At 38.3% G+C, this 68,136-nt stretch overlaps 2 protein-coding genes across 4 annotated transcripts; both read right to left on the bottom strand.

Annotated features, from left to right (window-relative positions):
• Positions 1–8,297: 8,297 nt before the first annotated feature.
• On the bottom strand, positions 8,298–19,060 carry LOC109693550 (interferon-inducible GTPase 1-like). The gene is made up of 2 exons (XM_074076631.1): positions 18,957–19,060; positions 8,298–9,938 (listed from the first exon to the last, which is right to left on the bottom strand). The coding sequence occupies exon 2, from the start codon at positions 9,915–9,917 to the stop codon at positions 8,658–8,660; it is 1,260 nt and encodes a 419-aa protein (XP_073932732.1). The 5' UTR covers positions 9,918–9,938; positions 18,957–19,060; the 3' UTR covers positions 8,298–8,657.
• A 9,956-nt stretch (positions 19,061–29,016) lies between these two features.
• LOC109693549 (interferon-inducible GTPase 1-like) lies at positions 29,017–64,255 on the bottom strand. Of its 3 annotated transcripts, XM_020174903.2 has the most exons (3): positions 63,971–64,247; positions 40,955–41,163; positions 29,017–33,779 (listed from the first exon to the last, which is right to left on the bottom strand). In XM_020174903.2, the coding sequence occupies exon 3, from the start codon at positions 33,756–33,758 to the stop codon at positions 32,505–32,507; it is 1,254 nt and encodes a 417-aa protein (XP_020030492.1). In that variant the 5' UTR covers positions 33,759–33,779; positions 40,955–41,163; positions 63,971–64,247; the 3' UTR covers positions 29,017–32,504. The 3 variants fall into 3 exon arrangements, with proteins under 3 accessions (XP_020030492.1, XP_073932733.1, XP_020030494.1); XM_074076632.1 differs by lacking the exon at positions 40,955–41,163; XM_020174905.2 differs by lacking the exons at positions 29,017–33,779; positions 40,955–41,163 and adding an exon at positions 46,164–54,436 and having other exon boundaries at positions 63,971–64,255.
• Positions 64,256–68,136: the final 3,881 nt, after the last annotated feature.

Below are 68,136 nucleotides of genomic sequence, written 5' to 3'. Positions count from 1 at the left end.
GGTAAAAGGAGCTGTACCCCCAATTTAGATAGAAGGTCTCACTCTAGCAGAGGAGTAGGGGTTTCTGGGACAATTAAAAAGGAGTGACAGAAATGGAACTCTCCCCAGGAGCAGGCTAAAAGCTGAGTGAAATAACGCTCTAGAGGCTGGCCTGATATGCCTCAAAGAGTAATTTTCTTGGAGGATCTGGGTGTGGGAGAGAAAGGAATAGCTGAGATGTTGGCTCCAGTATTGATAAGGAGGCTGACCTTGTGCTTAACCTGGGGCTCCTCTGCTTTTACGATGGTTACAGAGCCTGGATGGGAGGCCTAGGGATCCATCAGTGGGTGGGAGGTTTTGGCCTTGGTTCCCCTGGGAACCAGGGACAGTGTGCCTTCCAATGTTTCCTCCAGCAAATGGGGCAGTGTCCCAGGGGTAGCTTTCTCCAGGGGCACTCCCTCCTCCTAAAATGGCCTGCCTGACCACATTGAAAGCATGTCCTCGGGTTTGGACTTTGCCCTAGTGAAGCCTCTCTGAGTGCTGCAATCAAAGCCTCCTGCCACTTATCCCTTCTCTTTTCCTTTTACAGGTCCTTCTTTTCTTTTTCTAAGTCCCTATTATAGTATACAGATGTGGCTACCCTGACTGTAAAGAAATATAGGCCCCAAAAATGACCATGTGGAGAGGAGTGATCTGGCCAAGAGATTCTTTATTGCCAGGTGGGAGAGGGAGAGAGACAAGAGAGCCAAGAGAGAGAAGCAGGAGGGGCAAGGGCTTAAATACCCCTCAGTGAGACTCAGCATGATCTGATTGGTTAGGATCTTATGGTTCATGCTGATTGGAGGTTGGGGCAGAAAGAGGATTCAAGCTAGACTTGAGGCAGGACTGTGACCCTGGGAAATGGAAGCTTAAGGGTGCAGTAAGAACCAAAACCTATTGGCACCATTATTGCCAACACTGACCAATTGTTCTAGGTCTCTGCTGCCTTCAGCCATCAGTTTTTGAAGATTTTTATGCATATCTGGTGCTGACTGTGTTAACAATTTATGTTTTAGGATGGTTTCCTTTTACTATGACTCTGGTACAATGTTGGTATGCTTTTGTAAAGCATCCTTAAGTCTCTATGGGAAAGCTACTGGGGTTTCTAAGGGTCCTTGCTGTACAGCCTTGACTTGGGAATAATTAAGAGGTTTTACCTTGGCTCTCCTTAGCCCCTCAAGAGTGCAGTGGATGAAATGGTTATGACTCCATTCATCCTTGTCATTTTCAGGGTCCCACTTAGGGTCATACCTAGCTACTGCCTGATCTGTTGGAATTGGGAATCGAGGTTCCCTTTTAGGTATCCAGTGTCTTTTGTCTTTCTTCACTCTCCCCCTCCTCCTCCTCCTGTGAGGGTCCAGTCTGAGAGAGGCCTGTAGAGCCACTTTTATCTAAGTGATAATTGTCTGCAGCTGTGACTGCCTGATCTAGTACCCGCTGTTTCTCCAGAGAAGTAAGGGTCTGAGAGAGCAATAGCATTACATCTTTCCAGCTCAGTTTAAAGTTTTGGCTGACTTCTCTAAATGTTTGGATGTACTGATCTGGGTTTTCTGTGTAATTTTCTAAATACTTTTTTATTTCTTTAAGTTCACTCACTCTAAAAGGAATGTAAGCCTCATCCCCTCCGGGAGTTAACTGTAGGGGATAGAGTCCTGTGGGACAATGTCTGGTGTGTGAGATAGCTGGGTTAGGGGAAGAGGGGGAGCTGATGGAGGATCAGATGGGTTTTTTGGTTCAAGAGAGTTTGGGGGCTTTTTGCAAAGGGTTACCATGGTCTGGGTATCTAGCCTGCATTTGTTCAGCCATTCTGGGTGGTCCCATAGGAAAAAGAACAGTTAAACATATGGAACTTTGGTCCACTTTCCCTCCTTTTTAAAGAACATATCTAATTGAAGAATGCTATTATAATTAATGCTTCCTTCTTCTGGCCATCTTTCCTCATCTCCCAGAGGATACTGTGGCCAAGCCTGGGTACAGTAAAACTTGAGTTGCTTTTGCTGAAAACTTTCTGGATCAAGATCTTTCCAATATTTTAATAAGCAGGCAAGGGGGGATCCTTCCTGGATCCTTGAGGCTTGATTTCCCATCTAAAAAGGGAAACAAAGGAAAATTAGTCACCTTAACAGAGGTTTCTCCTTTTATCTAGGCATCCCCAGATGAGGAGAAATTCTAGTTTCCCTCTCTCCCTTTTTCCTGTCACTGCCACTGTGGATAAAGTCGTGGAGGATTTACAGGTGCATCTCAGGTGCAGCCACCCCCCCCCCCAAATGACCTTTGACCAATCTCTTATCTGTTTTGACTTGCCTGTTTCCCCTGTGATCCAGTACCTGGCTCTCTTCTACCAGCTGAAGGCTTGTAATAACTCTATCAAAGTAACCAAGAGAGCTTGCATGGCCAGAGGGAGGACTCCTGCAGAGGCATGGATGGGGACTCCTGATGAAGTACACTTTTGTCCCCCTATATATCCTATCCTATGAGGCATATATGCTTTTTTTATGGAAAGAGAGAGAGAGTGTCTGAAGGCTTTTGCCTCAGGAGAAGACCTGAGGTTTTTGCCTTTTAACTGTTTTTTTTTTTCCTTTCCCTGAAGGCAGGCTGCAGAACCTGTTTAACCAGTTAACCTGATGTTTGATAAAGACAGTTAAGTCTAAATTAGAGAATAGCACTTTCTGGTGCCTGCAAGGATTTCCCTCAAACTCCCTGAAGAAAGAAGTTCACTGCTGTTTAGAGCAAAGTGGGGAGGGGGACACTCACCCTGAACTACTTGGGAAAGGGCAAGGAGAGGCTGAGGATTGGGGGAGAAGAGAATTTCCAGGCTCAATGCATGAGGGATTATTGATTACCACTGCTGTCCAGGTTGATCCTGCCCATGGGCAGTACTGGAGCATTGGAAGCAAGGGGTGACCTCCACTCTCAGGCCATGGAAACCATGAAGAAACTATAAGAAATCTGATTGTTTGTTTGCTGAAGACATGGCTGGAGGAGTCCAAGACTTAGCTGCTTTTGGAGCCTCAGGGTGGATCAGGAAGTTGCATCTCCAGCCTTTGGGAGTGCCCTGGCCAGAACACCTTTTATGGCTTGAAGAGAAACTTTCCTTTCCACTGGCTATTTTCAGACCTCCTCTTATGTGGGTCAGATCTTGAAAGAGAGAGAGAGTTAGAGTTTAAGGAAAAAAGCCTTGGTTCACTGAAGTCTGACTCTGCCCATGTAGCATTGGCAGTCCGGTATAAACCCCTAGCTGGCATCTGAGTTCTCTCAGATTGCCTGCCTTACAGCTGTAATGGTCTTGGAGCTTTTCCTCAGTTTCCCAAGGCAGAAACCCTCCTTAACAAGACAGAGAGAGAGAGAGAGATAGAGAGAGAGAGTGACGGAGAGAGAAGGTTGGCCTGAGAGTTCCACTGTAGCTAGGCCGTGGTGATGAAGTGCTGGACACTCACAGTCACATTCCTAGGCAGCCTTTCCCAGTTTGGCACAACCTATACCAACCTCAGGTGATGGCTGATCCTTTTGTGGTTGCCAAATGTGATGCACGGATGACATGTGCAGGAATTTCAGGTGCTCAGGGTTCTTGAGCCCACTCTGAGAATGAAAGCACAGGCAGACTCCAGCAGCAAAGGTTGGAAAGATTTTATTTGTAAAGAAGAGAAGGGAAAGACTGCATAGTGAAGAATGCAGGGGGACCCAGAAACTGGTGGTCCCCTGGGTCTGGTTGGGGATTGGGTTTTATAGCCTTTTTGCATTGCCTGAGGGCAGAGATGTCTCTCAGGTACAGACAGATTTCCTGGGAAGGAGAGGTGTCTCCTTGACCACTTATCACCTTTTGGGACCTCTTGCAGTCCATCCTTCAGTACCTTAAATTTTGACCTCAGAAAACTCTCTAGGCGAACTTTAAACTGTAGCCAACCCAAGCACACATATATCAATTTATAAGTTTTAAGACCTTAATTTGTATCTTGAAACAACCTTTGTAAAAACCCAAATTTAGAAAACACTGTTTTAAATGAAGCTCTTAGCAACATTATACCTTAAATGATTTAGGAATAAGATTAAATTAAACTACCTTTTTAATAATAGTAATCTACAAAAACGCATGGGTCAATTAACCTAATTATAAAAGAGTTAAATGTAAATTGCACTCATAACAGAATGAAACAGATTGAGATTATTGTCCATAAATTTTCTTTTGTCTTAAGGCAGAGGATAGTTAGGACTGGTTGGGATTAAAGCTTTAGAATACCTTTGAGACAGTTGTGCACATTAACTTTATAAAAGTAGTTTAGGAACCATCCTAAAGATATCTGCACACACACGCAAATAGACGTTTTGACCTAGGCATGCAAAAATGTCAGTTTTGGCCTGCTTGTTTGAAGTCAAAAAAGTAAAAATTAAGTGGCTACAGCTGGTAGGAGACAGACTGAGACATACACAGAAAACACAAGGACACAAAGCAATCACATTAGAGTGTACTCTTAGACACATCATTTCTTGCTATTATTTTTAGTAAGTTGATCAGCTAGGTTCCTAAGTAGTTTACAACAGAGGTTTACCACTAATACCCTATTCTAGTCCAATCCTTAACAGATTAATGCAGTAAAAACAACATGTATAAAAACTATATTAATTAAGAGAATTTTAACCACAAGTTAGTTATAATTTTCTTAGAGCATGACAAGATGGCATAGCCCATGAGTTTCCTGATCTTAGGGAGTGGCAAGATGGTGCTGGACACGTGATGGCTTCATCAAGATGGCAGCATTTCCTGTGACCACATGGTTTCTCCAAAGGGTCTCTCAAAGGGAAAACAAAGACATGTTGTATGTAACATACAGGCTCAAAATAACAATCTATTATAGGAATAAAAAGATCTAATCTCTGAGAGACATATTACTGTCCACATGACCTCCTAATGAAGAGACCAATAATCAAAGCAAACTAAGGTGGGATTTGAACTCACAACCTCACATTTGTTAGGCAGACAAGTCCTTGTTAGCTTCCCTAAAGAAAGGATATTTAGAAACTATCTTTATAATCTGGCAAATAATTCCATTAATACCATCAGTGAAGGGCTCCAGTCACTTGCTGGCAGGCCTGGGGCGTGTGTGTCTGGGACAGGGGAACATAACCTCAGGGTGAGCACTTCTGCAAACCCTGCAGGCCGTGGGGACAAGGACAGCATGAGTGATAATAGAGATGGGGTGCCCAGGGCAAACAGAGACATGCAGGTAGGCAGGCAAGGGAGCAGAAGAGAGGGGGGAAGAGGAAGAAGGCTATGGATGCACAGCAGCTGCAGGAAAGAGAGGTCTGGCTTGAGGCCAGGGTGGCATCCACCAGAGCTGGCACCTTTAGCAGTGGAGGCAGCCTGGTGGCCATGGACCCCAGGCCATGCGGGTCATGGATCTTGGTGCATACCCAGTGTCAGTGCCGCTTCCTCCTTCCTGCTAGGCCACACAGCTCTGGACAGCAGTGTTGGCTCCTGGTGGGGGGCACTGTTGCTGCTATTGGCCACAAGCTTCCCATCCTCTGAGCTGAGGCTCCCAGTCTGGCCAGATACTCAGAGCACAAGCGGGTCCCTGTTCCTCTGATAGGTAGCAGATAGGCATAAGTGGTAGCCACAGGAAGAAATCATTTTAGTTTAACTTTTTAACAACACTAATCTCTATTTAAGATCAGGTAGCCAGAACCCAGAAGCTATCGCAGGAAGCTCCAAAGTAAGCTACTACTCAAAAGCTTAATTCACTCTCTACCCAACAATAATCTGCCTTCTAAACATCAACTATGCCTGGAGCAGGGAGGTTTTCGCAAGTGAATTTAACAAAACAAGGACCGAATCCATGGAGCTAGACAGAGCAAAGATTAGGAATTTCAAACACAAATTATCAATTAGATCAGGAATTAGTAGATTACTCAATGTCTCTTTTAACAAGACAATGACCCAAACTCAGAAAATCACCCCAGGGGTCAAAAGACCCAAAGCAAAGAGTTCCTTAATGAATGTTTCAACCTTAAATCCTGATCCCATTGTTCTCACACTAAAGACAACCCACTTTCTTGTTGAAAGGTAATCTTCCAACAAACTCCGCTGTTACTTTCACTGACTCTTCTGGGCAAGAACCCAGGCATATCTCCAAGGTTATTTTTCCAGTAGTGCCTCTGAAGGCAGCTTAAGGCCTGGGGCACCGTAGCCCAGGACAGGAGAGAGGTATGGCTGGGGGCTGGAGATAAATCCAGCCCATGTGCCTGGGGAGACAGCTGCCAGAGCTGGCTCCTGCCATGGCTAGCATGCCTTCTGGGCCACATGGCTGCCTTGGCCTGGGGTCAAAAAGAGAGAGAGAAGGAAGCGAGTGGGGTGCTGTGGTTTTAAAGCAGCCTGCCCCAGAGGGAAAATGTAGGATGTGGGAACCTCTGTGTGAGTGTTCTCCATGAACCCCAAGCTGTGGGGGGATTCTGTGTTGGGTGGACAGACATCACTGTATCCTGCAGGCCACCTGCCTCCACAATGTGACCAGCAGGTAGGCCTGCATGTTGGGCGGACACCATTAGGCCCTAGAGACCCCATGTCTCCCAGCTGTGTTTCCTAAGGGCAGAGCTCAGCCCACTCCTTTGACTATGGTTTCGGAGAAATAGAAGAAAGAGAAAAAAAAGAGTGTAGAAATAGAGTCTGGGGGCTCATCATTTCTCCTAGCTGGCTTAGCCACAAATGTTGATGGTGTCACTGCAATCTATGATCAAAAAACTTCCAAATTCTTTGTCCCACTTAGAAGAATCCATGACAGAATACACTTGTGTAAAGGAAGTTTATTAAAAGGGAAGGGAAATACAAAAGGGAGCATTGTGGGACCCAGGTAGAATCTAGAGGTCGAGAGAATGTGTCTTTCCTCCAGGTGCTTTTAAAATTTATGCTAATCTATGGGAAGGGCAGAACTAGGTGACTCTTGTTGGAATTAAAGATCTTTCAGTGCTGAAAACAGACACATGAGAGAGAAAATCTTGATAAGGTAATTTCTCTTGATCAAAATGATACAAGCATGTACTCACTCCAGCTGAGCAGATATGTGAGCACAAAATGGCCAACAGTGGCTTCTCCTTACATCCCTGACTCAGTTGTACCTGCCCCTCACCTGGGATTTGTCCAGGTCAAAGGTTTACAATCTTTCTCGATTGGCTAAAAGGCTTAGGGGATGGGTTAAAGCACATAATTTTCATGGGGAATGGGGCTGTACAAGAATCCGGAAAAAGAAACAGGAACTCTTTAAACAATGCAAGTCATCTAAGATAGAAACCTGGGGAATTTTAAGTAATCTAAGAGGGTGACAAATACTTTGATAGAAAAGATCATTTTTCTTACACTCTCATCCCATAATCAATGAGTGGGGAGGGATGTGAGAATTTCGTGGTCGGGTGAGGGCAGTCTCTGAGCCAAAGCATGGTTAATCTGAGATGTAATATGTTTTTAAGTCCCAAACTTTCCCTAATTTTAGCTTGCCGCAAAGTCATCATTGGTGTATTGAGAATGCCAAATAACAACAGGAAATGACTTTTTCATCAAGAATTTATTAAGCACCTATTGGTGTCAGATATGGATTAAAGCAATTCTTCACCATTATATAATCAAAGGACTAGTTGCTCATAAAGCAGAGAAATACAGGGTTTTTTACTTCTCCCAGCACAGAATAATAGATTTTCTTTAGTTATTTTCTCAAGAAGAACACTGACTAAATAGGATTCTTTGAAACTGGTTAGTCCTTACCAAAGCATTTGCAATTCCTATGGGTTTGGATTCTTTCTACTTTGGTTTTCAGGTCTCTGTAGTGAAAGAGTTCACAAAGCAGTATAGCCATTCCAAAGGCAGAGTTGATGGGGAGGGAGGAAGTAAAGTGTAGGGATGTGTGTGTGTGTGTGTGTGTGTGTGTGTGTGTGTGTTGAGACACAATGAGGAACTGAACTCAAAATGCATGAAGCAGAAGATTCTGATGACACACGTTCCAGAGAGGTTAGATGTGCAGACAGGACATTGACGAAGTATAGAAGTGTCAGGCATCTCAACTAGTAGGTGAAGAGCAACAGAAAGAGAAAGGATCTGTGAGACTACATCTTTATTAAGGTTCATAGGCCTTATCCTCTAGGCTTTCCAATGAGAGATTTGAATTGATTGGTTTAAATAACACACATGAGAAAGGAGGAATTTATCTACAAGACTCTGGTGATGACTATTCATTTTGTCATTGTCAGTAGGTGCAGGTTGAGGTATGTTTGGATCAATGAGATGATAAAAAAGCAGGTTACATCAACAACAACTATTTAATATTTGAAAGTTATAACTTACCCAAGCATGTTGGGTTGAACTAGGTTGCAAAAAACTACGTCATATGTGAGAAAAGGATGATGATCTACAAGCATACAATGTATAAGAATCTATAAGCATGTTAATATCAAGAAAATTAAGATTAAAGTAAAATGGTATTTAGCTTTTTCCTTATTCAAACATATTTCATCTTCTTCATGCAGCTAACAGGGATATGCAATCACTAAGTGTGAGTTTAAGTCTGGATAATCTCAATGAACTCAGTATATTGTTTAGAGACATTACTGTGCTAATTATATTTTATGAATTTGGATTTCAACATCCACGGAATTTTAGTCTAATCAGAACACAACCTGTTTCTATAATATATCTCTTTGAGGAGAATTTTGGCATCAGCAGTTACTATGTCAAGGAAATATAGCTGTAAGTAAAAGACTTTCTTTGCATAAAGACTTTTGTTAAGAGGACTACCTTTAGCTAGACAGAGCATATTCCAACATTCCAAAATCTTTTCCTGTATTGTTTCTTCATTCGTAGTTTTCAACAAATTTGGAGATTTAATGATTTCCTTGAGTTGTTCCACAGGAACTTGCCAGTCCTTAGCTAGACTCTGCAAGGATGCATCATCCACTCCAAAGTGGACTTGATATTGGTATAAGCTTGCTTTCAGCAACTTCACATCATTATCGATGATGTCATTCACTATAGGAAAGTAAGTCGATATTCCAACCATCAAGGTTTCTAGCCAGATAAACTGCTTCAGAAATTCTCGCTTCCTCTCAATGGCTGCCTCTGTAATATTAGGCAAGGAAAGCAGGAAACTGTGGCGCTTTTGAGCAGGGAGACATTTTATTAGGGTGTCCATCAGGACTGGGAAATCATACTCAGATAAATCCCTGCTAGAGATCAAGAAAATCTGTGGTTCGTCAATATTATTCTTCTTAAAAGTATCCACACAGTAGTTTCGGATCAGCTGCAGGACCTTTTCTCTATCATAGGTAGATGGTTTGCAGTGCTTTTCATTCCATAAATCAAAGTCCACCTTGCTTCTCACAAAGTAGAAATTCTTCTTCATATATCTGACTGCTTTGGCAAGGTCTACATCATTTTTTGTGAAGCGTGTAGAAGAAATAATAATGAAGAAGTCATACTCACTGAACTTTACTTTCTCCAGATAATCTTTTGGCTGGAAATTCGTGGTTCCAATGCCAGGCAGGTCCCATATGATCACATTGGGAATGTTTCGGTGTTTGTATGGCATTCTGTGCATAGTTGTTTCCACTGCCCCAGTGGGAGCCGCATCTTTCTCTTCATGACCAACCCCTCTCAGGGCATTGATGAAACTGGACTTCCCTGTGCCAGACTCCCCTGTCACAGCAACATTGACTGGGGTGTTATCAATTTCTTTTAATGCATCACTGATTGCAGAGTTTGCCCCCTGGATGTTTCCTCTCATCAGATGTGACTCAATTGAATGGATGGTTTCTTGAGAGATGATTTGGTTTTCCACTTTCACGTTCTTAAAATATGCAGTAAAGCTGGAGGCCAAATCTTTCTGTTGTTCATCATTAGATGTACCAGAGAACAGCTGACCCATGACTGTGAGCAAATAAAGGAACTGAAAGAAAGAAGGGAAAGTTGAAAGAGATTGCTGTGCCAGAAGATCTTTGTGTTTTGCTCTACCTAATAGTCTTGCTGCCTCAGTTCTGTTTCCCTCAGTTATGTTCTGATACATTGTTTCTAATGTCATCTTTATTATGGAAAATTTAAAACTTAAAGGGAAAATAATAAAAATCTGCATGTGTTCTTTAGCCAACCTTAACTGCTATAACAACATCACCAATCTAATTTCATCTAATTCCACTGTAGTATTCTAAAGCAAATACGAGACACTTTCATTCCATGCATAAATACTTTAGTATTTTTCTTTAAATTATAAGGAATTAAATTAATACAAATGTCATGACATTATTGCACTGGAAAATAAGTAATGATTCACATCATCAATATCTAATCTGTGTCAAAATTCCTCCACAGTCATACAGGTTTTTGTTTTTGTTTGTATTTTGTTTTTATACCATTGTCTACAATCAAGATATCAAAAAAGGTCTGTACTGCATTTTATTGATATAATTCCTAAGTTGCATTAATTTGATTTTCATGAGTTTTTTTCATTACTGTAGAACTCATGTACATGAGTCATTTTCCATGAGGATTAAACTTGCAATTATATAACATGAGGCTTCTCCATTTTTCAAGTCCAAGTTTAAAGCCATTTCCTCAATGTAGTATTTCAGCATGTTCAAGCCTTTATTTATCTCTCCTGTTTTCTTTTATAGCTATTATGTAATGAAAATAATCTGGGATGGGAGCATGGCTCAAGTGGTAAATTTCCTGCCTTGTAAGCTCAAGGCCCAGAGTTCAAAACTACATAAAGCAAAAAACAAACAACAAAAACAAAAAGGAAAAAAAATTAATCATATAGAATCTTCTTTGAAAAACAGCATTTGTAAGGGATGCACTTCAGAAAAGCTTATGCCAGAAATTACTATTCTTACTTTGCCATCTGAAAGTCACTTCTTTTAGTAGCTTTATAGAGATATCATTAGCATATGAAAACTATATCTTAATGTGTTCAACTTGATTGTTTGATACAAGACCATCTTGTGAAATGATAATCACAGTCCAGCTAATAAAGGTATCAGCTCTACACTGTTACCATTTGTATATGTTTGTGGTGAGATTTATAATGTACAGTGTTAGCAATTTCAGGTGCACAATAATTATCATAACTATGTTGTACATTAGAGCTTTGGAATTTGTACAGCTTTCATAACAGAAACTTTTTGTTCTTTGATCAACATTACCTCACTTCCCCCATCCTAGCCCTGGTAACCAACATCTTAGTCTCTTTTTCTGAGTTTGACTATTCTACATTTCAAATATAAGTGAGATCATGAAGATCACTTTTCAACTGGGCAGCAGAACAGGATGCGAGCACCATGGATGATGTTAGTTGCTTACTTTCCATTGTCTCTTCCCAGATCCATCTTGACATTCTTAGTCTGAGGAAAACTGGAAGTAGAAAAAAATGCCATGGAACTCCTCAGACCCTATGTAACTTATTCTTGGCACATTTCATGCTAAACTCTTCATCTCAGTCTAATGCTATCTTCTGGTGTTGTAAATTGTAAGATGAAAAGCCTTGGGGTGATCCTGCTCTCCATTATCACTCAGATAAAAGCATGGATGTTGATCACATCCCATGCATATGATTAGAGTCCCTAGGAGCTGGCTTGGGTACATGTGCAGAGTAACTGTCAATCACCCTAACTGGATTCTCCAAAACCTCCCAAACCCTTCCCCCACTCACAGGCCATAGGCAATTGGGAACAGTCCAAGTTTTCCCCACCCCCAAATTAAGGATGGTATAAAAAATGCCTTAAAACAAAAATCTGCTTATTTCCTGCTCCTGGTTTCCCCCCACCTGGCCAGATGGGGCATCTATTGTTTTTGTGATGCCTTCCCTTTACCTTTAATAAACTTTTATTATCACCCTCACTATGTATACATATCCTACCTGTATGTATCTACTTAAGATATAGGGAATCTGGAACTTTCTGTTTACAAGCAACTACAAGAAGTCTGCTTTGTGACCCAGGTGGACAGCCTTGTAGATTACATCAGCAGAGAGCCCTCACCTTCCAGTTTCCAAAATAACTTAGCCAGCTAGAGGCACCAAAAAGTGTATGGGCATCGTTGAGAGTTAGGCGAGGTTATGTCTCCCTGCTTGTGCTACATTTACTACCGTAACTGCTCCCGTCACTGATTTCAATCCATGCTCTATACAGGCCTCTGACTACTGTTCCAGTTCTTACATGAATTTTAAGAAAAATATTTTCTTTCCTTCTCTCTTTTTTCTACATTAGGGTTAATAAAATCTTCTCATACCTCTTAGCTCCTTGGTGCCTCACCATCCCTTATTTATTGGCCTTATTCTGGCCCAACTTTCTGGAATTGCTCTTGCATTGCAGTCTCTTCATTTGAGCACTTACTGATGAATCCTGCCTAAACTGTAAGACGTGACTTATTTTCTTGCGGCAGGTGCTGCAAAGATATGTGTATCCTTTCCTTTCCAAAGAATGTTTTATATATCTGAAATAAGGGATGAAATATGTAATACCTTCAATTCTGTATAAATGTTCTGCAACCTAGGTCCACTTTTGATTATGTCATGCAACATTAAATGGAACTTTTCCCATTGTTTGTGAACTGGGTACATTATAAAAGAGAGCTGCTAGGTTCATCAACATAAAAATTGAGAGGGTCTGGTGAACTTGCCCTTGAGAACAAGTCTTGTTAGCCATCTCTAGTGTCTAGCTATGAGAGGTAACTAATGATTAATTGTGGAGATAGATTATGAGTGCTTCAAGATGGTATGAAGTTTAACAGAGAATTCTAAGTGTTTTCTCACTTGTATCCATGTAGGAAAGTGGTTGGAACTGGAGATCATTAGGTTGAACAATATAAGTCAAGCTCAAAAAGACAAATACCACATTTTTGCTCATATGTGGAATCTAGAGTTAAAAATAATAATTTTAATATAATAGTAAGACATGATTGTAAAAGGGTGACTGAGGAACAAATGGGGGTAAATGGGAAATGAGAGGGTGCTGGGTGATGAATATGATCAAAATATAGTATATATATGCATAAAAATAACAAAATGAACCTCACTAATGATAAAAAAGTAGGGGCGGGGGGCAGGGTGGTTATAAAAGTGTAGTAGAAGGCATGAATTTGATCAAAGTATATTATTAATGTTTGGAACTTTCACAATTAAACCTTTTGATACAATTAATTTATGTTAGTAATTTTTAAAAGAGCAAAGAAATCAACCAGGAAAAATGATAAGGTTAAAAGAAAAACTTTATATTACATTATATAAGGAAATATTAAAAAAAACCTAAGTTTCAAAGAACATTTGTTCATTTTTATAAAACTGACCATATATTCTACGGATATTCTCACCCATGATATAGTAACATTAACCACTGCATTACTTATATTATTGGAAGACATTGTCAATTTTTTTAAAACCAATTTTCATCACCAGAGGAAATAAATGAAGCAGACTGTCTCTAGGGGTCTAATCTACAAATAGGAAGGAAGAGAGAGAGAGAGAGACAGAGAGAGAGAGAGAGAGAGAGAGAGAGAGAGAGAGAAAGAGAGAAATACAAATAGGTCATTGTGTAAGGCAGCATTCTAAGATAATTTCCAACAATTAATGATTTCTGTATTCACTTGCTTTTGTAATTCTCTTCCTTCCAGCTTTGGTAGACCTGAATCTTGCTTCACATAAGGAGAATATACCACCACAGACTGGATGTCCCTCCTCAATCCTGTTAAAAGACATTGAGGTTTCATTTTCTGGAAGAGTCTCATGTTATCTTTGGAGAAGTAAACTGGCATTTGGCAGATAACCAGGTGGTAGGATTGAGGGAAGCCTCTATTCAACAATTAGCAACGAGCTGAAGTTCTTATTCCTATAGTTCTTGAGTACCTAAAGTGTGCCACCACCATGTAAACAAGCTTAGAATAAGACGCTTCCCTGTGAGCCCTCAGAAGAGATCCCAGCCCTCGTCCACAACACCATTACTGCAGTCCTGTGAGAAAGGCTGAAGATGAGTATCCAGGGAGACAATGTCTATATTCATGGCCCTCAGAAAGTCTGAGATAATAAATGTGTATTATTTTAAGATGATAAATTAAGAGTAATTTTTTGAACAGAAATAAATAATTAATGTCCAATGGATATTTGCTCAAAATATAAGAGAAAAAGATGGATGAGAATGAGATATATGAAACAATACCATTCACTCAATTAAAATCACAGATACACCACCCCCTCTATTTCTCTCTGTTATGAAGGGGATTCTTAAAATGATGTGAATAATCAGCAAACTTAGACACTTAAAGAAATATTAATAAAATATAAAAATACTCTAATAAGAATAATAAATAGGCAAGAAATATATTAGACTTTGAATGGGAAACCATGGCAAAATTTAGGCTCAGTAGAAATTTCAAGAACCTTGGTAAATTTACTTTAATAAATATGTGTCACATTTCTATAAAACATGAAATGTTGAAATTAGTGAGAGATCAAATACAAAATGCCAGAAAGCTAGTAGCTGCTAAAAATTGAAAAAAAAATTAAACTTCCCTAATTGCAAAATAGTAAGTTGGATTCAAATGGTTCAAAAGATCTATAAAGTATCAAAGATCATAGTGTATGTGTCATATAATGTAGATTTAAAAGAGAAGGAAAACCTATTCCACATGCTTAATTCGTTTTAGATGTAAAATAACACTGATGGCAAAACTGAATAATGAAAATAAGAGAAAATGATAGATCAACATTTTCCAGATGGAAAAACATTCTAATAATAATATTAGCTACCTGAAAGTGTCATATATACATGCATGTATGCTGAGAATATATGTCTGTATTCATAAATACATATATTAAATCAACTAGAGATATATAAGTAGTCTACTAATATGAGTGTGACAGTTTGGAAGCAGGAAAAAACAAGATGAATGTTGAAGAGCAGTTTTAACTAGCTCAGATTTGGTGGCTCTTCCTTCCTATCTCCTTAAATCTATCTCCTCCAATACTATGTGAGCACATTGAACCCACTAGAAAACCTTGCAGTTATCCTTGATTCTTCTTTTTTTTTAATATCTAATTCTGTATCACATTTTGGTTGTTTCTCTAAACTTATTCATATTTGGTCACTTGTCACCAACCTACCTTCTTCAAGATGCCATCATTTCCAGATTAGATTATGACAATTCATCCTTAACTCTTTTTTTTGCTCTTGTTTTTCTCAACAACATAGATATTTCAAACATAAGAAGATTTATCTATTTAATGCATAAATTAGATCATGTCACCTTTGTCCATAAAGCCCTCATAGGGATTCTTGTTTCACTTGTAGTGAAAGTCCTTCATATACACAAAGCACTGCCATGTACAACACACCTTTGAGCTCATTTACTACTTCTGGGCTCTGTGGCCTCTGCATCCAATCCACCCTGCTATTCCCTGAGCCACACTCCTATCTCAGGACTTTCCACTTAGTTATTGTTCCCATTTATTTTATTGCTCTTTCCCTTATGGCCACATGGTTCATTATTCATTCATTATTAAGATGTTTTTAAAATATGTCAGGCTTTCTCTAAATTTTATATTCTTGCTGAGATACAAGATTCACCTATCCCAATCACTCACTCTACTTTTTTTCTGTTTCCTTTTCATACCAATTATAGCCAAAAGGACTGTCATTTCAACTCAGGGCCTATACTTTGAGCCACTCAAAGTTGTTATAGTTTTTTTTGAGATAGAGTCTTGCAAACCATTTTCCCAGGCTGGATTTGAACTGTGGTCCTCCTGATCTATGCCTCCTGAGTAGCTAGGATTATAGGCTTGACCGACTGCTACCTGGCAGAAATGATATTTTTAGGTATGTGTTTGCTATCAGTTTTCCACAATGTATTTGAGCCTCAATGAGGAGGACGTGTTTTTGTTTTGTTTGCTGATCCATCACTAATACTTACAGAAACGTGATCACTTACTATATGACGAATGAGTGAAGTAAATGGGGAAACCACTTCAATGCTCCTGAGAATACTTGTGGCTATTCAGTGGTTCTAACTGATCTATGGGCCAATGAAGTCCTACTCCCTTTAGAGAGAGTGAGTGTCAGTATTCTAATGAGGATCAAACAAAATCCTAGTACAATATCCTAATACAGTTTGAGTGTATTATTCACACTTTTTGTCACTGAATAATACCTAAGATAAAGTTTAAAGGAGGAAAGACTTTTTTTAGTTCCTGGTTTCAGTCCCTTGTCCCTGTCACTTTTAACCTGGTTGAGGTTGAATATCATGGTGGAAGGGTGTGGTAGAACAAAGTTGCTCACTCATGGTGGTCAGGAACCAGGGATGAGGAAGAGGGATGGATGGGGTGTACATATCACCTTCAAAGACGTGCTTTCAGTGACCCACTCCCTCCAACTAGATGCCCCTTACACAGTTCTATCACCTCCTGATATCTAAATAGATTTGAAATCTATCAATGGATTAATCCAATGACAGAGTGAGAACCCTTATAATCTTTCCCCAAAGCCCTATCTCTCAAAACTGTTTGTAAGGAGGATCAAGGCCTAAACAGAGCCTTCTGGGATACAATTCATATCCAAACTGTAACAGGGGCTTTGCCTACAATCATGAAGCTCTGGGTGTATGAGCCAACATAAGTGTATACAGACTCATTGCATACATAGACTATGTCCCTAGTCTGATCTATAGTAAAAATGAATAAAATTGTATAGGAAAGAAAGTCTACGGAACTGTTCAACCTGACTGCAGACACAAGGTTTTTGTATTCTAAAGGGTGGGCTGATACATGAACACAACCAAAGTTGAGTGTTTGCTTAAAAAAAGCAAAACTAAAGAGCACAACGTGAGAAAATCTCCACAAATTTCATGAACCACATGAGTCGAATTTTGACAGGTGGCATCCACAAGTTTATCAATCACTCCAGTGAAATGTTAAATTAATTACTCCTTAATAATAATAATTTCAGTTTTCAGATTCCTCCAAAATGCTTATGCATCAGACATCAGAAGAGGAAGAAAAAATTATTATAATAGGCAAGATAATGATACATTGGGTCATTATTACTGTTAAGGCAGATCACGGAGTACACAATCTTTGATCCTTGAATAAAGTTTCAAGATGAACATATCAATGCAGAATGACAGAATAAACCTTCATGAGAAGGTACCAGGACACTATGACATAGAACCAATGGTGAAGAGCATGGTCAAGGTGAAGACATACATGTGCCTCTGGTAGTAGCTTTCAATCGGTTATTTTAAGCTTCCTGGGAGCTTTTTGGCAATTTCTGGTTGTTACAACTGGGAGTTGAGATGCTATTGGTATAGACAAGAAAATGTAATGCATTCAACATCCAACAATTTATGAGACATGTAGTCACCACCACTACCCCATCCTCTAAGCCCTTCATTCCAAAGTCTTATCAGGCCCCAAATGTCATCAGTGACAAGGTTGACAAAACTTGGGCTCTGGGAATGAGTGAACAATCCAGTCTTTTCTTCTTTACCTACTGTATAGCATATCTCAGTCCTTGGGTGTGGTTGACAGGAGGGACAAATAGAGAAAAATTACTTTGATAGTTTTATGAAGTCTTTGGGAGAACTCATCTATGGTGATGGCAATTGTTCTCCTTGAAGCAAAGGAAAACACAGAAATGTAAAGGAATCCATCCAGTGTTGATTTGTAGACGAAGGGAAGGGATATAGGCAAATACTAAGAATTTTGCTGACACTTTAGATTGCCAAGTAGAGTTTTTCTTTTCATACCAGTTCCCAGGAAAGATTTGATGATGGAGAGGACAATACATAATACAGGGACCAGGACAGGCATAAAACAAGCAGCATCACCACACATCCCTGAGTGATGCTTGTGCAGCCAGTATGTGAATCCAGTGAACTCTGCAATCTAGGGCAAGATGAAGGCCTCCTGGGAGCAGCCTCCATGTGCCTGAGTCACTGGAGGTGGGAAGAACCAAGTATGGAAGTAGCATCATGGCCAAAACCCAAGGCAAGATCATCTCTGACTATTGGCCAGGAAGGCATGGATAAAGGGACTATAATAAGAGAGAAGCTAAGCCTACAAGCAATCACAGAAATAAATACTGCAGCCAGATTTACTGAGGAGAGGGACAGGCACCCACCAGCATTTACAGATGTCATTTAAAGAACACATGCTTTTCTTCACCAGATTGTATCTTCTTGGTTTTCCTTTCTTACTCTTTTTTTTCACAATTCATTGTGTTGGTGATACAGACTCTAAAATTTATCTTAACATTCTTGCAGAGTACAAATGCAGCTAAGTAAGATTTGAGATACCAATCACTATAAAAATGAATTTTTAAATGACATTTCATCAATATGTCTTGATATGGCTTACTTTTCTTCACAAATGTAAGATGAGATTGTTAGCACTCCCACTGTACAGTAAAAAGTAAATGAAAAAGACTTCCTACGTGTAGTACACTTTCCATACCCAGTTATAACAGAAGTGGCATAAATGGTGTGTCTCTTCCCTCCTAGTCTAGCTTCCAATAGAGTGAAAGGAATGAGAAGTGCTGAACTGGGTGAAGAGAAGTAAGAAAATATAACTATAGAGTAACAGCAGATTGAAACACAACAATCTCAAACAGGCTGTAGCAATATTTCACAATGCATTCTGATACATGTATTTTTAACCATTCTAGGGGGAAGCACTAGAGGCAGTCAAAAATAATTGGATGGTTTACGAAGTAAATATTATCCAAAACATTTGCTTTAGATTTACATAAACTTGAGTGATTAGTTTAGACCATCCACAGACAATCCTGCCTCCCTCCCATCAAGGATCCTTCCTTGTAGAAGATCTAGCTCTCCAGTCCAGGTTCCCAAATGTCTCCTTACCTACCAGTTCATTAGAGAAAAAGAAACATTTGGGGCCAGAAATCAGCTTTGAATAGTCTTCACGAATTACCAGAAAATCCTAGTCGATGTGCTCACTGTTGGTCAAGCAATATCCCCAACTATGCTCTAGTGTCTTTTCGTGAAATCCACCTCCGTCTTGCTCTTACAGAGTAGCAGATAGAAGGCACCTGAACAGACTTTTATCCTCACATGAATTTTCTCCCAACCCTCAGTATACTGTTGTCCAATCACGGAGGAGTCTAGTGACATTCCAGAATCTACTGCATTTCCAAGAACAGAAAGTGAAACAAAACTAGACTTTTTTTGTCTTCCTAGTGACTCAGTGAATTCAGAGAAGAGAAAGTTGAATAGTCCTGAGATAACAAGAAACCTGGGTGAAACTTATGGTCTCCCGTCCTGCACAAGCTTGTCCTGGAAACCTATATGAGGGCCATGGGAGATGTAGGAAAGACAACAGACAGCAGACAAAACATGCATAAAGCTGGGGCCAGGTAGGCTTGGTACCCCCCACCTCCAGTGTGTTTATTATATACAGTAGCAACATGAGGTGGAGAGGCATTTTTCAGGGGAGGGTCATGACACCGTGATCCTTGGGAACAGGAGGAACCTGTGACAGCTTCTCTCCAAACATAAACATTAAAGGAAAAAAAATGAAATAAAAATAGAAAAACCATACAAAGAATCAATGAAACAAAAAGCTGGTTCTTTGAAAAAATAAACGAGATTGACAGACCCCTGGCAAATCTGACTAAAATGAGGAGAGAAGAAACCCAAATCAGTAAAATCAGAAATGCAAAAAGGGAGATAACAATAAACACCACAGAAATCCAGGGAATCATCAGAGACTACTTTGAGAACCTATATCCTAATGAATTGAAAATCTTGAAGAAATGGACAAAGTTCTAGATATTTATGACCATCCAAAATTGAACCAAGAGGATATTAATCACTTGAATAGATCTATAACACAAAATGAAATTGAAGCAGCAAGAAAGAGTTTCCCAAAAAAGAAAAGTCCAGGACCTGATGGATTCTCTGCTGAATTCTATCAGACCTTTAGAGAAGAACTAATATCAATTCTCCTTAAACTTCTCCATGAAATAGAAAAGTAAGGAACACTGCCTAACTTATTCTATGAAACCAGTATTACACTCATCCCCAAACCAGACAAAGACACCTCCAGAAAGGAGAACTATAGACCAATTTCCTTAATGAACATTGACGCAAAAATCCTCAATAAAATAATGTCAAACCAAATCGAACAACACATCAAAAAGATCATTCACCATAACCAAGTTGGCTTCATCCCATGGAAGCAGGTGTGGTGCCACATACACAAAACTATAAATGTAATACAGCACATTAATAGAAGCAAAGGCAAAAACCACTTCATCATCTCAATAGATGCAGAAAAAGCCTTCAACAAGATCCAACACCACTTCCTGATAAAAGCTCTAAGAAAACTAGGAATAGAAGGAATGTACCTCAACATTGTAAAAGCTAGGTATGACAAACCTAGAGCCAACATCATACTTAATGGTGAAAAACTGAAACCATTTCCCCTAGCTTATGTCTTCTCTTCAACAAAATTGGAGAAAAGGGCAGAAAAGGTTCTGCCTGGATGTGAGGGTGGTGGTGGGGAGAGAGAGGAGGTGGGGGATGAGGGGGGAGAAATGGCCCCAACAATGCATGCACATATGAATAAATGAATTAAAAGCAACACACAAACAAACAAACAAAAAAAACAAAGGTAGAAAGAACAGCCACATCCATTGGGGAAACACTTCTCTCCATCACAGTAAAAGTGCTTAAAATAATACAAAGAAGAGCACGTGATGAAACCCAGAATGCATTTCTTTGTCAGCAAATATTGCTGTATGATACATAGAAAGACTATAAAAGAGGGGAAAAATAAATGTTGGAATTAAAAAAAACCCCAAAAATCCCCCAAGCTGTACTGCATCTTGCCCACTTCTGCAGCTGAGGCTGTGCCAATCAGGCATGTGATTTTACTGGGCATAACTATACTTGATCCTTTCTGCAGTTTGTGGCTGTGCCAAACTCAAACACGCAGCTTATTCAATACACCTGTTGGCTCCCCACATTATGGCTTGGCAGTGAGAGAAACACAGAGCAGCAACTTACAAATAAGGTAGGAACACCTTCCATGACCCTGAAAAGTCACGTTCTCCTGACCCCTAACTCAACAGTACATCATACAACAGAATTCCTAGGTCCTGTGCAAATGCCAATTTCAATTTCAGCCTATACCACCCCCCCCATAGACTTTTTCACTTTATTATAGATTGGCAAGAGAGTTGGACCACAGATTTGGGAGTTTAGGGTGCAGCAGTGAGGAGATTGAAAGGATGGGAAAGAACTGTGCACATGTGAAACCTTTGTGTGATTCTGATTGTCTCTGTGGGTCTTTCCACTTCTTACCACAGCACCTGCCCAGTCCATCACAAGATATTCAACACTCTTTGCTTTTTAAAAGTGAAATCTTTTTTTAAGGTTAGTACATATTCATTATACAAAAGTGAGTTTCATTATGATATTTTGATGTGAGGTTCGGTAGACAGAGGATGAAATCTTGAATTGGTTAAATTTAGTGGGTGTTCATATTATGTAATGAGTTTTTGTGGAAATATAACCAAAGACATAAGCCATGCCAGGCAAATAACATAAACAGAAATAATTTTCAATCTTCAAACTGGACTTAAGCCTAAAGTCTAGTTGGTAGGACTTAACAATCAATATACTCTTTATCCCAATTTTAGAAGTTAAGTTTCAGAAAGGCATACTTGTTTAGTTAATTTAGAATTCCTTCTTTTGATGAAAGAATTCTAAACATGCATAGAAAGTTATGGCAATGACCTCAGCAGCCTCCCAGTTGCCATTTCTTTATGTTAGATTATAGAACCAACAAAGCAGTTCAGAGGACACATAGCCTATATGTACCTCTCCTGCCTGCAGAAGCTGTGAGCTATTCTTTTGTAAGATACAAAGATGATTCATCTCATTCTAGGTATAAGTGATTCTAGTGAGCCACTTACAAAAACCTTACAAATATTTTCATGTTTTCAGCACATTGTGGACATATATTAGTGGAAAGTAGTACTCAGTGTGAAAAGGCTTCCATAGTTAACTACATGGGCCATTTTAGCTCAAGAGCAAAATCATTTATTCCATTTTGAATCATTGCCATGGTCTCTCACACCTTATACAAGGTAAGATCATAGACTAGAGAGACTTTAGCATCATTCCAAAGGTACATGTATATAGATAGAGATCTATATCATAAACAGCTTTATCTCTAATATCTACCTATCATCTATCTATCTATCCATATATCTATCATCTAAAGTTTGGCTTCAGCACAAAAGTAATTTTCTTCTCAAGATTATACCCCTGAGTTCCACCAGTATTTGGAGCAGAGTGTGGACCCTTGAGAGCTTCGAGCATCTACTGATGTCTTAATTACCTTCACACCTGGGAGGAGCCAGAGCTGAAGATTTAACAAGCACAGTCACCATCACTGCAACTGCCCAAGATCCAGCAGCAGCCCACTGCCCCCACCCAAGTCCAATACTGTGGATAGTGATGCAGAGAGCACTGGTACAGGAGGCCTCACAGCAATCGTGCTGTGAGGCACAGACAGATTACTCCAACACAGGTTTGGGAGCATAAATGATTTGATGAAAGAAATTTATATGGGTTGATCAGGAACTATACCAAGGAAGATGTATTTGTGTAGCAGACTGCTGTAAACAAGATTAACTCTAGGACCACCTTCCCAGCATAGGAGATGGAGAGACTGAGGAGTTTGATGTTAAAAGAGAAAAGGGTGTGGATACAGCAAATGTCACAGGCTCTGTAGAGATCCAATTTTGGTCAGGATCTGTGTGGCAGGATATAATTATTATAGTTGCTAACCACATCTTAGATTAGATTTAGATAAGTACAGAGATAGGCGATTACCAGGAGAATTACCACAAAAATGAGAGTGCAGAGAAGAAGGAGGGATTACATTGGGCTCCTGGAGACCAGACTCAACCAAGGTGGCCATACTACAATGAAGTTTCCTACCTTACTGTATGTAGAGACTCAGTGGGAGATGATCACAACCTACCGTTCTGGGAGAAGTGATGGGAGGGTACTGACAATCAGAGCATGGGAGAACAATGTAGATGACTGAAAAAAGAGTATGTACCATTGTTAAAGACCATGATTCCATAGTGGTCTTCTTACCAAAGATAGACTACATAGGTGGCAAGGAAGAGAGTAAGGAAAATCAAGGCAATGAGACTTGAGATCAGAAACCACCTCAACTCAGTATCTCCTAGTCCAGAAAACCATAAACCACCAGATGGCAAAGAGATAAAAGCAGCAGATCTATATCAGCTGATAGTCTGTCAGCTCCAGAGGCTGAGCAGGGCAGGCTGAGTAAAGGAGGCTTACCATCTCTTCCATGAGCCAGTTTAGTCATCCAATAAGGAAAAAGGAATATGAGGTGCAGCAGTAAGACTAGATATAAGATTGGAGTTCTTAAGTGCTTGCTTCTGCACATTGACCAGATGAGGAAAAATATCTGCATTATCTGTGAAGCATGGGATTTTAAAATTATTTTTTCCTTAAAGATGTCTCCTTTTCTGAATGACAAATTGTTTTTTTAAAGCCTGTTTGTTTTCAACACACTTTTAAAGTTTTCTAAATTGTCTCAAATATGGTCAACTTTGGATATTTAGGAACTTCATTTTTAACTTTGTAATAAATGCTTACAACTTGACTTTTCAAGAAGAGTTAACAAACTCCCTGTGCCTATCACTAAGGTTTTAAAGAGGGACATACACAAGGAAACTTCCTGTGTAGTTGCCTTAAACAAACAAAAATCATAAGAAAGCAGAACAGGTCCTGTCTGGGGGCTTGGTACCAGTGGGAGGGGGGAGGCTGTGGGGAATGGTGGGGAATATGGTGAAAATACTATGTACACATGTATGTAAATGGAAAAATGAGACCTTTTGAAAATATTCCAGGAATGGAGGAGGGGGATAAAGGAGAAGGATGGAGGGGGTGAATTCAAGTGTGATATATTTGATATATTTTAAGAATATATATTTTATGAAGTTCCTTTTGTAAATGTCACAATGTATCCCCAACACAATAGTAAAAAACAAAAAAAGAGAAAATGGAATATTGTTCACCCATAAAGAAGAATGAAATTTTGTGATTCATAGGTAAATTGATGGAAATTCATGTTAAGTGAAGTAAACCAGGTTCCAAAAGACAAAGGCCATATGTTTTCTCTCATATGTGGAAGCTAGATTCAAATACAAGCACAAGTATTATCATATATGCACATACACAGAGAAAGAATATGCTTTCCAAAGTGGGACTGTTAGAGGAGACCAAGGGAGGAAGAAAAGAATGATAAAGAGCAAATAATATTGAAATATATCACATTGGTGTAGGAACAAGACACCAGGAAATTCACTGAAAACTGTTGAACGATATGGGGTATGGTGGAAAAGATAAGGAAGAGTAATAAAGGGGGGCTGACTATTAAAATACAATGCATTTACAGGTAAAATACCCAGGCAAAACCTCACTGAACAATGAACAGACACAAACAACAGAGGACAGGAATATAAAACAGGTCATGTTAAAGGGAGGATAATAGCAGAACGCAGGGGAGGATAAAACAGAGAGGGTAAAGGAGGGTGAATTTGGTTGAGGTACTTTCTATAATGCGTGACTATGGAACACTGAAACTTCTTGAAGTAATTTTAAGAAGAGCTGGGGAAGAGGGAGGATAATGGAGAAGAGGAACTAAACTAGGGTACAATATATGCATGTATGGAATTGTCACAACACAACTCCCTGTACAAGTATCATGTACAAATAAAAATGTTTTTCAAGCAAAAAATAAATAGGGATATAACTATAGGCTATTGTATTCTTGCATGGAGGAGAGGATGAATTCACATATACATAGCACAGTTTTTCCACAATAACAAAGTAAACATTTTATAAATTGCATTTAAGTTGACAAGGAAAAAATTAAGGTGTGAAAGTCTATGTAAATTTTAATGTTGTCAGTAGACCTCTTAAAACATATTTGAACCTCACTGCTGTGATTTAACTAGATCAACTTAGTTAGAACCATATTAGGCTGAACAAGCTGTTAAATTTATTGACAGTAAAACATTTATTGAAGAACAAATCAAAAGCACTCTCATTTTTAAACAAAGTCAGAAGTATGTTTTTATACACATGTTACAAAATGTATAAATAATATGATAAGCCTAAGTAAAACTTACAAGATTCTAGCTTTAATTAATGGTGAATTGAGAAACAAGTATCTTTTAAGTAGTCCATTTTTATGAGAGCCAATATTTAAAAATTCCCAGTTACTAAGTGAAAAACACCTGGTGCTTATGTGTCTTAGCTTTCTATCAGTATAACAAAATACCGAGACAATCAACTTATAAGAGAAATGTTTATTTTGGCTTACAGTTTTGGATGTTCTGGTCCCAACATCAGTTGGCTCTATGACTTTGGATGAACAAAATTGCTCATGTCACAAACAAGGGAATAAAGAGGAAGAGGAAGGTGCTGAGGTTCCACACTCCCCTACAAGGACATGCTACCAGTGATGAAAGGGTTTCCCTCTAAGCCCTACCTCCTGAAGGTTTCTCCACCTCCCAATAGTGCCTGCTCGGGGCCAAGTCTAACAAATGAGCCTTTGGGAGACACAACCTCTAAGCTATAACACTTGGTAATTTGCAGATTAATATTAATGGGTAAACCAACTCACACACTAACAGGTAGAATTGAAAAGCCTGAATTTTCAATATGGCAAACTTCTAAAGCTTAATTTCCCATAAAATGGTCCAGTTCTATAAAACTACACCTTTGGTATACAACAATAATTACACTAAAAATCAAGACAACTCACAGGTTTAATGAGCCTTTTTTTCCATTGAAACTTGATAATGTTTTCATGAAGGTAGAATTAAAAAAATCTTTAAACAAAAAAAAATACTGGAAGGTTACATAGCCTCCAGAGGGCACAATTCTATGACCTTGCAATTCTGAATTTTGTAGATGTTGAAAGGTGTATCAATGACTGCTTTGTTTCATAAAAGTATTCCTTGTTTCAACAAGGATAAAACGGAAATTGGAAGAAATTCAGTGCAATTAACAGCCAATTACATTACATAGATGAGGCTCCCCAAAAAATCTGCTATTCTGGCTGCTTAACGGCAGTGTTACTTTAAGGAATGCGGATCCTTCTGGTGTCCAATTGTTCTTGGTGAGCTGGACTCTTCTCAGCCTTCCTTTCCCTTTCTATCACATGTCCCCATCTTTCTGCTTATTTAAGTACTACTAGTTTGCTCTTAAAGAAACTAACCAACTCTGCTAGCAGACATATATTTCACCCCCAATGACAGAGCTTCCAGGAAATGTATTTCCTTTGGAAAATGAAATTTACATCTCATGCTGGTTTCCAGTACATGGAAACCCGGGTTCTTTCAGCCTGGTATGTAGCCCCAAAATAGAAAATCTTGTGTGAGCAGTGAGGACTGCTAGAGGATCTCCATGTTCTAGACTTTATGTTCTAAGCCAGCAGGATCAAAGCTACCTGTCCAGAAGAGACCAGTGCTTCTTCACCTCTTCCATACATTAGGTGCCCTTTACAGCCTTACTTGCAATGACCAGAAGAAAGGCTGCCATTCCTTGGTGTCTCTGTTTTAGGGACATGTTACATGTACCTTAGGTGCTCATGAATATTAGAAAAGGCTCACTGGAGGGGGGCAGAAGACTGTGAGAGGAGAGTGAGGAGGAAGCTGAGTTCTATGCAAACATCTCCAAACGTGTTTAATATGTCTAACCTACCAAAACATAAGCTTAGTAACACAGCATGCTGCAGAGCTTTGGTTGTTTAGCACTGTAATGCGGTGGCAGGCTGGCAGCTGTACTAATTGCCACTGGTAGAATTATGAGAGACTATCCTAAATCACTAGCCTGGGAAAAGAACAAAATGCAAATTCTGAAGTATGATTTTTACTAGTGCATGTCACTTTCACAACATTACAGGGCTGAGAAATCCTGAATAGAACTACTATAAGCTGAAGGCTGTCTGTAAAATGGCCTCCATAATGATCTGTAGATGAAACCTTCTTATCCTTCTCTAGGAAACATTCCCTGATTAACTCTGAACTTTTCTGCTCCAGGTCACTTCAGCATCTCAGCACTCAGTTGTTCAGTGTATAGGATTCAGAGACTTTGGCTGTACTTCTCTCTTAGCCTCTCAGCTGAGACCATGGTACCCTGCAGCCATCATCTTCTGCTTCCTCACTTTTCCACTGCCCTTGGCCTGCTGGTGTGAAAAAGGAGGATAGTGGGACTGCAGTCCTCACTTGTGTCAACTGGCATAACCCATACCGTTCATGAACAGTTGTTTTTGAGGAATATAAATTTGACTTGAGAAGAAACATATCCCAGATTTCAAGTACAGGATACTTACAGGAAAAGGACTAATGCCTTAGAATATGTCAGCAGGATGGCATCATTCAGGCGGAAACTTAATCTAGTTTTAGAACTTCATATAAACTGCTATTCTAGAAGTTTCTAGAAAGCTATTGTTGGTTTGGGGTAATTATAAGGTCTCAGCTAATAAGGAGCAGAACTTTTTAAAAATTATTTTCAGTGCTCAAATTACAACCACATCAAAAGTAGACCGAATTTATAGCATGTGAGTGACAGTGTGAGTCTTCAGTGCTTCTGGCTTTGTGCCAGTGGTTCTCCAGGGAGCCTAAATTGTATCCTCAGGCTAGATTTGCTCCGCATATTCTTTTCCTGATTGAGGCTGATGCCACTGATTTCAGTATAGAGACATAGGATGTTTTCTGTGAAGGCCTGCTGGCAGCAGTATGTACTAGGTTGGATGAAGTGAGTACATCAGTGTTAAGGCTAGATGTTTTAGGGAATGTGGACTTGGGAATGATGAATTTGCAGAAGAGAGGTATGTAACTAGCCCTTTTTCTCCCATCTGCATGCAAGATTACAGATGCATCAGAGAAAACTGTTCCCTTTAATTTTTATTTACACTTTTTAGAAGATGGTATCATGGAACAGGAATCATGCTGTCTTCATTGTGTGTGTATTTCTGTCTTGTAGAGTCTTCTTCCATTTTAAAAACAATGCCCAGTACCATCACCAAAGGTTACGTCAATAATAATAAATTGCCTTTCAGACAGGATTTGGGCTAATAAGCACCGTGTTTGGATTGTCATTTCCCTTAAATCATGATTTAGAAGACAAGCAAACCTGGGCATTGGACCAGGTGTTTTCCTGGACTCATGCATATGTCTCTTGCCTCTGACTCCACCACTTCTCAGACACACCTCTCCATCATACTTTAGTTACCCTTCCTCCAAAACTCCTGATCAGTTGAAGTTAGAAAACTAGTGGATGTCATGAGGTAAACACAATCCTAGATGTTGTGCCCAATATATCACCACTTGAGCATTCCAGGATGTAAAAGTAACTGAAAGACAGAAGCTAACATGTGTAATGAGAGGATATAACAAAGACTATATCAAGTATATTAATGGCAAATACAATTTAAACTATGTATGCATTCTCTTTGTGTCTCTGTCTTTCTCTCTGTTTCTCTCTCTTGTGTGTGTGTGTGTGCCCTAGACTCAGGTCACTAGAGGAATTCATGTTACTCTTTTACTCAGGAAGTATAATGGAAAGCAGAGAGAGTGAGGAAAGGGAAGTGATATAGCAAAGTGGGATATTGTGTCACTTTCACTGCTTACTAATGACACAACCAGCCAGTCTACTTTTATATTATACTTGTTATTCACTGCCCTATATTTATTGTAAATATTTTTGTGACATCTCAAGTATACTTAAACTCTCCTCAAGTTGTTGTAGATCTCTATACAAATTTGGCCTGCAGTTTATAGTGGGTGACCGGTCCCTACTAACAGGTATTTCCTTAGTATGCCTTTATGAAGACTTTACTCTAAAAGAACAGGTCAAATGTGAGGAAAATGGCTCAAAAAAATGTTTGGAGTTGCAGAAAACCTACTCACTTTTGGTGGAAAAGTTAGGTTTTATTAATATTACGAGATTATTCTTTTGGAATACAGAAACAAAGATTGCCTTGGGATATGGGATAGAACAAAACTGAAAGATACATTCACCAGAAACCCACAGGTAATCAGACCAATTTAATAGGTCATCCTTATTATCCTTTGCTAACAGGTGGGGGTCATCAGTACATCTACAGGAATATAGATGTAAGATGTGAAGGTATTCAGCCTGTCCATTTATGGTGCTTCCTACTTTCTGTATAATGGAAATCAGCAGGAAATTCCACTGCACACACCCTAGGTCCCACAACAGGAATTAAGAGAAGAGAAAGTAGTATTTACTAATCCATTACCAGTGCGTGGTAGACATGATGCTGGTGATGATGGAGTGTGCTGGAGTCTTGCTCTGAGCAATCAGGCTACCGAATGGGACAACACCAGTCTTTAGGCTCTTATCATTTTGCTTTTTACGCTTAGGCAGGCATAACTCTCCTCTGAGCTTCCCAGACTGAAGCATTCATCCTGAGTTCTAAGGGTCCATTGTATGATAAGGTTAATGTTCCATGTATGAAAGTGTAGTTGGCTCTACTCCACATCAAAACATCCCCAGAGAGAAAAACAGAGTACAGGACTATTTTTGTGCAGAAGTTGCCTTTTATGAGAATTCCAGCACAGAATGCAACCTCAATAGCTCCCTGAAAATCTGTTTCCCATGTCAGCAGAAAGTATTTTGAAGTGGCTTTTGTCTTTGTCTGGGTAGGTGAAGGGAGTATATGTAGTAGATGCCCATTTAAAGATAAAAGCAATCATGTTTATTTTATCTACATTCTCATTCTCTCTGTCTGTCCATCTTTCTTTTGACAGGATCTTTCTGTATAGCTCGTGTTGGCCTCATACTCATAATCCTTTTGCCTCCTGAGTTCTGGGATTATAGGTAAGAACCACCAAGTTTGACTCTCATTTTCTCTTTTCAGTCAACATTTTCTCAGGTGTTTTGCCCCTATATCCTTCTTCTTCTTCTTCTTCTTTTTTTTTTTTTTTTGCACTGTCTTCCTGGACCATTAACATCCATGTTAGAAAGAAAGGAACCAGATGGTCATGGTAACCAGCATCAGGGTGGTTATTCACCTCAGTTGTAAAATTTTTAGATACAATTTTGCATATACATTTGTATTATGTAATCCTCCCTAAATGTTCAGGATGACAGTCCAGATCATTTCTGTTCCAAATTGCTACCTTCTTTAGCCATCTTTTATTTACTTCCATCCACTGTGCTTTTCTTTCTCTTTCTCTGATAAGTTTTGAAGGAGGCATATGGAATAATGATGGTCTGCTCTTAGAAATTAGTACATACTAAAAATTCCAAAATATTAATTTCATATTTAATACTCAAATCATCACATATCTTGAATACCAAGTGATGAATGTGAATTGGTAGCATTATGGAAAAGGTGATGGATGTAGTTTAAAATATGAACAGTAGAGCTGCTATGTGATTTAGCAATCCCACTTCTGAAAACATTTCCAAGGGAAATAAAGTACTTATCTCCAAGAGATATATGAACTCTCATTTCTTTTTGTGGTACTGGAGTTTGAATTCAAGGCTTCACACTTCCCAGGCGGGCAGTCTCTGCTTGAACGACAGCAACGGCCCCTGCACTCTCATTTTTATTGCAGCATTATTCATCTTAGTTAAGATAAGGAAACTTCCTGAGTTTTGACTGGTGGAAGAATGGTATAAGAAATATGAGAAGTATATACAGTGGAAAAGTATTCAGTCTTAGCTAGAAGAAAATCCTGTCATCTACAAGAATGTGGGAGAAACTAGAGAACATTATGTTATATAAAGCAAGCCCAACTCGGAGAAATGAATACTGAAAGAGCTTACTGAAATGTGGAATCTGAAAAAATTTGAACTCATAGAAATGGAGAGTTCAGGATGGTTATATGAATCATAGGGTACAGGACCTTGGGAGATGATGGTCAGTGCGTATAACACCAGCTTAAAGATGGTAAGTTCTGGAGAATCAATGTTCAGCATGGTAGTTATAGTTAATAACAATGTATTATATAATTGAAATTGATAAGAGAGTATATATCTTACATATTATCACCACATATGTAGAGAAAGTAATTCTGTTGAAATGAGAGATGTGTTAATAAATTTGATTGTGGTAATCATTTTTTAATGTATACATATGTGAAAGCATCATGTACACCTTGCATGCAAACATTTTTTCAATTATATCTTAATAAAGCAGGAAAAAACTTACATAAAAGGAATAGTTAGTATTGTGTATGTAGCTCAGTTGTAGAGCGAATGCTTAGCATGGTCAAGTCTCTGGGTTCAATCCCCAGCATTCTCCCCATCACCCCCCACAAAAAAGGGAAAAACAAAAAAGAATACTGTCGAGTGACAGGCTAGTTGTATTCATTGAACTTTTGTTTTGAGAGATTGTCTTGTTATGTACAGCCACATGTTCTTGAACTCCTGGTCCTCCTGCCTCAGCTTCCTAGGGCTGGGATTATAAGCATGACCCACTACACCCAGCTTCATTGGACATTTATTACCCTGTAACATTTGTTACCTTGTAATAGAAAAGTCAAGTTTTACATAAGAAGACATTAAGACCAACCTTGAATGTGAAATGGAGGGCTCAAAGGCAGTTGGATCTCTTAGTCAAATGTTCTAGACAAATCTTCCTCGTCTCTGTGGTTTTTTTTTCAGTTTGCTTCATGTCTGTGTCTTTCAATCTACGCAAACTTCACAATAGCTCTAGTAGGAATTTCACCATCACCTGCCACTGAATCTAGGAAGTGGGAGTATAGAGAAAACCAAAGTCCAGCGGCAAGAGGACCATCCGTGACTGAGGTAATTTTTCTCAGGACAGTAGAGAGGTAACAGGGAGCTCAACTAGCAAATGGGGAGCAAAAGAAAGAGAGGACCTATGGAGCTATACTTTTATTAAGGTTCCCTTAGGCTTTCCATTGGTGATTGTGAATTGACTAGTTAAAAGAAAACACATGAGAATGGAGGAACTTATCTACATGAATTGAGTGTGAACTGTCAGGTTATGTCAAAGTCAGCAGCTGTTGGGTGGGGTGTGTTTGGGTCAATGAGATGAAGAAAAAGCAGGTTATATCAGAAACATGAAGCAGGAAGTGGCAGTTTTAAATTAGCCAAATGTGAAAGGATGCTGCTGGGTTTCAGTTTATGCCAACACTAAGAAGGGTGTTATTATATACTGAAGAAATTAAGATTAAAGTAAAATTACCCTATCAGGTTGTTTAATAGAAGTGTTGATTGGTATTTAATTCCCTGCTTTTTCAAATATATCTCATTTCGTTGGCCCCCTAACAGGGACATGCAATCCTTAAGAATGAGTTGAAGGGCTGGTTGGCTCAAAGAACTCATTACATTATTTAGAAATATCACTGTGCTATTTTTCCTTTATGAATTTGTATTTCAAGATTCAGAGGATTTCAGCCTAATTAATAATCAACCTCTTTCTTGAATATATCTCTTTGAGGAGAACTTTAGCATCATTAGTCACTGTGTCAAGGAAATAAATTTGCAAGCAAAAGATTATTCTAATGTAAAAATTCATAGTAAGGAGATTTCCATTATCTGAACAGACCATCTGCCAATATTCCCAAAGTTTTTCTTGTATTGTTTCTTCTTTCTTAGTTTTCAACAGACTTGGAGATTTAATGATTTCCTTGAGTTGTTCCATAGGAATTTGCCAGTCCTTAGCCAGATTCTGTAAGGATGCATCATCCACTCCAAAGATGTCTTGATATTCATATAAGCTTTCCTTCAGCTTCTCCACATCGCTTTTCTCAAGGACATTAGGTGTGTAAGGCAGTAATGTTACCTTCAAGGCTTCTAACCTGATTAAGTGTTTCAGAGACTCTCGCTTTCTTTCAATGGCTGCCTCAGCAATATTGAGCAGAGAAAGCATGAAATTGTTGTGCTTTTGAGCAGGGAGCTCCTTAGATAAGACGTTGTTCAGGATTTGTAAGTCATACTCAGATAAATTGTTGTTAGAGATCAAGAAAATTTGTGGTTCATCAATATTATTCTGTTTAAAACTCTGTGCAAAATGGTATCGGATCTGCTGAAGGAATTTTTCTTTTTCAAAGGCAGTTGGATGAATTTTCTCTTCATTTTTTAAGTCAGAGTCTACCTTGGTTTTCACATAGTAGAAATCCTTCTTCATTTTTCTGATCTCTTTGGCAAGATCTAAATCATGTTGCGTGAAGCGTGTACCAGAAATGATAATGAAGAAGTCATAGTCATTGAATTTTACTTTCTCAAGATAATCATTTGCATGTAAATTAGTGGTTTCCATGGCAGGCAGTTCCCATAAAATCACCTTGGAATTCTTTGGGTGTTTGCATGGCATTCTGTGCTTGGTGATCTCTAGCACCCCAAAGGGAGCTGCATCTTTTTCTTCAGGTTCAACCCTTCTCAGGGCATTGATGAAACAGGACTTCCCTGCTCCAGACAACCCTATCACAGCCACATTAAATGGAGTGTTATCAATTTCTTGTAATGCATCATTTATTGCAGAGTTTACCCCCTGAATGTTTCCTTTGGTCAGTTGTAATTTGATTGAATGGATGATTTCCTGAGAGATGATTTTGTTTCCTATCTTCAAGTTCTTAAAATATGCAGTAAATCTGGAGTCCCAATCTTGTTGTTCTCCACAATTAAATTCATGAGAAAGCTCCTGACCCATGATTGTGAGCAAACAAAGGAACTGAAAGAAAGAGGGGAGAGGAAAGTTGAAATACATTGCTGTGCTAAAAGCTTTGCTTTAATCAAGAGTGCTGCTGCCTTATTTTTCCCCTTTGTTATGGCCTGACATAGAGCAGTTTTGATATCTTCCTGCTTTCTCTGAATTAAGCTCTTTATTGTGGAAATATTTAAACTCAAACAATAAGAGAAAATATTACAACAATCTGTATGTATCATTTAGCCAACATCAACAGCCATCAAAACATGACCTGTGCTATTTTGTCCAATTCTAATGGAGCATACTAAAGCAAATCCAGGAATTACAAATAATGCCTGTGAAACATGGGATCTATCTTGGATGGCCATTTGATCTCTAAGAGTATTTTGAACATTCTTAGAACTCTTATTCCTGTCTTGTAGAAATTGATTTTCAATTTTAAACATGGACAAAAAGGTATTTTCTCCAAGATTCAAAAAGTTTGACAAAATTTGCAAGTAAATTTTATATACAGAAACATTTTAAAAATCATCTCCACCAAGCACTGGAAATCCAGGTCTCTAGTCTTTTACAATTTTGTTTTATTGTTATAAAAGATTAGCAACTCCATCAAAGAAAATAATTTTACATAACTAAGCAGCAGAATTCTCATCCAACTTTATGAAGTGTGAGTGATGCCAGATGTTGATGAGTTTACTCTTTCTTAATGTGTTTACTCTTTCTGATCTGATGAGCATGTGTTATGAATCCTCCTTTGAACTCCATTCTATTACATGTGCTTTTTTCTTGTTAAACTGCTATTACAGATGGGAGGGCAAGATGGAAGAGTAGAAGTTTCCCCCATCAGACTCTCTGAATGAGAAGAAACTGGATAACAAAGGAGAGACTGCATTTTGAAGATAAAAAGAGAGGAAAATCATGGAGAATGACGAAAGTGGTGCAGGATGGAGGAAAAATACAGTGAAAAAGAAAGGAAATAGAGCACATTAAGAAATAGTTTAAAGGTTCAACTCCAGCTTCTGTGAAGGAAGTATACTGAACACAACAATTACAAAATAATAAGGAAGATGGCAGAAATAAGCCTGGTAAAAACTTTCAATAAATACAAGTGAATTCAACTCACCAAGTAGAGTAAAAAAGTCAACAGAATAATGATAATATAAGTTCAAAACTAGTGTGTTGGAAGGCATTCCTTTCAAAAGAATATAAAAACCAACATGAATTAGAAGAAATAATTAAAGGTTTAAAACAAATATATTGTATTATGTAAAGAAATATCAAAACACATAAATATCAGGAATATTTGCACACTTTAAAAAAGTCAAACAGATATTCTATGAATATTTTCACTCAACATACAGGAATTTTAATTATTGCATTGCTTACATTAGTATAGATTGGAAGACATTGCCAATTTCTATCACCAGAGGTAGTGATAAGAGAAGTAGAGTGGTTCCCTCCAAGAGGTCCAATGGACAAACAGAAAGGAAAAATTCAGAGATGAAATACAAACAGTATTGTGTTAGGCAGTATTCCAAGATAAACTCCAACAATAGATGACTCCTGTATTCTCTTGATTTTATAATTCTCCCCACTTCCAAATGTTGCCAGACCTGCACATTGCTTCTTATAAGGAGAACATGGAAAAGGTGACTGATTCTGTTAAAAGGGATGGTGATTTCATCTTTCTAACGGACTCACTCCTTTGCCAACTTTAAAGAAGTAAACTGACATGTGGCAGATAACTACATGGTAAGGATTGAGAGCAGCTTTCATCCAATAGCTACCAAAGAGCGAAAGTTCTCATTGAATAGATTTTGAGGACATAAATCATGCCACTACTGTGTGAACACACTTGGAAGCGAATGCGTCTCCTCACATATCCCTCAGATGAGACCCCAGCCCTGACTAACTTCATGATTGCAGTCCTCTGAGGAAGGCTGAAGGGAGTTATCCTGTGAAACCATGCCCAGATTCACAGCCCTCAGAAACTAAAAGAAATTAATTGTGCATTGTTTTAAGTTGATGAGTTATGGGTAGTATTTTTTTTTAACAGAAATAGATAACTCTTGTACAATGAATGCCTGTTAAAGATATAAGGTGAAGGAAGAAAAAGTTGAGATTGAGGCCTTTGACTCAACATTATTCACTCAATTAAAATTACAGATACACAGCTTGATACTGCATTTGCTGCAAATATATATATATAATTAAAAGAAAAATACATATATAACAATTCAATTGTTGAGTCTGGGTACTGGAGTGGAGTGAGTTGGTGTATGGGAATAAGTGGGATGATAGAATGATGAAAGAAGGGACAGGCTTGCTAGAAGCACAGGGTAGCAGTCCATACAAGGAATGATGGCATTCACTCCATGACTGTAAATGAAGACTCCAAGAGCAAAAGATAGATACAATAGACTAAGAAAGTTATCCTACGTCATATGGAATGAAAGCAAATAAACCCAATATAGCAAGAATAAGGAAAAGAATAAAGAAAAAGGATAGATATTCCTTTAAGGTATTCTTGAAATGATGTGAATGAGCAAAATTAGAGATGTTAAAAGTGTTAATAAATTCTAGATGCACACTTGTAATCCTAACTACCTGAAAAGCAGAAATGGGGATTTTGACCTTGAGACCCGCCTAAGTAAATTTAGCAGACTCTATCTAAAAAACAAAAACAAAAACAAAAACAAAAAACAAAAAACACTTGCCAGCAAATGTGAGATCCAGGGTTAAATAGTCAAAATTGAACAAGTGATATATTAGATTTGAATCCAATGGCACATTTAAATAGTATTTAAATGTAATATTAGAAATTTCAAGTCAGAATAAATTTCTGTGAATGCATATGAATCAGAAACATTTCTATAGACATGAAGTATTGAAATTACTGGGAGGTCAAATAGAAAATGACAGTAACCAGTAAACATGATAATAATTACAAAGAATTTAACTTTCTCTAAGAGGTTTGAACCAAATAGGTCAAAAAGTTCTAGAAAACATTCAAGGATCTGAGAGCATACATGTGTAATTGTAGGTTAAAAAAAGAGGAGAAAAACCTATTTTCACATGCTCAATTCATTTTAAATGTGAAACAATGCTGACGACAAACTGTATAATAAAAAGAAAAGAAAATGACAGATCATTCTTAATTATAGTCATAGCCAGAAATAATTCTAAGTAATAAAAAGAGCTAACAGAGAAGTCACATATACCTAAGTATATATATAAGTATACATGCATGTGTGCATACACATGTATCAGGTAAAGTAGAAAAATTTGAATAATCTATTAACATAAGTATGACATATGAGAAGAAGCAAAAAAACAAGATTATTGTTGAAAAGAACCTTTTCAACAAGAACTGGCTCATATTTCACATCCTTACTTTCTTTTCTTTTTTAATCTGTCTTTTCAAAGACTTTCTATGTCAGCATATGAACTCCCATGATTAATCAAGGAAACTCAGAGTAACCTTGACACCTTCCTTGATCCTCATCTCTCTGTCTAATCCTGATACCCATTTGTAAGCAACCCTTTTGGCTGTTTCTCCAAATCTATTCACACTTGATCACTTGTCACACATCAGCCACTTTACCTTCTCCGACATGCCATCGTTTCTAGCTTAGATTATGCCAACTGAGCTTTGACTCTTTTTTTTTTCCCATCCTTATCTTGGCAGCAACACTAATTTTCAAACACAGGCAAATTTATCCTTTTAACACATGAATTAGATCAAGTCACCCCTGTTTATAAAACTCTCATAGGGACTCTTGGTTTATTCTTAGTGAAAGTCCTTCACATACACAACGCACCTGCCAGGCACGACATACCTTTGACCTCATTTACTACTTCTGGGCCCCTTGGCCTCCTCTTCCATCCACTCTGCTATTTCCTGTGCTGTGCTCTTACCTCAGGACTTTTGCACTTATTTTCTGCTGTTGTTTCCTTTATTGCTTTTCCCTGATGGCTACATGGTTACTAATTTAATCTCCTCCCTCTAGGTTCTATAAATTATGTAAGGATTTTTTTAGATTTTATATTCTTACTGTGATAAAATTCATCTAACATTGTCATTCACCATCCTCTTTTCTGTTTCTTTTTCTTCATAGAACTTACAGCTATATGATATATTCACTTCATATATTTACTTGTTATCAGCTTCCCACAATATAACCGAGCCTCAGAGTGGCAGGATGTATTTTTGTCATGTTCACTGCTCCAATACTAATACCCACAGAAATGTGATAATTTACCATTTGGAAAATGAGTGGAGGAAATAGGGAAACCAATTAAATGCTCTTTTGAATAGTTGTGGATATTCTGTTGTTCTTTTGAATAGCTGTGGCTATTCTGTTGTTCTAACTGCTCTTTGGGTCATTTAAGTTCTACCCCATTTACAGAGAGTGGTGCCAGGATTCTGATAAGGATAACATGCAAATACAGAATAGGGACTGTGTTAGTCAGACTCTTTGTTGCTTGACAAACACCTGAGAGAAAGTTTAAAAGAGGAAAGAGTTATATAGACTCATGGTTTCAGTCCATTGTCTCATGACCCTGTCTCTTTTGTCCTGAGGTAAGTTTGAATATCATGGCTGAAGGTTATGGAGTAACAAAGTTGTTCTCTTCCTGGTAGCCATGTAGTAGAGAGGAGGAACAGGAATGGATGGCTTCACAGTAACACTCCCAGTGACTTCTGTCTACAATTAGGCCTTACCTTCTGCAACTGTACCTGCATCCCTGTCTTTACATATTTTGATTTACCAGTAGATTATTCAGTTGCTGAAGGAAGAGGCCTCAATCTGACAATCTCGCAATCTCATAATCACTTCCCTAATGTGCTTCCTCTGTATACTGATTGCATTGAGGACCAGGCATCCACACATGAGACTTTGGGAGACACTTTGTATCCAAACCATAACAGAAGGTCTCTTTAGAAACACGAAGCACTGGCTGTATGAACCAACACAAGCAGAGCAGCCAGCCTCCCTGCACACATGGCCCCTGTTCCCTGTCAAATGTAAAGGAAAAAAATTCATAAAGCTGTTCCAGAAAGAAGAGCTACAGAACTCTGCTTAATCTCATTGCAAATACAACGTTCCTGTATTCCAAAGAGCAGGCTGCCACCCACATGACTCTGACTAAACTGAGTGTTTGCTTAAAAACAAAACAAAATAAGTAAAAGAACAAATGGATGGAAAAATCTTCATAGATTTCATAAAACACATTAAGTGAACTTTGGTTAATGTCATTCATATGATTACCAATCACTCCAGTGAACTATTAGGCAAATTTTTTTCTTCTCAATAATCCAGAATCCAGATGCCTTAGAATAGGAAAACAAAATACTAGGATAGGCAGGATAAAGTTTTTATTGGCTGAGGATTACTGTTAAAGTAAGTCACATAGGCCTCAATCTTTGTTTTTTGAGTAGAACTGTGGATACATAATAAGTATAGAATGGCAGAACAGAACTGCAAGAGATGGTATCAGGAAACCATGACACAGAAGCCACCATGAAGAACATAGGCAAGGTGAAGACATGCATATAATTCTGGCAGTGGTTCTCAGAGTGATTTTGTCCCTATTGGGGACATTTCTCGGAGACATATCTGATTGTCACACCTGAGATGCTACTGGCACATTTTGTGCAAAGGCAGGAATGCAAAAGATAGGAATTCCTTTTCATACCCCCACATTTGACTCCCACAGGTAAAAATGTTTCAGGCTAACCATGCTATTTCAGGCTAAAAATGTCAAGGTTGACCAAACTTAGGCCATGGGAACTGAGTGAACATCTAGTCTTTCTCATTTACATACTGAATAGCATAGCTCAGTCTTTGGGTAGTGAGCAGGAGAGACAAATGGGGGAAAAATTACTTTCATAATTATACGAGAGCTGATTGGGAGAAAACAGTTATGGTGATGGCAATCATTCTCCCTTATGCAAGGAAAAGCACAGAAATGTGAAGGAATCTAGTATGCTGGATTGCAAGGAGATGGCTAGGACGTAGGCAAAAGCTGAGAACTGTGCCAATACTTCAGATTGCCAAACAGAGATTTTTCTACTTATACTTTCTCAGAGCAGATCAGATGCTGGGGAGAATGATAAAGAACAGAGATACCAGGAGAGGCATAAAGCAGGCTAGAATGGACCCAAAGTGACCCAGGAAGGTTCCTGGGAGCAGCCTCAGGTCACCTGAGAATAACTGGGCTGGGAGGAATAAATGTGGAAGCAGCATCATGGCCAAAGTTCTAAAGAGAGATCATCTATAACTGTTGACCACAGAGATGTGAATAAATGGAATTTGACACGAGAAGTTAAACTACAACTATAGCAATCAACACCATAGCTAAATTTATTGAGGGAGGGGACAGGTACCCGTGGGCATGTACAAATGTCCCTTAAGGACACAGCATGTATTCCTTCACCAGATGTCACCTTCTCAGTTTTTTTTCTGTCATTCATTCAGTCACAACTCTGTGTTGTAATGATAAGATTAATCTTAAATATCTTGTCCGGTGAGTATGAACAGAAAAGGAAGTGAAAAGAACTTGAGATTTCATTCCTTAGAGAAGGGTGCATGTCTAAATGACATTATTTTATCAATATACCCTGACATGGCTCATTTTTCATCACAAATGTAAGATTATTAGTATTCCTACATTACAATAAAAAAAAAAAAAGAAAATGAAAAGACTCTCCAGTCCTGGATTTCCACAGCCAGTTGTAGCAGAAGTGGTGTGCAGAGGATGTCCTTTCACTCCAAGTGTAGCTTCCACTGGAGTGCAAGGCATGAGAAATGCTGAATTGAGTGGAGAGAAGGAAGAAAAAAATGACTAGAAAGTAGCATAGAATTGAATAGAGCAAACTTCATGTATTCTGTAGTGAGGTTTCAGAATATATTCTGGTACATCATGCATTTTCAACCATTCTAGGGAAAGGCACTAGAGGCAGGTTAAAAAAAATACTTGCGTAAATTTTCCATCTAAATAATATCCAAAACATTGGCTATAAGTCTAGGTAAACTTGAGCACCTAAGTCATCAGCTAATCTTTCCTCCTCCCCATTAAGACTCCCTAGCTTCCAAATGGAGTATCCCAGCTTTCCAGTCCATGTTCCTAAATGTCTTATTACCCATCAGTTCCTTAGAGAAAAAAGATATCAGCTCTGAATGCTTTTGCTGAATTACCTGTTCTTCTGTGTCTGGTTGATGTGCTCACTGTTGCTTAGAAATTGTCTCCTACTGTGCTCCGGTCTCTTCACTTGAAATCCACCTCTGCTTCACTCATACAAAGCAGTAGATACTAGGAGAGGACTTATACATCCACTGATTTCTGTCCAAGTCCTCAGTGTGCTGTTGGCCAGTCATGAGTGTGGATCTCATTTCATTACAGAATTCTGAAGAATAGAAGAGTGAAACCAAACTAGCATATGTTTGTCTTCCCACTGACTCAGCCAATTCTGGGAAGAGGAAGTTGCAAAGTCCTGAGGTAACAAATAAGCTGGGTGAAACATGGCTTGGCAGTGAGGGAAACACAGAGAAGCAACTTACTAACAAGATTGGGGGTCATTTTCTCTGACCCCCAACTCCACAACAGTCTAAACTAAGATGCACACAACAGAATTCCTGGGCTGTCAACAAATTTCAATTTCAGTCTCACCCTGTACATCCTCTGCTTTCAGCTTCTATTACTGTAACTATATTTCCTCACTATCATTTATTCCCAGTAACTTCACCACTATTGTTATAGACAATAGTGAGGACTGGACTATAGGAATGGAGGTTTGGGGTAGGGCAGTGAGAAAACAGAAAGGATCGGAAAGTCAGTATGGATGAACCCATGTCAGTATGGTGAACCCACCTAACTGTCCTGGACTGTGCACATGCAAGGCCCTCACTCTCAATTGCCTTCTGGTTCTCAGTAGCTGCGTTGCAGTGGGGGTGCTGCTTATGCATAGTTCAGTCAAAACAACAGAGGCCCTCTAGCAATTAAGTCATTTGCCCAAAATCAAATAGAAAGGAGATGTAAGACTTCTCTAACCATCTTGTAAATTGCTGTCATTCACTCAAATAGTTTATTGAACATGTTTATGTTCAACAATCTCCCTTGGGGATGGAGATCCAGGGAGACATGAAGAACTAACACCATGCAATTGCATTTACCTTAAAGTCTCATGAAGTAGAACATATCCATGCCAAGGAAGCTCTGCTTTACAAATATTGACTAGATCAGGTCATAAGATGAGAGCTATTACCTAACATAAATATAAGTGTCTGTTATAGTCACAGTGTCATTTATTTGACCATTGAAGCTCATTCAGTTGTAATTTGCGTAATGTGTTTCAACTAAAGGTGGTGCCAGGCCCTGCAGCACTGTTTGCACACAATTTCTCAGTAGAAGTAAGGCCCTGTTTTACAATGGAAGGAAGTCAGTCATCTCTCAGAGGCCCCATATGACACTGCTGTATTTCAGGAATCTAGGACATTTCTGGGAATGTGAAAGTGAAGCTATTTTACTATGCTGCTTGCTAGTCACAAAAGTAGTGTGTAAAGCTGGAAGTGGGGAGATGTGAAATGATTGAAGGGAGCCCTGGCAGACAGTGGATGAGAAGGGGAATTAGCTTCTTTACTTATCCATCCTCTCTAATTGTCTTTTTGTATCTCGCACTTTTTTATCATAGTACTTGTCTCCTAGCCACACTGCAATATATTTATTGTCATTTGCTTTTTAGCAGTGAAATATTTATTTTAAATTAGTGTATGTTAAATGTGCAATATAGCATGTTTCATTATGGTATTTTCATTCATATGAGACTCTGGGGACATCGAATGAAATGTCAAATTTATTAAATTAGTAACTGTTCATGTCATGTTGTGAATTTGTGTGGAAATATAACCAAAGCAATTAAAAAACCATGTCTAGCAGAAGACATGAGTAGAAATGAAATTCCAGTTTTCATGTCTGACTTAAGCCTAATGTCTAATTGATGGGAACTGTTTGGTCTGGGAGCCTAAAGGACAGATGAATGAGTATCCCATCCCCCATGGAGAGCACTTTGAGCCCTGCATCCTGAGAAGGAGTTATAAATCTGCATTCCTGCACCCTGAGAAGGAGATACAGGGTCTCATAAATCTGCCACAGGACTGATAAAAAAAAATGCTCTCAAGGTTGTTTCCCCCCAATAAGAGGCAAACAGACCAGCTCATCAAAGACAGCCCATGCATGTGAATCCACGACCAATGACAAGAACCCACCTAACCCTTACCCTTACCCAGAGTTAAAGAGTCCATAAAAAGCCCCAGCCTTCACCTGAGCAGAAAGCCACTGGTTTCTGGGCTCCGCTGCACTGCTCTAGCTGTAGCCTTTCCTTTCTCTCTAATAAATCTTACTTTGTGTACTGGCTTTGTCTCACGAGTCAATCAACTGCCTCATGAGCCAGTTCTCTGGCCTGTGAAGGCCAGGACCCTCGATACTGGCCCGCAACACTTCACACCAGCATATAACATAACAAACAATCTATATACTCTTCATCCTAATCTTAGAAGTGAAGTTTCAGAATGGCATACTTATTAGTTAATTTATTAGTCTTCTTCTGAGAAAAACTTTATACATGTACAGAAGGTTACTGCAATGATCTCAGCATCCTCCAAGCTGGCATTTCTTTATGATGGTTTACAAAATCAGTGAATCACATCAGAAGAAACCCAGTTTGTATGTAACTCACCTGCTTGTACAAAAATGATTCATCTGATTCTAGGTATAATTTATTATAGTGAGTCTCTCATTAAAAATCATGCAAAGATTTTCATGATTTTAGCACATTATGAGCTATGTTGGAGATATGTAGTTCTCAATATAAAAAGGTATTATTCATAATTAACTATATGGGACATTTTAACTGAAGAATATCATTATTTACTCCATTGTCATGGTCTCTCACACCTTATACACAGGAAGGTCATAGATCGTAGGCTTTAGTAACATACCAAAGGTACATATGATAAATATGGAGGTAAAGAGCTATATCTATCATAAATAGCTGTGTCACTGTATCTATTTGTCCATCTACCTATAGAGAAATCTGGTTTCAACACAGAAAAAATTTCTTCTTCATGATTATATTCCTAGTTTCATCAGTACATGTAGCATAGTAGGGACCCCAGAGAGCCCTGAACATGTACTGAGATGGAGGACTATTTAATTTCACTGCAGAAGGAGCCAGTGTTGAAGCCAAACTGGTCACTGTCACCATCATCACAACAGTGAGAAGCAATGCCAAGACCCATCCCAAGCAACCTGGACAGTTGAGCAAAGAACAGTGGCCCGAATGACCTCATGACAATAGTTTCCCTTGGCAGGGACAAGAAGGTCATTGCAACAAAGGTTTGAGAATCAAAAAATGGTTGAATGTAAGAAGTGGATATGGTTTCTTCAATAGGAATGACACAGAAGAGGATGTATTTGTGCAGCCGACTGCCACAGAGATTAACTCCAAGACATTCCTCTCTACAGAGTAAGGGATGTGGAGAATGTGGAGTTTTCTGTTGAAGGAGAAAAGGGTGTGGAGGCAACAAATGTCCCTAACCCTGTGGAGATTCAATTCAAGCTCAAACTGTGCAGGAGACCATAAATATTATATATGCTAAACATGTCCTAGGGGTCCTTCGCACAATTATCAGCAGAATTATGAGACATGTTAGAGTGGAGAAAAGAAGAAAGGATTACATTGTGCTTCCAATGGACATGCCTAACAAAGCTGGCCGTACTGCAGGCAAAAATTCCCAACTTACTGCTTATGGAGGGAGCCCTGTGGCTCCTTTTCTAGGAGCAGTGATGGAGGGTGCTGACAGCCAGGATGCAGGAAAACAATGTAGACCATGGAACAGAATATATCATTGTTTTAACCCATGATTCCCTGGGGCCTCTTCAGTAAATGCAGATCACAGAGGATGGCAGTAAAGAGAATACAGAGAATCACACAAGACACAATGTCGGTAACCACTTGACTTTGGTACACCCACAACTGCAGTTACTGTGCCAGTCCAGAAAATCCTAAACCAGAAGATGATAAAGAGACAAAAACAGCAGATCTGTCAGCTTAGAACTGGTGCATTCTAGAGGCTAAGCAGGGTAAGACTGTAAATACCAGCTTACCATCTCTACCATCATCTAGTTTAGTCACCCAATGAGAAGAAATGAACATGAAATTGCAGCAATGAGAATGAGCTGTAAATTGGTCTGAAGTTCTTGCTTTTTGTGAGTTAACCAGATAAAGAAAAATATCTGCATTATCTGTGAGGCACTGTTTTTTTTTGTAACCTAAGTATGTCTCTTTTTTTTAATGACAGGTGTATATTTTTCGAAAGACTGGTTTTTCTCTCTTTTTTTTTTTCTAAGTTAATTCTTTTTGATCTAACCTTTTCTCTAGTTCCTGAAGACTGGTTTTTCTCAATACACCTTTGATGGTTTCTGAATTCTTTCAAATGCAGTAAAGTTGAAATATTTAAGAGCTTCATTTTTTAATTTGTAATAAATGCTTATATCTTGATACTTAAAAAAGTCAACCAACTTGAAGTATGTACTTTAAAGGTTAAATAATAATAAAATCATAAGAGATTACATGCCTGTGCAGAAGAAAGTGATTTTATTTGCATACAGGTTTTCCACTTTTTATGCATTGCATTAAAATTGACAAGGGGAATTAAGGCAAAAAGCTAAATGTAATGTTTTTATATGGTGAGCAGACCTCTGTAAGTATATTCAAGTGTCTCTTCTGTAATTTAACTTGATGAACTAACTAGACCAGTGTTATGTTGACAAGCTGTTAACCCAAATGTATGTGAAAACAGTAAGCAAGCCAATATTAATATTTTAAAGTATTTTAAAGTAATAATATATCATTAAAATATATTTCCATAAAATATTTCTGTTTTTAGAAGAAGTTTGAAATGAGGGACGTGTTAAAGAACTTGATTGTGGTAATTGAAAGTGAACAAGTTGGTAAGAGAGACATACTGAGAAAGAATCTGTGAACTTCATAAGCAGCAGGTCTTTATTAGGGAGAGGAGACCTGAGAGGGATCCTCAGCATCAGAGTAACACTCTGAGAGGGGCGAGAGCACACCTCTCTTACAGGCTTGGGATTTTAAACATCCTGTGGCATGGAAAAGGGATGGTGGAGGGGGATGGGTGTTAGGTAAGATGGTTGGGAAGGAGGATGGGGGAGGTGCTAGACATTAGCAGGAAGGTCATTGGGGTTGGGCAGCTATGCATGTTGTTTTCTCAACATTCTAGCATTCCAGGCTTTTTTATATATAATATATATATCACATATAGGCACATATACACACACACACACACACACACACACACACACACACACGTATATATGCACATACATAAGTGGCTAGGGGCAGTGTGGGGAGTTGTTCAGCCTGGAGAGTTTGTAGAGGCATGATGGTCTTGAACTACTCCCCTGAGGCAGTCTGGGAAATGGCAGTAATACGTTCCTATAAAAATTTTTGGAGGATATTAATGAGGCATGGGAGGAATATTACAGCCAGACAAATAAGGATGAGAGGGACCATCAGCGGGATGAGCCATGGGTACAAGGAGAAAAGAATATTAGCAGGCTGTGAGGATGTTAGCTGTTGTGCCCTATCCCTGAGGTTTTTTTTATCCTGTCTCTAACTATGCTAGATTTATTGGTGAAGAAACAACAATCCTCTCCTAGGAAAAGGCATAGCCTGCTCTTTTCATCTGTGAGGAGATCTAATCCCCTCCTGTTTTGAATGCAAGGTCACAATGGGAAAATAAGGGGTCCCAGTAGAGGGAAGACCCATTGTATCCACTTAGCCCAGGAAGACCACTGTTCCCAGCTGCCCATTGTTCATTGTTGGAGATTGGCATCGAGTTCTCAAAGTCTCTTAGTGGCATCATTAATGATCCTGGACTAGCTGACATAAAAGCAGCATTGACATAAAAACAGCATTCTTTGGACATGGTTTTGTGTGGCAACCTGTATAAAGAAATGTAGCCTTTGGGAGATAAAGTGAGTCATGCAGTTAAATACACATGGGCCAATGGTTATCAGCATGAGAAGGAAAACCAAGAGACTTTGGGATACAGACCTTGGCTCTAGGTTTAAGTAGACAGAAGAACTGGAGGCAGGGGACAAAGGTATGTATAATAAATGGTTCCAACCACAGATGTGGCCTGGTTGGTCATTACCTCGGTCTTTGTTTTGGGAGAGGTTCCAGAGTTGTTATCTGGAGGGTGTTCTGTAAAAACAGTTTAAGTCTAAAACTAGAAACACCTTTACCAAGTAGAATGCAGAGGAAGTAAAAGTCAGAATGCTCCCAGTTAAATAGACTGCCTAAGGGAAAATAACTCCATGAGCATGGCCTACTAAAAAGATAAGTTTGGAGCCAGCAAAAATAATTTGCTTTTTACTTAAATGGAAGGCCTTGGCCAAAAATGTAAGTTTGCCTTCTGTCAGAGGTCCCTGCAAGGGCTTGAATGACCAGTAGCCCTGTGTAACATCACTTCTTCAAAACCTCTTGGCTTTAGTAGCTTTTGTGAGGTCTGGCACAGGTTAGTCCATCCAGATTTCCCCTCTTGTCTCCAAACTGTCTTTGAAGAGTCTCCTCTGAAGATTTTGTCAATTAACCATTCTAGTTAATGAGAGTCACTTGGTGCAGAAGTAGCATTTCCTGGATGTTCTTGGCATTGGAGGGGAAGCTTTAGGCAGGTCAGATGGGAATCAGTGCCAATTAAGATCCATTTTGTAATATATACATACATTAAATCATCATGTGTACCTTGAATATAAGTAATTTTTTTTTTGTCAATCATGGCTTAGAAGCAGGAAAAAGCACTTATATAAAAAAAGTACTTGGAGCTATGGGTATAGCTAAGTTGTAGAGCAAGTGCTCAGCATATTCAAGGCTCTGAATTCAATACTCAGAATCCATCATTCCCCTCCTCATAAAAAATGAAAAAATGATTCCCCTCCTCATAAAAAAATGAAAAAATGATAAAATGTATACAGAAGATTGTCAGGCCAATTGTATTCATTGAACATTTTTTAGGGGCAGTCTTGTTAGGTAGCTCAGGTTGGTCTTGAACTCCTAATCCTCTGCCTCAGTCTCCTGAGTGCTGCAATTATAAGCATGTGTAATTGCTTCAAGGCTTCAGTGAACATTTGTTAACCATTTGGTGTATAACAGGAAAGATAAGTCAATTTTTATTTTTTAATTTTATTTTATCATTTTTACATTTACTTATATGTGTAAGTCAAATTTTAAACACTAAAATTTTTTAGAGCAATCCAGAATGTGAAGTGGAGGGTTCATACACAGATATTTTTACAACTCTTAGTTAACTATTTCAGACAAATCTTCCATGTCTCTGTTTGTGTGTGTGTGTGTTTGTTTGCTTCAAGTCTATGTCTTTCAATCAATGTGGATTTCATAATAGTACTAGGATAAGTTTCAAATTACCTGACAGTGCGTCTAGGAGGTAAGAATATAGACAAAAATTCTTTCTGAAGCAGATTCTAGTGGCAACAGGACTATCATTGCTGAGCTTATTTTCTCAGAGCATTTAGAATTGTCTCTCCTTGCTGGGCACTGGTGGCTCACACCTGTAATTCTAGCTATTTGGGAAGCTAAGACTGTTAGGATCACAGTTCTATGCCTGTGTGGGCAAATAGTTTGTGGGACCCTATCTCCAAAATAACCAGAGCAAAATGGACTGAAGGTGTGGCTCAAGTGCTAGAGTGCCCACTTTGCAAGCATGAAGCCCAAGTTCAAAGCCTCAGTTCCCTCTCCCCCCCAAAAAAGTCTCTCCTCAACTGACAGATAATAGTTAGACATACACAGTGGCCATAACAGGAAGACAGGAAGAAATCACTTTAATTCAACTTCCCAACTACACTAAGCTCTGTTTAGGATCAGGTACGCAGAGTCCAGAGGCTATCACAGGATGCTTTGAAGTCAGACACTACATTAAAGCTGAATTCACTCTTTTCCCAAGAGTAATCCACATCCTAAATACCAGGTATGTCTGGCACAGGGAGGTTTTCACAAGTGAATTTAACAAAATAAAGATGCAGACCCAAGAGCTAGATAGAGCAAAGGTTAGTACACAAATCCAGGAAATCACCCAAGAGGCCCCAAATGACCCCTCCCTGTTTTAACAGCCATGTGTATTTCCCTAGTTCTCCAGTATAAAACATGAAGTTGGGGACCACCATTTTGAGTTTTTGCTCCCATTTTCTGCATGGGTAACAGGAAATGTTTCCTCTCTTTCTCTCTTCCTTGTCTCTAGAGTTGTTCTCACTCTAGAGACAGCATGCTTTCAGTCTGCTGAAAGTGTATTCCTTTCCTAATAAATTTTACTGTTACTTTTACTAAATCTTTGTGCCTTTCTTGAATTCTTCTCCTGCTGAATGCAAGAACCAAGGTAATTCTCAGGATCATTTTTCTGGTAACATTGACTATCCTTTTATCATTGCAAACACATTTGGAGACATGGAGGAAAGACTCTGTATTGTTTATGGTTCCCTTCTACCTATTTACATCAAGATCTGAATTCTTACTGCTATAGACTGAATATATGGGTCCCCTCAAAATTCATATGTTAAATCCTAACAAAGTGATGGTATTCATCAGTGGGGTGTTTGGTAGGTGATTATGTCATGAAGATAGATCCATCAGGAATGGCTTTAATATTCTTAGAGGCCCCCCAACTGTCATGGGACATCTAAAAGGTGATCATCTACAATCTAGGAGTAAAATGTAAATTCCATACTTATCCACAGGACTATCTTTTAGCAGTGTGCCTAATTGCTAAGGACTAGTTATACTTAGCCACCTCAGTGTAAGGCATAATGACAGTGTGCTAAGGTGGAAATTTATAGCTCTAAATACTTACTCTACAGTCGAAGAATCTCATACCAAAACCTATCTTTAAACCTTGAGCAACTAGAGAAGAAAAAGTGAACATATGAGACATAACCAAATAGAATAGAGATAAATAAAACAGAATTGCTGAACAATGGAGAAAATGAAAATGATTTAATTCTCCTTTAAGTTCAACAAAATAGCAAACCTTTGTCTACATTGGCTAAGGAAGAAGAAAATTATTAAAATGATAAGAAAAGTAAGATTAATACAGATTCTACAGAAATTAAAAAGTTACAATTAGTATCAAGAACAATTTTATTTCAAAAGATTTGATAATCAAATGAATTGTGGAACTGTGTAGATATATGCAAACTACCAATACTGTCTGATGAAGAAACAAAAAAAGGTCAGAATAGATGTAGAAATCATACAGAGATTTAATCAGCAACCAGAAACTCCCAACAAAGAAAAACTGAAGACCAGATGGTTTCCCTGGTAAATTCTAGTGAAATTTTAAGGAATTATCATCAATCATTCCCAAGCTCTTCCATAAACTTGAGAAGCACACTTTGTAAGTCATTCCATAAGCCAGCATCCACTCAAACCAATGACACTGAAACAAAAAACAACAGGTCAGTCTTGTTTATGAATATCAATGTAAAATATTCTCAAAAACCTCTAACAAAAATTCAACCATATAGTAAAAGGACTATGTACTATAACACTATGTTTTTTTTTCCTGGAATGTAAGGATGGTTCAATGTTCAAAATTAATAAATATAAATCATCACATTGAGAGAATGAAGGAAAACACACACAACCACCGCAATTGATGAAGAAAGTGCGTTAAAAAATTTCAACAACCTTTTGTGATAGGAACACTCAATAAACTAAAAATGGAAGGAATCTTCCTCAACATAATAAAAGCCATACATGAAATACCTGTAGTGATACCATGCTCAATCGTGTAAGACTGAGTTTTCTCTTAAAATAAGGAACCATGCTCAGATGTCTGCTTTCACCATTTCTACGAAACATAGCACTGAACTTTCTAGTCAGCAAACATGTTCAGATGACCTGGGAAGCAGAGGTATAATTATTCTCATATGGCATAATCTTATATAGAGTGACAAGGCTATGTATTTTACAAAACTGCTATACCAATAACTGGCTTTAGTAACATCACAGGATATAATATCAACATGCAAAAGCCAGTCAAACTTCTTCCACAAGCTCAGCTGTCAAATCCTCAAGGTTCAGTAATAGCATGACAGGTGCATAGTGTGGGCTGTTTTAGCATGGGAAATTCCTAATTTGGGTCTGCTCTCCACCAAACTTTCTGGTCCTTAGGAAGGGCAAAAATCAGTCAAATAAAAGCAGCATGTACTGGCTGGGAGAGGCAGCAAGGACTCTGGTAGAACTTTAGTTCCACCTCCATCTTAGCACCCCAGTTTGTATTCCCAGACATCTAGTCTTTCCCCTCTTATCACAGTTCACTGCCTCTGTTCAGTGTTTTCATCCTTGGGTTTGCTGTTATGTCCACACTGAGTTTCTGGGCAGTCAATTGCTTGGCCAGAGGAGATGATGAGGTCATTGTAGCTTGCAAATATAGAAAATGCAGTCTTCTGCTCTTACCAGCCCACAGTTTTACCAAGATATGTCCTGTGATGATTCCCCCTCACTCTACCAATAAGTGAGCTTGGAAGTGCTAGGAGTTCTTTTATTGATAACTACTTGTTGTGTGGTAGATAGAGCACCCATTTTAAATTTTATTTTCTACAGTACCAGCTGGTACATGTCTGTGGATCTTCCTGTGGTTTGTCTTTTCTATTTTGAATGATATTTAAAATTTTTTGTTGAATCGTTTACTAGTATTTTGTTGATGGTTTTTACATGTATATCCATTAGGAATATTAGTCTATGCTTTCCTCTTTTTGTTGTGTCTTTGCCTTGTTTCAGTGTCTGGGTTATGTGGGCTTCATAGAATGAACTTAGAAGAGTTCTTATCCTTTGAACTTTTAGGAATGGTTTGATAAGATTTGATGTTAGATTTTTTTTAAACAGTATGGTAGATTCTGCAGTGAAGCCCTCTGGTCTGGGCTTTGCTTTAATAGGGATTTTATATTGCTGTTTCAATTAGTTATTGGTGCCAATCTCTGCAGCAATTCATAGGTGGACTGTCTGTCTGCATGCCACAGATGCCAGGGACACCTACCACCATGCTCTCCACACCTTTCTGTCTCTACTGCCTAAACTTATTAGTGTGTTTGTGTCTGACCCTCCCCTTCTCTATGATTGCTTTTTTTGGCTGCCTCACTTCCAGACACTGTGATAAGGTATTCTCAGGCCCCCTGACTTCTCATTATTCTTTATTTTCAGGTCCCCAGAGTACAGTCTCAAAGAATAGGCTCCCCGCTCAATAGTAGTACAATGAGATATAGGAAATGATGCAATGAATTTCTTCTTCAAGACTAGCTTTCCATGTGGAAATGAGTCACTGCCAGACCAAGTCCTCCATTGGACTTAAGCCTTAGGACAACTGTGGCTTTTTCCTGTGGCTAAGACTTCCAGTCCATGGCAAGTCTGGGGGGATAACCTTGTGATTGTAGCTTTTGGTTTTCCTACCTTTTTTGGAGTGGGAGTTGGAGCTGTGGACTGTTTCTTACTTTTTTTTCTGCATTGTTTTTTTGTGTCTGTAACTTTTTAGCTGTCCTGTGACCTAATTCTTGATTTTCGGTGTTCTTCCTCTTTTTCTTCCTGGGAGTAGGGTATCTCCTTGGTACCCTGACTCTTCTCATTCATGAAGTTAGGGAAGAAACTGTTAATCTTCCATTTTATCCTGGAAATCTCACCTATATTTTTTATTAAACTTATTAAGATTTTTAGTTCCAAGACTTCTGTTCTTTTTAAAAATGCTTTCTACCTCTTTGCGAATTTTTCATTCACATGTTGAATTGTGCTTCTAGATTTCATGAATTATCTGTGTATATTCTATTGTATCTCAGAGAATTTCATCAGACAATTCTCTTCAATTCTTGTTCTGGCATTTCACCATTTTCTTTTGTTCAGAGTCTATTCCTGGAAGCTTATTGTGTTTCTTTGGGGGCATAATTTACCATACTTTTTCACACGTTAGGTCCCTACTTTGACATTTGTGCATATGGTAGATCAGTTGTCCTACTGAGTAATAGAACAACATTAGTAATAAAGGAATTTCTGCTGGCAACGTCTTAAGGGATTGGCTATATTAAACAAATCAAGATTACAGTCAAATTACCTGACCTGGTGGTTTATTATAAGTGGATGTTTGGTACTGAGCTCTCTGCTTATTATACATGTGTCATCCTATTGGTCCAGCAAACAGGGATATGCAATCCTTCACTATGAGTTGCAGGCTGAATGTCCTCAATGAACTCAGTATATTATTTAGAGACACCACTGTGTTATTTATCCTTCATGAATTAGGAATTCAACACACAGGATATTTCATACTAGTTGAAATTTAACCTCTTTCTCAAATACATCTTTTTCAGGAGAACTTTTGCATCATCAGTCACAGTGTCAAGGAAATAAATTTGCAAGCAAAAGATATTTGTAATGTAAAGATTCATAGCAAGGAGGTTTCCATTGTCTGAGCAGATCATCTGCCAACATTCCTGAAGCTTTTCTTCTATTGTTTCTTCATTTGTAGTTTTCAACAAATTTGCAGATTTAACATTTTCCTTGATTTGTTCCACAGAAACATGCCAATCCTTAGCTAGACTCTGCAAGGATGCATCATCCACTCCAAAGATAACTTGATATTCATGTAAGCTTTCCTTCAGCTTCTCCACATCACTCTCCTTGATAATATTATGTAAGTGTGGTAATAATTCAACCTTCAAGGCTTCTAACCTGATTAAGTGTTTCAGAGACTCTTGCTTTCTTTCAATGGCTGCCTCAGCAATATTGAGCAGAGAAAGCATGAAATTGTTCTTTTGAGCAAGGAGCTCCTTTGATAGGATGTCATTCAGCATTGGAAAATCATACTCAGAGCTGTTTTTGTTAGAAACCAAGAAAATTTGTGGTTCATCAATGTTATTCTGTTTTAAAGCATCGATACAACAGTATCGGATCTGATGCAGGACTTTTTCTCTTTGAAAGGTAATTGGTTTACATGTCTCTTCATATTTTAAAGCATTGTCCACCTTGGTTCTCACAAAGTAGAAATCCTTTTTCATATTTCTGATCTCTTTGGCAAGGTCTAAATCATGTTGTGTGACACGTGTACTAGAAATAATAATGAAGAAGTCATATTCATTGAATTTTACTTTCTTAAAATAATCTTTTGCATGTAAATTAGTGGTTCCTATGCCAGGCAGGTCCCATAAAACCACACTGGGAATCTGTGGATGTGTGTACGGTGTTCTGTGCATGGTCATTGGCAGCACCCCAGTGGGGGCTGCATCTTCCTCTTCATGTCCAACCCCTCTCAAGGTATTGATGAAACTGGACTTCCCCGCTCCAGACAACCCTGTCACAGCAATATTGATTGGGGTATCAACAATTTCTTGTAATGCATCATTGATTGCAGAGATGACCTCCTGAATGTTCCCTTTGGTCAGGAGTAATTTGATTGAATGGATGGTTTCCTGAGAGATGATTTTGTTTCCTAGCCTCAAGTTCTTAAAATATGTGGCAAATCTGGAATCCCAATCTTGGTGTTCTTCACCATTAGATTCATCAGAAAGCTCCTGACCCATGATTGTGAGCAAATAAAGAACTGAAAGAAAGAGAGGAGAGGAAAGTTGAAAGACATTGCTGTGCCAGATGCTTTGCTCTAACCAAGAGTGCTGTTGCCTTCTTGTTGTTCTCTATCTTATGTCCTGACACAGATTAGTTTTTATATCTTTCTGCTTTCTCTGAATTAAACTTTTTATTGTGGCAATATTTAAACTTAAACAAAAGGGAAAAATAATACAAAAATCTGTATGTGTCCTTTAGCCAGCTTCAACAGCTATCAAAACAGGGCTAGTCCTATTTTGTCTAATTCTAATGGAGCATCCTAAAACAAATTCAGGAACTAAAAATTATGCCTGTGAAGCATGATATCTGTCTTCAGTGGCCATTTGATCTCTAATAGGAATTTCGTACACTCCATAAAACTCTTATTCCTGTCTTGTAGAAATTGATTTTCAATTTTAAACATGGACAGAAGGCATTTTCTCCAAGATTCTAAAAGTAATTTTAATTTTAACTAGTTCATCAAAATTTGTTAGTAAATTTTATATATACACAGCATTTAAAATAATCATTTCTAAGAAGCACTTAACATCTAGTCAGTTCTCTACTCTTTTAAATTTTGCTTTGTTCTATCAAAAGATTAGCAAATTCTTTAAAGAAAATAATTTGACATAATTGAGCAGCAGAATTCTCATTCATTTTTATGAAGTATGAGTGATGTCAGATGTTGATGAGCTTACTTTTTCTTAATCTGTACAAAGCAAACCTATAACAGTGTTTTCTGATGAGGATTTTTTTTAGGAGGGACTTATTTTATTTTCACTTTTAAATTTTTTATAGTGCTGAGGGTGCATGGTGACATTTACAAAAGTTCTTACAATATATCAAATATTATACTTGAATTTACCCCTTCCATCATTCTCCTTTATTCTGTCTCCCCCATTCCTGGAATAGTTTCAAATAGTCTCATTTTTCCATTTATATACATGTGTACACAGTGAATATATTTTCACTATATTCACCCTCCTACACTCTTTCCCCATATTCTCCCCCCTCTCACTGGTATCAACCCTTGACAGGACCTGTTCTGCCCTTCTGACCTCTGATTTTGTAAAAGAAAAAAATTGACATTTTTATTTGTTTAAGATAGCTAGTTATACAGGGAGTTTCCTTGTGACATTTTCATGTATTATAACCCACATTAGACCATCTCTACTTTTCTTTTTTCTACCTATTCCCCTTCTTATGGTATTTTCAAGAGGTTCAAAAGTTTTATATTCATCTGATGAGCATGTTTTTTGAATCTTCCCTTGATATACATTTTTCATATTAAGCTGCAATTACAGATGGGACAGCAATATATAACAGAAGTAGAAGTTTTCTCAGTCAGACTCCCTGAACAAGAATAGACTGGGTAACAAAGAAGATACTATATACAGAAGAGCAAAAAAGATCATTGACAACCACAAGAGGTATAGACAGAGGAAAAATACAGCAAAACAGAGAGGCAACAAAGTAAATTAAGAAAGTGTTTTCAGTTCAAGCCCTGGATTCCTCAAGAGGAGGGGAAGCTGAAGTCACCAATCAAGGTAAGCCAGATGGCCTTTGAAACAGATTGACATATCTAACTATTGGACAAAACCCACATCATCAGCAATCCTCAATCCCAGTGAAAGAATTTGACTGGACAATGACTTCCCTAGCACAACAGGCCAACACCAGATAAGACAAACTTTCATATCTGTACCTCAGAGAGTTGTGGCAAGGTACCATCTGGGGTTCTCCTTTGAGATTGAGGTACTCCAGAGGTCTTATTAACAAGAAGCAATCACACCTTAGAGTGTCTTGAGATACCTGGCCATAGTATGTGAGAGGAGATGGCCAGGAAGGCTCATGGAGAGGGAGAGACTCTGACTTGAGGCAAGCTGAGAAGTAAACAGGAGCTTGGGGAGGGAAAAATGCAATGGTTGGGCCCTACCACACCCAGTGAGAACAGCTACATTCCTGAGGACAATTTCAAAACAAAGCACTGGCCTCCAATGTCATTTCAGATTATAGAAGTTGCCTGAAAACAGCCTATAGGCAGATAAGCTTTGAGACTGAGCTACTCAGAGGATGTGAAAAGAAGCAGTTTAGGGTTGTGGGACTCCCATCCATAGCATCTTAGTGGGAGAATACCACCAGAGGCAGTTGTAGAGAGGGAGAAGTTTTGACTAAACTGAGGGCTTCTGGCAGCAGCTTGGGAAGTAGCAAAAGGCCCAGAGATTGGACACACAGCCTTATCGACCTGCACAGTATGAACTGCTCCATTGTCTAAGGACAGTTTCAAAAACAAAACACCTAGCCTCCACTGGCAGAGTTCAGGTTATAGGATTTCCCCAAACTGCCTAAGGACAGGCAAGCTTTGAGACTGAGCCAGAGGGGGTATACAGAAAATTAAGGAAAAATCACAGCTCATGGAGTTTAGGGATACCTGGTCATAATGTTGGGAGAAAGATAGTAATGAGAAGTTGTCAAGGAGAGGGAGGGACTTTGACATGGGAGAGCTGAGAAATTAAAGCAGCACCAGGTGCTCAGCTAGTGAGTGGCCTGGTGACTGGTGGCTTCTCCCTCTCTGACTAGAGCCAGCCTCAGTGCCAAGAGATCACTCTAGAAACAGCACCAAGCCCATTCCATGGCTGGCACAGTGCTCAGCATCCAGGAACTATTTCTTGGCTTTGGGGAATTGCTTCCAGGTGACTGAAAGCTCTGAGCACAGGACTCAGGGCTCATGAGATGTTCCCAAATCTCATCCCTTCCACAGGATGGAGAACTGCTGGGCGTGGTTTGAAAGAACTGAGACCTACAGGCAGAGCCCCCAGGTCCCTCAGTTCTCCAACACCTGTGCAGAACTCAATGTGCTATTTGTTACCCTCATATTGGATACATTTGGGGGACACACTAAGGCTTGTATGTGTATTTTCCCATGTATGGTATGTGTACATGGGAACTTACCTTGCCTATAGACTAAAATATGCCATGCAGCCAGTAGTGGCTTCTAGTATACAAAGAAAGGAAGCTTCTAAGGCAGAAACAGCATGGAAGTAGACAATAGACACCTGACCCTTCCACCCTCAACTCACATATAACACCAACCCATGTAGAAGAAAACATAAGAGACTCCATCCACTTCTCCTCTATCTGAGTGGTGCTGGGGACCAGGCCTGGTATCTTGGATACACAGGCAAAAGCATGACTATGGAGCTACCCCCCAGTTCAGTGGTGAGAAACTACACTGCCCCTCCTACTATAAGTCTTGCCTGAACACAGAATAATTCAGCTGAAGACTACTGGCTATTAAAACTTCCAGCCAATAAATTTGGTCTCATATGCATAATTCTCAATGGAGAAACACAAGACTCCCCTGGAGGTCAACAAATTCACAGTAACAGACACTAAGGATAGTAAAGAGAAAGAAAGCCCAGACAAAGAACTCAAAAGCACGATTATAGGAACAATCAATGAAATAAAGAGGATATGACCATGCACTTTCAAATGGCTTGTCTTAAAGTCACCTAGTGCTTTTCAATTTGATCTATTCTGCTATTTATACCTTCTATAACATTCTGCATATTTTACAGCCAAAGGATTTCTGTTTGACTTTTAAAAATTTACTTCAATCTCTCTGTTAAATTTTTGGTAAAGTACTTAATCATTATTCTGTATCTTCTTGAATTTTATTTTGTTTCCTTAAAATGCTATTTTAAATTCTCTGTATGATTGTTAGTACACATTTAATGCTTTGTGTTCAGCTTCTTCTACCTCATTTTGTCAGTTTGAAGACATGTTTCTTAAATTTATTTATGTTTGTTGTTGTATGACAGTGTCTGCCCACTAAAGAATTACAGATTTATTCCACTTTTTATAATCAGGCTTTGTTTGTCCTTGTATGTCTAGAAATTCTAAACAGTTGCTTCTTTTCTCCGAGCCTGTAGTTGCTTATGCTATTTCAACACCAGATGTTACCCTAAGTCAAAGTTTGCTGTGAATTTGTAGTTGATGTGTTGTTCCTCTTTTAGTACTAGAAGGCAGCTTAACTCAGGTTTGTTGTAAATCTGCAGGTTCAGGATGGACCAGGTGAATGCCTAAAATAAATTGTGTGTCTTTGCAAGTCTCCTCAGGGTCTGGAGCAGGCACATGTGCCTCATCCACAATCACTGGATTGTGATTAGGTGTTGTAGGCCTCACTGTGACTCTGGATGGATTGGCTCTGGCCTCCTAAGCAACATGTTGGAGCCCAATTTCAAATTCTTCCTTAAGAAGACAATGATTCTCCATGCTGTCTAGCCTCAGGTTGGGTGAAGGATGGAGTGGCCATGATTATGGTACTAACGCTTCAGTGCTCAGTTGCAACCAATACATACAACCCACTCAGTCCAGTGCAGTGCAGGGCCGGGACCAAAGTCCACAATGCTCTGACCTGCCTGTAGTAGTGATGTACTTGTGACCTAAGATTCCTGCAGTCAGTTGCAGGTGATGCTGGATGGAATACAGGTTTACCCCACTTAGCCTTAAGGTTCGGCCTGTTTTGTATGTGAAAATCTGTTCAAATTGATGTTGCTGTGAAAATCCAAGATTTTTGGAAGTTCTTACTCTGTTGTGATCTTGCTTGGCTTCCACTAGAGATCAGTTTTAAAATGAAAGTATCGACTCTGCACTTGGTGAGGCCGAATTCTGGGTGACTGGGATTAAACTTGCAATGATGTATTGGTCCTGTTGCATTGAGGAGCCTATCCAAAACCTCAATGAACTTATAGTGCTCTTATCATTTCAAAATTTTAAGTTATTACCTAAAATAACTTAACACTGTGATGTTGCTAAAGTATGTATATATGTTCTTATAAATGTGGAAAGAGTGGCAGTAAAATTGATTATGCTCTGTAATCAGGGATTTGAGTTGAATGAACATAGATAAAGGGAAACAAAAAAGATAAACTGTTACTAATTATACTAAGTTATCTTTTGTTATGTGATTACCCCTCTGTTGAAAATTATTTTTATTTGATATACCCTGTAAAAATGCCCAGAATCATGATTTCTGACCTGAAGCCCAAGGATGTGCAAAAATAGTATACTTGTCTGGTGAGATGAAAATTATGGTTCAGAAATTTCAGGTTGTCTGCATTTGTTTTTGGTGTGCTCATGATGTTTTCTCAACAAGTTAAAGATACAGCTTTAAAAACACCATAGGAGACATTCAGTCTAACAACTCAATGGAAAGAAAGTACAGAAATAGGAAATAAACTAAGAACAACAATTACAAAGTAATATGTAAGATGGCAGAAATAAACTCTAGTATAAACTTTCACTAAATACAGGTGGATTCAACTCACTGGTTAGAGTAAAAAAATCAACATGACAATAATAAGATAAATCCAAGACTAATGTGCTTGAAAGTCATTCATTTTAAAAGAACATGAAAACCAACATGTATTAGAGGAAATAATTAAAATGTTAAAAGAAATATATTATCTTAGGTAAAGAAATATCAAGAAACATAAATATCAGGAATATTTGTGTAATTTTTAAAAGCCAAACAGATATTCCCTGAATATTTTCTCTCATGATAGAGGAATTTTACTCATTGTATTGCCTACATTAGTATCCACTGGAAGACATTGCTAATTTCCATCACCACAGGAAGTAATAAGATAAGTAGAATGGTTTCTTCCATGAGTTCCTATGGATAATTTGGAAGAAACTATTCAGGGAAGAGATACAAATAAGGCATTATGTTAGGCAGTAGTCTAAGGTATCAATGGCTCCCATATTCACTAGATCTTATAGTTCTTTTCTCCCCAGTGTTGCCAGACCTGCATATTTCTTCTCATAAGAACATGGAAAAGGTGACTGATTCTGTTAAAAGGGGTTGTAATTTTACCTTGCTAGCTGACTCTTTCCCTTGCTATTTTAAAGAAATAAAATGGTGTCTTGCAGATAACTACATGGTAAGGATTGAGAACAGCCTCCATCCAATAGCTACCAAGGAGCGAAAGTTCTCATTGAATAGATTTTGAGGACATAAGTCATGCCACTACTGTGTGAACACACTTGGAAGCAAATGTGTCTTCTCACATATCCCTCAGATGAGACCCCAGCCCTGTCTAACTCCATGATTGCAGTCCTCTGAGAAAGGCTGAAGGGAGTTATATCCTGTGAAACCATGCCCAGATTCATGACCCTCAAAACTAAAAGGAAACAAATGTGTGTGTTTTAAGCTGGTAAGTCAAGGGTAATTTGTTGAAGAGAAATGGATAACTATGGGCAATGAATATACGTGAAAGATATAAGGTGAAGGAATAAAAAGTTAAGAGATTGAGGTCTTTGACTCAACACTATTCACTCAATTAAAATCACGGATACACAGTTTGACACTGCTTTATTCAAATGTGTATTAATGTAAGAAAACATGTCTGTCACATTAGAATAATTAAGTACAGGTAGTGGAGTAAAAAGAGTGAGTATAGGAATAGATGGAATGATAGAATGAAGAAAGAAGGAGCAGGCTTGCTAGAACCACAGAGGTAGCTGCCCTTACAAGGAGTCATGGAATTCACTGCACTGCTATCATAGAAGCGCAAAGAGAAGATGAACACAGACTAAGAAATTTAGCAAGTAAACCCCATGTAGTAAGAATAAGAAAAAGATTTAAGAAAAGGATAACAATTCCTTTCAGGTGGGTTCTTAAAATGATGTGGATTAGCAAAATTAGAAACATTAAAGAAATATTAATAAATGCTGGGTGGGGTGTCTTACACCTGTAATCCTAGCTACTCAAGGCAGAAGCAGGGGGATTTTGAATTCAAGGCCAGCCTAGGCGAATTTAGCAGGCTATATAAAAAAATTGAAAAGTAAAGGTCTGGGTTATAGTTAAGTGATAGAGCACTTGCTTTGCAAGTGTGGGGCCCAGAATTAAATACCCAAAATTGAAAAACAAAAGGGGTAAATAATGTATTAGATTTGAATAGGAGTAAAATGGCACATAAAATTTAAATGTAATACTAGAAATTTCAAGTTATAACAAATTTCTGTGAATGTTTATGAATCAGTATATTTTTATAAAGTATGAAGTATTAAAATTACTGGGCGATCAAATAGAAAATGATGGCAACCTGTAGAAATGCTAATATTTAACTTTCCCTACAGCAAAATAAGAAATTTCAGCCAAATGTGTCAAAAAAGTTCTACAAAATATTCAAAGATGCGTATGTAATTATAAGTTAAAATGAAGGAGAAAACCCTATGTCACGTGCTTAATTCATTTTAAATATGAAATATCATGAATGGCAAAACAAAATAATGAAAATAAAAGAAAATGACAGATCAATCTTAGTTATAATGATAGCAAATCATTCTTTGTAACAGCAATAGCTAACTGAAGATGTTACACATGCTTAAGTTTATACACAGGTATGTATATATATGCACATACATAGACATGTACTATATAAAGTAGAAATATGTGAAGAATCAATTAACATCCGTGTGATATACTTGAAGGAAAAAACCAAGAGGATTGTTGAAAAGAATTTTCACTAGCTCAGATTTCTTTTCTCTTGACCTATCTGTTGAAAGACTTCCCATGTCAGCACATAAACCCCCACGATTAAACACGGAAACACAGAGGAACCTTGTCTTCTTCCTTGATCCTCTTTTTTCCATATAATCCTGTATCCCATTTGAAAGCAACCATGTTTCTCTAAATTTGTTCATGTTTGATCACCTGTCACACATCAACTACTCTACTTCTCCAATGTCATCACTTCCATCTTAGATTATGTCAAATGTTCTTTCACTCTTTTCTTTTCTGTGATTGTCTTACAGACAACATTGGTTTTCAAACATAGGTAGATTTATCATTTTAACACATAAATTAGATCAACACACCATTTCCATAAAGCTCTCATGTGACTCTTGTTTCACTAATAATGTCCTTTACAAGTACAAAGCACCTGCCAAACACAACACACCTTTGAACTCATTTACTACTTCTGGACCTTTGGCCTCTGCTTCCACCCTGCTATTCCCTGTGCTGTGCTCTTATCTCAGGACCTTTGCACTGACTTTCTGCTCTTGTTTCCTTTATTGCTTTTCCCCTGATGGGTACATGATTATTAATTTAATCTCATCGCTTTAGGTTCTGTTTAAGTTATATAGGCTTCATTTAGATTCTCACTGGGATATAAAATTTATCTATCTCCATCATTCACTTCCCTGTTTTCTGTTTTCTTTTCTTCCTAGCACTTAGAGCTATATGAAATGATATTTTAATGTAATTATTTGCTGTCAGTTTCCTACAATATATTTGAGTCTTAGGGTTGTAAGATGTGTTTTTGTTTTGTTCACTTCTCTATCATTAATGCCCAAGAAATGTGATAATTTACTCTTTATGACATGAGTGGGGGAAATGAGAAACCCACCAATTAAGTGATTTTATGAAAGCTCCATGAGTCACTTAAGTTCCATTCTATTTACAGAGAATGAGTGCCAAGTTTCTGATAATGATAAAACAACATGCAAATACAGAATATGGATTAGGTTAGTCAGACTTTTTGTTGCTGTGACAAACACCTGAGAGAAAGTTTAAAGGAAGATCTATTGATTGATTGATTGATTGATTGATGGTACTGGGGTTTGAATTCAGGGCCTCACGCTTGCTAGGTAGAGGCATGGTACCACTTCAGTTACTCCACCAGCCTGAGCAACGATTTACTTAAGTTCATAGTTTCAGAAGTTTCAATCTATTGTACCCTGGCCCTTCTGCTTTTTCCCTGAGGTAAGAAAACAATTCCATGTTGTAATGATACATACTGTAAGATTTATCTTAACTGTCTTGTCCAGTGAGTATGAATAGAAAAGTGAAAAGTCATAAGATTTCATTCCTTAGAAAAGACTGCATTTCTAAATGACATTATTTTATCAATATATCCTGACATGGCTTACTTTTCATCACAAATGTAAGAGGAGATTATTAGTATTTCTACATTATAATAAAAAAAGAAAATGAAAAGACTCTCCAGTCCTAGATTTCCACAGCCAGTTGTAGCAGAAGTGGTGTGCAGAGGATGTCCTTTCACTCCAAGTGTAGCTTCCACTGGAGTGCAAGGTATGAGAAATGCTGAATTGGATGGAGAGAGGGAAGAAAAAATGACTAGAAAGTAGCATAGAATTGAATAGAGCAAACCTCATGTATTCTGTAGTGAGGTTTCAGAATATATTCTGATACATGCATTTTCACCCACTCTAGGGAAAGGTACTAGAGGCAGGTAAAAACACTGCCTCTAGTTTTACTAAGTTGGGTAAGTTTTACTAAGGAAATAACAGCCATAATATTTGCTGTAAATTTATGTTAACTCGAGTGACTAACACTGTCCATCAGCCATTTCTACCTTCTCTCCACCAAGGCTCCCTAACTTCCAAATGGAGGATCCCAGTGCTCCAGCCCTTGCTCCAAAACATCATTATTCATCACCTCCTTAGGGAAAAGAGATTTTTTGGGGTCAGAAATTAGCTCTGAATGCTTTTGCTGACTTACCAGAAAATCCTGCGTCTGATGATGTGCTCGCTGTTGCTCAAGTCACAGCAATCGGCCTTCAGTATGCTCCAGGCTCTTCACTAGAAATCCACTTCTGCTTCACTCATGCATAGCAGCAAGTACCAGGCATCAGGATATGGTGTGCTATTGGCCAGATGCGAAGGAGTGTGAATCTAGTCCTATTCTGGAACTACTAAAGAACTGAAAAGTGAAAACAAACTCGCATATGTTTGTCTCCCCAGTGACTCAAGCAATTCTAGGAAGAGGAAGTTGAACAGTACTGAGATAACAAATGAGCTCGGTGACACAGTGTGGCAAGTGAGGGGAACACAGAGCAGAAACTTACTAAAAAGGTTGGAACATCTTCTATGATTTGAAAATGATCTCAAATCATTTCTCCTGATCCCTGATACAAAGCAAATCCTGAACTAAGATTCACACAACAGAATTCCTGGGTCCTGTGCAAATGCTAAGTCCAGTTTCACCCTAGACATCTCCCACTTTCAACTTCAAGTACTGCAGCAATGTTTCTGCCTGACTGTACATTTTTTTCCCAAAAACTTCATCCCTGTTGTCATAGACATGAGTGAGAGTTGGACCATGGGTTTGAAGTTTGGAGGTAGGCAGTGGGAAAGCAGATAGGATGGGAAAGTCAGTATGGATGATCCAATGTAGCTGGGCAGGACTTTGAGACCCTCACTCTTACCAATTGCCTTCTGGTTCTCTGTAGTTGCAATAGTGAGTACAGCTTACTCACATTTCAGTAAAGACCCTCTAATATGAGTTATGTGCCAAATATCTCATAAAAAGGAGGTTGGAGGCTTCTCTAGCCACCTTTTAAATTGCTGTCATTCAGTATATAGTTTATTAAAGATGTCTGTATATTAAAATCTTGCTTTGGGGGATGAAGATCCAGATGGAGAAAAGGGGCTCACCCCAAGCATTTATCTTGAAGCCTCATGAAGTAGAGCAGAAAAATTCAGTAATCACTGATTCTATGATGCTATGTCCATGCTAAGGAAACTCTTCCTTACAAATATTGAATCAAATCAGGTCATAAGATGAGAGAGCGCATGCAATACAAATAAAAGTATCTCTTGCAGTGATATTTTCATTTTCTGACCCTTTGAAGCTCATTCAGTGACTGTAATTTGGATAGTGCATTTCAACTAAGGGTTGTGTCAAGCCCTGCAGCACTGTCTGCAAGTAGAAGTCATTAGAAGTGAGGCCCTTTCTACAGTGGAAGGAATTCAGTCATTTCTCAGGGGCCCTTGACCAATATAGCACACTCCTGCATCTTAGGAATCCATGACATTGCTAGGGTTGTAAAAACTAAAGTCATTTTATTATGATGCTCACTAGTCACAAAAGTAGTGTGTAGAGCTGGAAGTGGGAAGAAGTGAAATGATTGAAGGGAGGCCTGGTGGACAGTGGATGAGAAGAGGAATTAGCTTCTTTGTGTGTCCATTCCTCTCTGATTGTCTTGTCTTTCTCTCTGTCTTTTTTCTAAACCATAGCACCTGTCTCCCAGTCACACTGCAATATATTCATTGACATTTGTTTTCAAAGGTGAAATCTTTATTTTAAAATTAGTGTATAGCACATATGCAAAATATTATGTTTCATTATAACACTTTCATTCATATGAGGCTCTGTAGACATTGAATGAAATCTTGAATTTATTAAACTTACTAGCTATTTATGTTACAAAGTGAATTTTTGTGGAAATATAATTAAAGCAATAAAAAAGCCATGTCTAGCAAAAGACATAAATAGAAGTTTGACTTAAACCTAATGTCTAATTGGTCAGAAGTTCAAGTCTGATTTAAGCCTAATGTCTAATTGGTCAGAAGTTCAAGTCTGACTTAAGCCTAATGTCTAATTGGTGGGAATTAACAGTTTACACACTCTTTATCTCACTTTTAGAAGTTAAGTTTCAGAATGGCATATTTATTTAGTTAATTTCTTTATTAGCCTTCTTTTGAGAAAGGAATGCTATACATGCACACAACAGTAATGCAATGACCTCAGCATCCTAGAAGTTGGCTGTCCTCAAAACAGTTCGGGAAACAAATAACCTCTACACACCACACCTGCTTACAGAAACTGTGGGCTATTCTTTTGTAGAATATAAAGATGCTTCTTCTGATTGTAGGTGTAAGTGATTCTAGTGAGTGTCTCATAAAAACGTGCAAATGTTTTCATGTTTTTAGAACTATATTGGACACATGTAGTACTTAATGTAAGAAGGTATCTGAAATTACCTACAGGTAATTAACTAAAGCACATCACTATTTACTCCATTTGGAGTCATTGCCATGGTTTTTCACACCTTATACAAGGTTAGATCATAGAACATAGAATTTCCAAAGACATATGTATCTATCTAATATCTAGATATGAGATAGAGATCCACATATATCATAAAAAGCTATGTCATGACATCTGTTTATGCGTGAATTTATAGGGAAGTCTTTCTTCCTCATGGGTATATTCCTAGTGTCATCAACATTTGTAGCAGAGTGCATCCAGAGAGCCCTGAACATATACTGAGACACAGGACTAGTTGACTTCACTGCAGAAGGAGCCAGAGTCGAAGCCCTGGCTGGCCACTGTTGCTATCACAACAGTGAGCAGCAAAGCCAAGACCCATTGGCAGCCCACAGCCACATGCATCGCACTTACCACGAACATGTTTGAAGTCTGAATATATTTAAAGTGAACTGTTCACCATGTAAAAAAGTTGCATAGAATGTTATCGTGAAAAAACTGTTTTTAAATAAAATCAATTTTTCCATGAAGAAATGCAATCTTTTACAATTTTATTGTATTTTAAGTCCTTGAACATTTCTTCATGTATTTATTAGTCATTTATAATTATCTTTGAGAACTGTCTCTTCAGTTCATTGACCTATTATTGAGTTTTTGTTTTTTGGTGTTGACTTCCTGGAGTTCTTTATACATTCTGGTTATGAATTCTTTGTCCAGTGCAAAATTTTCTTACATTCTGTGAGTTGTCTCTTCATTCTGGTAGTTGTTTCCTTTGATGTGAAAAATCTTTCTAATTTGATGAAATATCATTTGTGAATTGTTATTTCCTGAGCAATAGGGTCCTATTCAAAAGTTGTTTCTTGTGGCAGAGCAAGTAGCTAGCATGTGTGAAGCTTTGAGTTCAAATTCCCAGTACTGCCAAAACAAAACTTGTTTCTGACATCTGTATCTTCACGTGTCTTCCCCATGTTTTCTTGTAATAGTTTTCAAAGATTCAGTCTTATACTAAGATCTTTGATCCATTTAGAATTTATTTTTGTACAGAGTGAGAGAGAGGAATCTACTTTCAGTCTTTTATACGTGGATATCCAATTTTTCTAACACCATTGATTGAATAGGATATCTTTTCTCCAATGTATGTTTATGGTACATTTGTAAAAAAAATCATGAGTTGTAGCAGTGTGAGTTTATTTCTGGTCATTTATTCTCTCTTGGTACTTGTGCAAGTACCAAGCTTTTTTGTTGTTGTTGTTGCTGTGGCTTTGTAGTTTAATTTGAAGTCAACTATTGTGATACCTCCAGCGTTGCTCTTTTTTGTTCAGGATTGCACTGTCTATTGGGGGTCTTTTATGTTTCCATATGAATTTTTCATTGATTTTTCTGTTTATGTGAATGACACTGGGATTTGATAGAGGTTGATTTGAATCTGTAGATTTTTTTTGAAAGTATAGCCATTTTCAAAATAGTAATCCTGCCAGTCAATGTACAATGGGAAGACTTTTTGTTTCTTTTCTCTTGCTGCTTTGTGACTCTTGTCCTTGTCTTTAACACTTGAGAGTTTTTACCCTCTTATGCCTGGATACCTGCATCTTTCTCTGGGTTTAGGGAGAGATACTATCTTTTTGAATAAACTTCTACCCTCTGACATTCTCAAGTCCCATCACATTTTGAGTATCACCGGGTGTATTTTGCAGCTCAAAGATTTCTGTATGAGTTTTAGAAATTGCTTCAATCTCGCTGCTAAATTTCTTGGTAAAGAACCCAACCCAATCATTTTTCCATATTTTCTTGAATTTCATTTAGTTTCTTCAAAACAGCTATTTTAAATTCTCTGTATGATGGTCAGTACATGCCTATTGCTTTGAGATCAGCTTCTGATGCTTATTTTGTCTATT

This window comes from Castor canadensis, chromosome 6, assembly GCF_047511655.1.
Source record: "Castor canadensis chromosome 6, mCasCan1.hap1v2, whole genome shotgun sequence".
Lineage (NCBI taxonomy): Eukaryota > Metazoa > Chordata > Mammalia > Rodentia > Castoridae > Castor > Castor canadensis.
This window is presented reverse-complemented; position numbering and strand designations above follow the sequence as displayed.

What these genes read in the sequence shown, in the direction of transcription:
- LOC109693549 (XM_020174903.2), bottom strand. Translation starts at nt 33,758, where the DNA reads ATGGGTCAGGAGCTTTCTCATGAATTTAATTGTGGAGAACAACAAGAT.
- LOC109693550 (XM_074076631.1), bottom strand. Translation starts at nt 9,917, where the DNA reads ATGGGTCAGCTGTTCTCTGGTACATCTAATGATGAACAACAGAAAGAT.